General features: G+C 41.5%; 1 protein-coding gene across 2 annotated transcripts; it reads right to left on the bottom strand.

Annotated features, from left to right (window-relative positions):
* Positions 1 to 9528: 9528 nt before the first annotated feature.
* b3glcta (beta 3-glucosyltransferase a) lies at positions 9529 to 60361 on the bottom strand. Of its 2 annotated transcripts, XM_061828234.1 has the most exons (16): positions 59685 to 60361; positions 59485 to 59585; positions 53681 to 53724; positions 42806 to 42848; positions 28030 to 28139; positions 25782 to 25858; positions 23417 to 23528; positions 22438 to 22574; positions 22276 to 22339; positions 21404 to 21535; positions 20317 to 20386; positions 19957 to 20070; positions 12996 to 13095; positions 12599 to 12718; positions 11390 to 11534; positions 9529 to 9918 (listed from the first exon to the last, which is right to left on the bottom strand). In XM_061828234.1, the coding sequence occupies exons 3-16, from the start codon at positions 53717 to 53719 to the stop codon at positions 9748 to 9750; spliced, it is 1434 nt and encodes a 477-aa protein (XP_061684218.1). In that variant the 5' UTR covers positions 53720 to 53724; positions 59485 to 59585; positions 59685 to 60361; the 3' UTR covers positions 9529 to 9747. The 2 variants fall into 2 exon arrangements, with proteins under 2 accessions (XP_061684218.1, XP_061684217.1); XM_061828233.1 differs by lacking the exon at positions 59485 to 59585.
* Positions 60362 to 70088: the final 9727 nt, after the last annotated feature.

The following is a 70088-nucleotide window of genomic DNA, read 5'->3' as shown; positions in this document are numbered from 1 at the left end:
AAGATTTGTGCTGTAAAATTACTAATTTTTCCCCAAAATTCAAATTATACTTGAATTCAACTGCTTTCTTAAAGGATTGGTACTTCTTTAAAATTATTCATTTCGAAAGTCTTGGTTTTTTTTTTTTTACATCACTGACACTATTTTTTTTTAATTCTTGAGAGAATACTTTTCCCCTACATTAAAAAACTTAAAATATACTATTTAAATGTACTTTATTATCTAAAAATAAAGAGAGCACAGCTGTAAAGTGTTGGCCTCACAATTGTGAGGACCAGGGTTCAAATCCCAGCCCTCTCTGTGTGGAGTTTGCATGTTCTCCCCGTGCCTTGCGAGGGTTTTCTCCGGGCACTCCGGTTTCCTCCCACATCCCAAAAACCTGCAACATTAATTGGACACTCTAAATTGCACCTAGGTGTTATTGTGAGCTGTTTGTCTCGATGTGCCCTGCGATTGGCTGGCAACCAGTTGAGGGTGTACCCCGCCTCCTGCCCGTTGACAGTTGGGATAGAATCCAGCACTCCCCGTGACCCTCGTGAGGATAAGCGGCTCAGAAAACGGATGGATGGAGGAGAACATAAATAATCCCCTGCTGCTTTTGCTCTGACCTTGACCCTTTCGAATTTGAATGCAGCGTTAATCCTCCGCGTGCGCTTCCAGTACAGCGCGGCAAAGCATCCTCATAATTAACGAGGACGCGTTAAGAGACAAAAAGCGGCGCCCCGCCGAACGGCGAAGCTGTTGTGCTCCTCCCATTCAGCATGTGCTCTCGCTCTCATGTCCGCCGCCGCCCCGCTCATCTGCCCCAGGAGGGAAATCAAAAAACGCCTGTTTATCTGATGACATCAGCCGTGCGACTCCGAGCAAATGAAGCACACACAGCGGCGAAGCGGAGGCCGGGGAGGGGGGGGGGGGGGAAGAATAGATGAGTAGAGGAGATATTGGAGGGGAAACCTTGAAGCATCATGCAAGACGTGATGAACGGAAGTAGAGATGGCACATCCACAAATCACTGAGGATGGAAACTTTCCATTTAAAAGGCTCATCCTGGTTCTGAAGCCTTTTCAAACTCTCCTTTAAGGCCCGTCTCAAACCCCAATTTGAAACCGTGACGTTGCTCGAAATCCTCACTTGTGACCCTAACGCAGAACTTGAAACCACAAAACGTTGACATTGTCCTGGATGCCTAATTTGAATCTCTAGGCCAGAAAAGATTGCTCTTCTAAAGGGGCGGAATGGGAAGTCACTATCGTTGGGTTTGTGGAAGACAGGACATTTTTTTTCAAATTAAGGATAGCGCTTGGGCACATGACGTCACCATTTTCACGGCGCCATATTGCCGGTCAAACAGAGCTCCTCGACATTGATGCATTACGGCTATAAAACGTGAAGGATGGTGCCCAAACAAAATATATACACGCCTGTGTAGTGATCACTTCATTTCAGGTAGGAATTATTCCTTATCTCATATTACAAAGTATTTATAATGCAAAAATGACTTATTTGAGAACAATGCGTATTTGAAAAAAACATCTGTCACAGAGAGGTTTAGATGTGTGTGTGTGTGGCCGCAATACGCTTCCGTGTGCGGAGGAGCCGACTCCCTGTCCTCTTTTTTTTTCTAAACATATTTAATGAATGCAGTTTGTGTAAATCCAGAGGTCATTTATTTAAATATTGGTATTTGTACTGAATACCAGCTGAAAAGATTGATGGATTTCAGCAAAGGTTAACGCGTAGCCGAGTACGCTTCCGCGTTCATGAGCAGAGTCTCCCCATTGAGAGCAGATCCAGCAACGAAGTATTTGTATGCGTCCAGAATTTTCTACGCTTTCAAACTCTTCCGTGTAAATCTTGACGACTTTCTCACCAGATACATGTGCATATCCAGTTGTCCAAGACAAGCAGAAGCGAATTAACAGTCCGGTTTCTTATCGGTGAAAATATCGACTTCGGCGTTTAATATGGGTCCTCTATGCCAAGTGTCTCAAATTTTTCCACGTACGTTCGTTTATTATCACCTTCTAAATGTTTAACGGAATCGGACAAAACTCTGGGCGTCGTGCTGTAAGACATATTTTCGTTTCGTCTCAACAGCCTTAGCATTGAACAATTTTGTTTTGTTTGACCGGCAAAATGGCCGGTCACGTGATTTCGGCGACGTAGGTGCACGAGCTCTATACAACAGCTTGATTATGGCCGTCGTCTTGGTGTAGCAAATTATAGCTGCCCATTTGAGCGTCAAAAGAGCCCGTCCGTCTCATTAAGCTGAGCAACAGAAAAGTGAATTAATTAACCTCAGTCATGATGCTAAATGTTTAAATTTCCACCTCATCTATTTTTGAATCCAATCACCTGTTCACATGCAAATTACGCCGACGTTCAGTCATTTACATCACGTAACATCTCATTTTCCACGGACGCGTTCAAACTTGGCTGGTAGAAAAGGACGGCTGATATCGTCTTTCAAGTCGTTTATCTTGTTCCTTCCATGGCTCGGCCTCGGCCAGAGGACACCGAGGGCTTTATTTAACTCTGATTTTTGCCTCACGGAAATACGTGGTGGTGAAAATCGGTGAGAGAGAAGCCCAATCAGCGTAAATCCATCTTTTAATAAAGACCCGATTGCTCAGACAGGCGGCAGAACTCCCATAAAAAAACGACATCAACACGCGTCGTAGCTCAAGCGAGAGCCGCGTGCCCGTCCTCGAAATGGTTTCTAATTCTGCTTGTTATGGCATTGATTGACTGCCGCAAAGCCTCCGCATCTGTTACTGTGTGCAGCCTGCGTGCCTGAGCCGCAAGTGTCTTATTATGTGAAGGTCAATCAATCCGTTCCGGCGTTAGCCGCTGCAGATCTTCGGTGATGAATTGCTGTGATATCCGCAAAGCCATTAAGTGAAAGAATAAGTATTGACCTTTTGTGTCTCTGTGTGTGTGTGTTTAAGGCAGATTAGCCCACCGCCGGAAATCTCGTGCACGCGTGGACACGAGCTGAACTCCAAGCGAGTTTTATTTGCTCCTTGACCATGCTCTTAACTCAAAACACTCATCTCAAATCATCTTTCCTCAATGAAATGAATGGAGCTGTCATTAATTCGTTCCATGCCACAAAAAACTGAAACAGAACATTTTGTCAAATGAGGAAATTAGTACTTCATGGTATTTACCTTGGCGATATGGTGGATCAGCTGGTAAAGCGTTGGCCTCACAGTTCTGAGGTCCCGGGTTTGATCCTGGCCCCGCCTGTGTGGAGTTTGCATCTTCTCCCCATGCCTACGTGGGTTTTCTCCGGGCACTCCGGTTTCCTCCCACATTCCAAAAACATGCAACAATAATTGGACACTCGAAATTGCCCCTTGGTGTGATTGTGAGTGTGTCTGTTTGTGTCAATGTGCCCTGCGATTGGCTGGCAACCAGTTCAGGGTGTGCCCCGCCTCCTGCCCGATGGCAGCTGGGATGGGCTCCAGCACTCCCCGCGACTCTCGTGAGGATAAGCGGCAAAGGAAATGGATGGATGGATGATGGTATTTTCCTTTATAAAAACATACAGTAACTACATAATTAACTGGGATTAAAAACAATCCAATTTTGTCCTTCATGTCGAACATTGTGCTGCTCATTCTGGTGTACACACCTTGGCCACCTGGGGGCAGTATATTAAGTCGTATTTCACACTAATTTTCCTGCCTGCATACAGCAGCCAATCATATTGCAGGCGAGTGTGTCCTGCATGGAGAGGATTTATATCGTTGTTGTATGCAGGGGATATCAAAAACTGTATTTTGCTATTACAGTCACAATTTGAACCACTACCACTTCCTGGAAACCCGAACCTGGCTTGACACTAACTTCAAACCCTTATGTGATTTGTCCCTAAAACTTAATTACATATTAGAATCGAGCTAGAAACCTTAGCAAAATAATGTTATTTAAATGTATTTAGAAACTTATTGTACTCTTAAAGTGTTGGTCTTACATAAAATGCACAGTTTTAAAAATATTGTATGGGTCTTTTAGAATTACATTTTAAAATATTTGCCATTTATGGCTCTCTCAGCCTAAAAGGTTCCCGACACGTGCATTAAACCTGAAATTGAAACCGTAATAAGGATTCTTAACCCTGCTTTAAAACTGTAATTGCGATTGGAAAGCCTAACCTGGCTTCAAAGCCTAACGCGGAGCCCTATTTTCAATTCCTAACCAGAGTTTGAAACAAAACCTGGTTTCAAGCCCTAACCCCTCTTTGAACCACTGACCCTGTCCTGGCACCCTCTGTGTTAAATATAAAATACTTCTTCGGAGGAGAAAGGGAAGCACAGCACGTCTGCCACTCTTTTCAGATGAATTAATGATTGCAGCCCAGTGCTCCATCATTGTGCTCTGGTGTAGCAATTTGAATGCAACATTTCATTTGAGTGAATAGATTTACTTGAACCTTTTGGAATTTTTGATCCAAACTTGAATTTTCCCCAGCAGCACCTTGGGCAAAGTATGCTTCTCGTTGTTGTTTTTTTTAAAAAATCTGTATTATAATCCCTAAAAACCCTAAAGGCAGCACAAAGAAGTGTAAAGTAATAACCGCACTCCAGCTCCTCACGACTCATGTTTTATTTTAGCAGTAATCAAAAAGAAGTAATTTGCGCCTTGTTAAAATCTACCGCTTAAGCACTCCCTGGCCTGCTGCAATTTGCTTTACACATTTGCGCTCGGCCTCTTTTATTCCGGCTGAGTGGGCACTAATGAACCCGGAAAGTAATGCCTTCCTTTTATTATTATGCCTAGAGGGTACAGCATCTTTTGCTTTTTGTTTTTTTTTCCCCCCTCTTTCCTTTCTTTCCATTCCACGGCACACGACAAACAGATGCTCGGGAGCTGGAGTTGTCTGATAGTGCCTGCGAGAGTTAGCGCTTTAATTCCCAGCTGTGTCATCCCTTCAAGAACAACAACAACAGCAGCAGCAACAACAACAAGAAACCCTTTGGAGGCAAATAAAAAGAGGACATCGCTCTTAAAATATTAAAAATATACACTTAACAAGGGTGTAAAAACAAAGGACGCGGCATCTGTCCTGAAACACTAATTCCCTTGACTATAATCGACACAGCCCAAGGGAGCATCTGTAAAGGTGACATTTATTACAATGGACAAGGGAAAAAAAAAAACCTCCCATCTTGTGACATCAAAAAGCAGTTCTAAGATGTGAAGAAAAACTTTCTCCCAAATTGGTACATTGTCTTGAATGGACTTGAGCTTCCTCTTTTTTTTTTTTTTTTTTTTAACCCATGCTTTCCTACGGAGCCCCTAAAGGGTCATTGCAATGAGTAACTTACTCATTAGATTGAGAAACTTACTCATTACAATGAGAAACAAGGTCCCCCCCCCCCCCCCCAATGTCCCATTAGGGGCTCCGTACTCTCCTCCCTTTCAGGAACTTCATCTTTTCGTGGACAGACGTCTGCAGATATTTTTTTTTCCCGCCTTTGCCCGATTTAGCACATGTAGTTGAAAACAGATGTTTAATTACTAAATATAAAAAGACACCTCCACCCACCTCACTGTCAGAAATGAAGTCAGAGTAAAACTTCGATGTTTTAGATCAAATAGAATGGCCAAATGTATTTCCATTATCTAAATGCCACAATATTTAGATATTTTTTAATATAATATTTTTTATAAAGGAGGAATGAACATTGAAAAATATTTTTTTGTAATTTATATAATTTTTTTATAATTAATAATAATAAGACAAGAGAAATGCGGACTTACACAAGTCTCGTTCATCCTTGGGTGCAATTTCCAAATGCCTGAAGGTGCCAACTTCATCTGTTCAAACAATTAAACAGAAGTATAAACACCATGGGAATCTTCAGCCATCATCATGGTAAAAAATGAACGTGCGTTTAGACACAAAGAAAAAAAATCCAAAATCAATTACCCATAGGTTGGAGCACTAGTGCGTCGAGATACCATTATATTAAAACGGGTGTCAAGTACTTAATATAGAATTACTGTTTATGGCTGTTTTTTTCCCTTCTGTTGGAACAAGAACGATGTCTGAAGTGTTATACATCAGTGTCACATCCGACGGCTGGCCACATTTCAAGAAACATGCTCTGATTCAGCTCTCACGTTATTTGTTGAGCACGCCTGCACAAAACGAGGAAAACCGTCAAAGCGACAGTGCCGTTTCTCAGGGGCAAAGCTCAGGCTTTGAGCTGAGCTAATGAGCTCAGGTTGAATTCGCCCACCTTAAAGAGAACAAAAGAGCACAGAGAAAGAGACTGCAGAAATGCTGTAGCCACCCAAGCATTTAATTCATATCCATGATATATAGATTAAGGTTAATGTACTAGTCCACTATTAAGTAGGGATGGACCAGTACAGGTACCAGGTAGCCGTGGAAGCTCCCAATATTTTGATCTCTTTGCCACAAGTGAGGACCACACTGGAGCAATCTGACATACTGGTGAATCATCACATGTAAATAATAACAAATGTAATAAATATAAATGTGACGTGTGTAAATGAATGTAATAAAAACAAAAAGAAAGAACGGTCTTTGTTGACTATTATTTGCCATTGTCTTCATGGAAATTATATGAATGCCGATTCTAACATGAGAAGACGTTCGCCATGCACTAGCAGCCTCATAGACTGTGCTAGCAGAAAAACGCCCACAAGTAAATTTACTTCTCTAGTAACGTACCAATGTCCAACTAATGTGTAGAAATGTCATGCAGTATTTCGGGGGGAAAAAAAAAGTTAATTTAAGACAATTTTGTTGTGCCGATGCACTGAAAGTCTTACTAGTAGAGATGATTGTGGACTTCAGGAGGCAACCTTCACCGCAGCTGCCCCTGACGCTGTACAACTGTCTTGTAGCAACTGTCGAGGCCTTCCGGTTCTTGGGAATTACAGTCTCAAAGGACCTGAGGTGGGAGACGAAGTTCAAATCCATCCTCAAAAAAGCCCAGCAAAGGATGTACTGTACTTCTTGCGGCTTCTGAGGAAGCGAGCTGCTGAGTGAGTTCTACACAGCGGTCATCCAATCAGTACTGCGTACCTCCATCACAGTCTGGTTTGGGGCCGCCACAAAGAAAGAAACTCTGACTGCAACGGACAATCAAAACAGCAGAACAGATTATCGGGACCACTCGACTAACTATTGAAGACTTAAACTCGAACTAGGTCCAGAGCAGGCAGGATTCTTTTGGATTCTCCACATCCTGGGCACCACCAGCTCTTCTACCGCCTTCAGTCGGGAAAGTGCTACAGATCAATGAAAGTCAAAAGTAGCATTCGAACAGTTTTTTTTCCCCCTCTGGCAATTAAGTTATTAAATTATCGATCAGCGAACCTGCAATTATTTTACCTTGTGCCACGTTAGGACAGTCACTCACATCCTGTGATTCCAATCAGTATTAGTAGATATATATTTGGATATTTATTTTTTTATATTTCGTAGACTGCACAAATCGTCACTTTAAACTGCTCCGTTTTCACAAGTGACATTGTTAACACACTTCTCTATATAGATTTTATATCTTCCACGTCTTATAAGGAATAGTTCCTATAAAACAGCAATGTGTCTTGTTCTTTGTTCTTGTTGCTATGTTGTTCCTTGTTCTTCGTTCTCTATGTCGTACCAGAAAAATTGCTCGTTTGTTTTTACACACTTGGCCATTAAAGCTGATTCTGAGTAAGGACAAAGGGTGTGCAACTATGTACAAGACTATCTTTGCATACGTATGGGAATATATCACATGTAATGGTTACAGTTTTGAGGCTGAATATAACCTGAAAACTCACACTCACCAAATTACTGTTTTTAAAATTTTACCCTTCTAAATGCTCCCCGGAAGGAAAAGGAAAGCCGGACGCACCTTTCGTTGAGAGAAACTGTGGTACAGCATGCGCAATTCCAGTGTGCCTGAGAAGTATGTTAGAATAGTACAGGACATGTATGAGGAGAGCAGAACAGCAGTGAGTTGTGCCGTAGGTGTGTCAGAAAAAATTAACGCGGAGGTGGGACTGCATCAGGGATCCGCTCTGAGCCCCTTCCTGTTTGGGGTAGTAATGGATGGGCTGACAGATGAGGTTAGACTGGAGTCCCCTTGGTTCATGTCTGCAGATGATATCGTGAGCTGCAGTGTAAGTAGGGAACAGGCGGAGGAACAGTTAGAAAGATGGAGGCATGCACTGGAAAAGAGAAGAATGAAGATTAGCCGAAGTAAAACGGAATATATGTGCGTGAATGAGAGGGGCGGAGGAGGAAGAGTGAAGCTCCACGGAGAAGAGAAGCGAGGGGGGATGACTTCAAATACTTGGGGTCAACAATCCAGAGCAATAGAGAGTGTGGTAAGGAAGTGAAGAAACAGGTCCAGGCAGGGTGGAACAGTTGGCAGAAGGTGTCTGGTGTTCTATGTGACAGAAGAGTGTCTGATGGGATGAAGGTCAAAGTTTATAAAACAAGTGGTGAAGCCGGGAATGAAGTAAGGATTAGAGACGGTGGCACTGAAGAAACAACAGGAAGCAGAACTGGAGGTGGCAGAAATGAAGATGCTGAGGTTCTCGCTTGTGGTGAACAGGTTGGATAGGATTAGAAATGAGCTCATTAAAGGGACAGCCAAAGTCGGATGTTTTGGAGACAAGGTTCGAGAGAGCAGACTTCAGTGGTTTGGACATGTCCAGAGGTGAGAGAGAGTGAGTATATTGGTAGAAGGGTGCAGAGGATGGAGCTGCCGGGCAAAAGATCGAGAGGAAGACCAAAGAAAAGGTTGATGGATGTTGTGAGCGAGCACATGAGGACAGTGGGGGTTAGAGAGGAAGATGCATTAGATGGAAAAAGATGACACTCTGTGTCGACCCCTAATTGGGACAAGCCGAAAGGAAAAGAAGAAGAATCATGTGCAAACAAAGTAGATGATCAAATGAAGATTTTTTTTTTTCCAGTTGAGCACACATTCCTCTGTTCAGTCCTACACAACCCGATGAAAGGAATAAAAAGGTTCAACATACCTTTTCCATTGAACTGGTTCAGTACCAATTCTTTTTCTTTTCTGGTGAAGCCCAATATTCAAGTATTCTGTCTTATTGTGAGTTCTTCCTCAGACTCAGCAACTCAAAGTTTGCAGTTGTGTTCACCCGAGTGAAAACTGAAGTGACTCTCCTCAAACTAGCTGAGCGGCACACACCTAGACATCCTCGACACGTTCTCTGCTTGCTACTGAATTCGGACCACATCGAGTCTATCGGGAAGGCTGAGCGGTGAAGCTCTGCTCGCATATTGAATTATCCCAGCTGGGTGCAATTAAATGCTTTCATCTGCTCATTATTTGGTCCAGTTTAGCATCAAAAGTGCACATTATTAACATCAGTAATTCCATCATTGCCTCGCCCTCCTTATTTGTTGTAACTGACTAAAACGGGCTAACTTTGCCAAATGACCGCACATGCATCAAATAACGTATTAAAAATATTGCACACAAATCTAAGTGGGATTTAAAAAAAGCGCATTGTTAAAAATGTACACATTTATTTCAAAATAGATTCTAGAACACAGCAGAGGGCTATTCGGTGAACATTACAGAGAGAACGTCATCCGTAAGGTTTCTTTACATACACAGTACTGTATAAATATTTATAACATGCAATTTAGTCCCGCACACGCTGTATCGTAGCTTTACTGTGACAACATCTGAAACGCGCTCAGTACATACACATTCATCCGTACGAGTTTTTAATTCACAGCTCCGTCTTGGTGCTCTTATCGCTGTCGAGTCCAGTTGGGGTTTCGCGGTCGACGTCCTTCAGCCATTTGTGGAAAACCACCACGGGGTCCACGTTCCAGTGTTTGTGGAAAGAAATGGGCACCTGGTGAGCGAGCAAGTCCGCCGCGTAGTCCTCCGGCCGAGCCTGAAAGGTGCCAATTATCGCCAAAACGATAGTAGCGGAACAGAAAAAAGGGCACAAATGACGGGTTGTGGAAGCACTTTTAAGGTTCGTTAATTACAACACTGCTGGAAGGATGCTAAAAATTACTTTTTCCATTAAGTTCAACGGGTGATAGAGGAATGGAAAAATTGAAAAGGGGATAAAAAGAAGAAAAAAAAAGAATAGAAAGCCGTGTTGCCATGAATGCAATTACTGCTTTCATTTTGTGTTGTTCTTTATGGGTTTTATTCCTAAATGCAAAACATTTTAAGCGCAGCACAAAAGATTTCATGACAATGAGGATTTCATGATGAAAATTAATATTTTTTTTCCCCACTAAGAAAGAAAAAATCCTACCAGTAATTAAAAAATAGAGGTAAATAAGGATTTTGGAATTTTCGGATTAAAAGTGAACATGCAAAGTGCATGTCCAATACAGACTCAATACGCAATACTGGAAGAATTTTTGTCATGTAAAGTGAATTAGCAAAGCAATAAATTATATTTATTTGCTGATTACACGGAGCGAGAGAGAGAGAGCGAGAGAGAGAGAGAGAATGGTGGACCAGCTGGAAAAGGGTTGGCCTCACAGTTCTGAGGTCCCGGGTTCAATCCCGGCCCCGCCTGTGTGGAGTTTGCATGTTCTCCCCGTGCCTGGGTGGGTTTCCTCCGGGCACTCCAGTTTCCTCCCACATCTCAAAAACACATCAACATTAATTGGACACTCTAAATTGTCCCTCGGTGTGATTGTGAGTGTGACTGTTGTCTGTCTCCGTGTGCCCTGCGATTGGCTAGCAACCGGTTCAGGGTGTACCCTGCCTCCTGCCCGTTGACAGCTGGGAGAGGCCCCAGCACTCGCTGCAATCCTCATGAGGATAAGCGCCAAAGAAAATGGATGGATGGATATGCCTATATATTGATTCCTATAAATTAATTAATGTAGATAAATAAAAACACCCATCCATCCATTTTCTGAGCCTCTTATCCTCACAAGGGTCGTGGGCGTGCCGGAGCCTATCCCAGCTTTCTTTGGGCAGGATGCAGGCTAAACCCTGAACTGGTTGGCAGCCAATCGCAGGACACTTAGAGACAAAAAAAGCCTTTGCACTCACAATGACACTTAAGGGAAATTTTGAGTGTTTTTGGGATGTGGTAGGAAACCGCAGTGCCTGGAGAAAAGCCTTGCAGGCAGAAGGAGAACATGCAAACTCCACACAGGTGGGGCTGGGGTTTGAATCCTAGTCCTCAGAAGTGTGAGGCAGATGCTCTAAGCAGTCCACCGTTCCCAAAATTCAATTAAATTAAATTGAGAATCAATAGTTAAAAACATAAAACATAATTTGAGTATATTTAGTCTGTACAGTAGTAAAAACTGATTTATGAGTAATCTAAATTGAATTTTTCTGGACTCCAGTGATGAGTGAGCATGCGGGACCGAGTGAAGGATGATCACCTGATGGAAAAGCGGACTGTGTGTGGCGGGAATGCCGAGCGCGTTGAGACACATTCCAAGCACCATGTCGTCCGGCGCGTCATCGCTGTAACATTTGCAGCCGCTTTGCAGGAGGCGCGCCACCGCCTCCCTGCTGAACACCATGCTGCGCATACAATTTTTTTTTTTTTTAATAATACAACCAGCTAAACTGACTAATAAAGCAATCTGAAAATTTTGTTGCGTAATAACGCAGTACCTCCATGTCAAAAATGAACTGATACCAAGCATGTTTAAGATCAGCACCACTGCAAGCTTCAAAAACATTTTAAATAAAACAGGCCAAGGGCACATTCCAATAAAAAGTACACTACCATATCTGTATGTGGTAAGTCTATAGACCTTTATTTAATATGGATGCTTTCTCATCTGTTTTTCTGTTTTGTCACTGCTTTTTCTGATGTTTTAGGTCACATGTGTCAAACTCAAGGCCCGAGGGCCATATCCGGCCCGCCACACAATTTTATGTGGCCCGCAAAGGAAAAATCTAGTGCGTCAACTTCCAGGATTCTTGTGAAAATCTGTACCAAAATTTCTAATTGTCATATGTGATAAATGATAACGTTGAGATATTTCAAACATTTTTGTGTTACCAAACATGAACAAAAGTTGAAAAACTTATTACCCTTGACTTCTGATTCCAAAACTAGTTCAACAATTGCTGTAAATATGATGAAGCGATTAAACAATTTTATGGTTTCAATCATAATGGCCCTCTGAGGGAAACCATAACCACAATTTGGCCCATGACAAAAAATAGTTTTACACCAGTTTTAGGTCTTACCCATGGTATTGTTTTGACACAATTATTAAATAATGCATCGTATGTCATAATCAGAATTTTTCACTAAACAGATCATTTCCAATATTTCCTATGGGGCCAACTTGTTCTGCCCTAAGTCCTATGCAAAATTCCTCAACGAAGGCATGTAGCCGCTTATCACGCTAAATGTTTGCCCATAGTAGCAGAAACGTGGACTACTGTAATGATTACTATGCACTCGCTCACATTTTAATCTGCACTGGAAACCAAAAAAGCTTTGCCCGCAAACGCAAAATTCCCACCGCGTGAGCGCCGGTTTTGAAGCCAACGGAAGCGGTTTATCTCAAAATGACAGATAACGGGATTTCCGTGATCCATCCGGCAGGCGTGCCGGGGGGGAAGCTCACCCGCCGCCTCCCGTGATGTAGCTGTAGCCGCCCTGGCTGAGGCCGTAGCCGTAGCGCTCGCCCAGATACACGGCTTCCGATGCGTTGTAGCAGCTCAGCAAGGATCGCAGTCGGGGGAGACTGGGAAACACACGCACAAAAACACATTTGAATTCGTCGTGACACACACATTAGCACAAACACATCATAGCACGCACCCACACACAAGTCCAGTTCGTCAGACTGTATTGCACATTATTAGCAGTCCACATGAAGAAGCAACCTGATGAACATAAACTGGCGCCAGATGGACTTTCGAGCTTTTTTTTTTTTTTCATGTTCTGCAGGAAATTTAACATCTGCCCACCTACACGAATACGATTACGATGATGAGTATCCCGGGGCATAATTGCACAACCTGATCAGCGTGTCGTCGTCCACGACGAGGAGCCACTCGGTGTCGGGGACGTTGGCGCTCATGAATCTGTTGAGGATGGCGAACGTTTTCCCGCAGTGTCCTGCAAACACAGGTGGCCGTCTTATTTATGTGTGAAGATTTCCGTTTTGAATGACTGGAGTGGGATCGTTAATCTAGTTTACACAAATGAATGAGCCCGCTAAAGGAATAAATACATATTTAGGTGCACATTAAATCCATCATGCCATTAATGCACTCACTCGTCAATTCGTTAGGTACAGCTGAGAGCAAAATAAGTTACAAAGTGACAGTTCAGGAACTGGTAAGCTTCAAACGAGAACCAGTTTCAGACCACGTATGAATCTGACTAAATCTAAGTAAGGACTAAGTGAGGACAAGATTAGGAAAAAGCAAAGACTAAGTGAGATCCAGTTTAAAGGTCAAGTGTCAGACATACAATCATGGCCAAACTGCCTCGCCGTCCGATCTACTTCCGCGGCGGAGATGAGCCATCGCGGCCCGGCGCCACAACAAGCCACCGCAGCAGACAAGGCCGAGCCGGCCACGGTGGCTCATTTTCGCCGCCAAGGTGGCTTATCACGGCTCGGAGCAGCTGAGTGCGCCATAAACAATTGTTTATCCCTGCCGCTATCGGCAGTGTTGTTCATCGCGGACGACGACGGCGGCTATGAAAAACCGTGTCGGCTATGGCGCACTCAGCCGGGTGGGATAGCACCGTAAAGCGGCCCGGCTTTACGGTGTTAAGATGAGGCACCCCAGCTGAAGCCGTGACCGGCGGACACGGCGCCGAAGCCGGCGAAGGCAGAAGCCGTCCGACGCACACAAACACATTTAGCATTCTCGTCATACGTACGCGGATCTTTTGTTACATTTTGAGAGACGGATTACGTGGTCTGCCGCAGAGTATTATTTTTTTTTGTAGCTGTAGACACACTTACCTGTCATTTGGAACCCACGAAGGTCCCGTCCTTTGAAGTCGTGCAATAAAATTTTCTCTCTTTCAAGCTTATGAAGGATAAATCCATCCTCCCGAGTGTTCAAGCAATGTCCAGCAATCCAACGAGCTGGCATTTTGGCTAACAAGAAGGAACAACGAGCTACCTTCCCGGACGTAAAACTAATAGAAACAAAAGAGTCCACTTGAGGGCGGTCCTGCCATGTACGTCACTTCCTGCTTCTTCTCGAAAACAAATCCCTCGAGAGGATTTTCATGGCGGGAGTTACAAGAAGATGTATATGTCAAAATCATGTTTTGTGGTGAAAAATCGCATGTTGGCTGTTGTTTTTTCATTAATAACATACTAAAAATCATGCATTTTATGTTAGTGGACCTTTAAGGGAACACATAAGGATCAAGTGCGAATCAGTATTGATACTGAAAGGGTAACGGGAGGACTAGGGTCAAGTCAGAACAGGTATGGGTCAAACTCAGAATGGGGTTAGGGTAAGGGAAACCAGTTTAGAAAAGAAAATGAACCAAATTAGAACGATTTCAAAACCAGGTAAGGATGAAGGGAAGATCAGTTTAGGACCAAGTGAGGACACATTGAATAATACAAAGGGACCAAATGACAAGCAGTTTTCAACCAGTAAAGGACAGAGTGAGAACCAGTTTAGAGGAATGAGAGGACAACATGAGAAATAGGATTAAGAAATGGCCCAGTTAGAATCCATTTTTGGAATCCCGCCCAACTGGACTCTGTTGGACCTCTGAGTTTTGACTTTGTGTGAATGTTGGCCACGATTGGCTGGTTTGATCAAACCTGAACAGGTAGAGTTTTGACAGCAGCAGGTCGCACAGCAGAAAAAAACGTTTATAAGAATGCACGCCGGCCAGCAACGGAGCTGCTCCGCTAAACGAACGGCAGAATTGTGAAATGCGTGTACGGCAACGCTGTCTTCATCGGAGCTCAGACAGAAAACCCCCAGAGGCAAACACCACACAGAATACAAGAGAAAAGAAGCCTTTGTGGATTATTTATGAGGCACCCAAGGTGGTTCTTGTCTGTTACCTGGTATCCGACACAGCGAAAATAAGTTTATGACCAAGCAAGGATCAGTTTACAGTAGAACCAAGTAAAGACCCAGCCTCAAAATGAGAAGCAGATTTAGGGCCAACCGAGGACAAAGATTAGGAGTTTTGCTTCAATTTTTTTTTATCTAAAGACTAAGTAAAAACCTGGTTCACACCAGGTAACAACCAGCTAAAGACCAAGTAAGGCCAGAGTGAGAAGCAGTTTATGTCCAGACGAGGATGAGTTAAAGAGGTATTGAGAGTTGGTTCATGAACAGGTAAGAACCAATTGACAATCTGTTTACGAGTAGGTAAACCAAAAAGAAAGGACCCGTTTAGCCCTGAATAGTACCATGTAAGAACCAAGAGAGAACTAATTTAGTACAATTTAGGGTCCACGTGAGAACAACAACAAAAAAAAAAAGTTAAAGACCAGCTAAGGACAAATTGAGATCCAGTTTAGGGCAAGCTAAAACCAGACTAGAGCCACCTAGTATTAAAGACAGAGTGACAACCCACGTAGTACCGAGTATTTAAGACCAAGTAAGGACAAAATGAGAACCATCTTAGTAACGAGTAAAACCAAGTTCAGGAATGTGAAATGAGACATTTACAAGTTTAGTCAGAGCCAAGTGACAAAAGGTTTCAGACCAAAATAAGCACTAAAGTGAGAACTATTTCCAGAAAATTAATGAACAATATGAGAACTAGCTTAGATTCAAGTGAGAGCCCATTAAGGACTACGTCAGAAAACTGTTTGGAACCAGATGTAACCAGTTTACAACGTTTAAGTGAGATCCGTTAACGCCGTCGTCGCCATCATCAGGTCAGAGACGGAAAATCCCCGGAGGCAAACATCACACAGAATACAAGAGAAGACGACACCTAACTGGATTATTTATACGGCAGCCAAGGTGTTATTTTCTGTTACCCGGCATCTGAATATAGAATAAGCGCGGACACCTTGAACTGCTGACAGGAATGAAATCAAAATGTCTCTTTTTTTTTAGTGGGATCCACACCAAGCTGCCGAGCTGATTTTCTAGTTAGATCGTCTCTCTTTGTGTGCCGCTCGGCGCCCGTGGAAAGAAGCCGTCGCTTCCATGTTCACGCGCCTCGAAGTCGCTGTCATTAAAATGCCAGCACCAACAAAAAAAGCTACCTGGGCTGCTTTCTTTCACGAGAAAATGAGCAGCAGCAACATTCTCCACAGGAGACAACGCACGGAGTTTGCCATTGATTACGTTCTTTCATCCAATTTGCACTTGCTTCTCAAAACCCATCACGGAAGATCCAAGTTTAATGATAATGAGTCCCGCATTCTTAATTTTAATAGTGAAGCTCATCCATTTTCCAAGCCGCTTATTCTCACAAGGGTCGCGAAAGTGGAAAAAAAAAAAAAACACCTCTGCCTTGGAGAAATATTAATATGCAAGTGAGTTATGTGTTGCAAAAACTGGAGGAAAAAATAATGTATCCATCTTTAAAATATTTATAAAAATTCGCAAAAACTCCACCGAATGCCTCCTAACTGCACAGGTGGTCCGGATGCTAATCCCCGCAATAAACGGGGATACAATAAATTCTTCCAACCATTTTTTTTCCTTGTTTTGCTTCCAAAAGTGCTAAATTATGCATCAAAGTGCTTCCGCCCGTCCGTCAGTTCATTGGGTTGGCATCTCTTGACCTCCGCTTGACACGGACGCAACTTCACGTGCCAACGCATTGATGATATGCGGGCGCGGAATGCGCTCGGGTGGGGAAACAAAAGCGGAAATGAATCAAAAGAGACAGGCGAGTGGCGCCGCCTTGATGCCTGGTGACTGCTGGGCGTCATCAGCATAACGCTGCAGGTTGTTGGGGGAAAAAGCAACCGACAGGAGGAAGTGATGCACGGCCGTCTGCTTTAAAGTCACTTTTTTTTGTAAGTTGTTGTTTTTTTCCTTGCTCCCAGGCTCCTCTAAAGTCTGACATCCATTACTCATAAACATTAATTCACATTTGTGATGACTTTTCTTTAACCACAATTGAACTAGCCGTTTGAAGCATTGAGATGCTTCACAAATTAAAAGCGCCAGTTTAGACTAGTTTAGCCTGCGCAGGAAACTGTAGTACTGTATTGTTTAAATATTCACATACTGTAGCAAAGCTCTACGAGTAAATGATGTCCCCAAGTGTTTGTAATTGCATATAGATGGCCGACCAAGCACAAAACTACAAATATGTGGAGTTTTCAGCAAGTAACGGAGAGGCTCCATCCCTTCACACACACAAAAAAATAATAATCATAAAATTTGCAAAGTCTGAGCCACAAATATCCAGAAGTTCACTGGAATTGTTACTCCACTTCTGACTGTTAGCCTTGCTGGTCTTTCTTTATTACCATCTGCTTACATATGAACTATTTATTGATAAACATACTGTTTTTCTTCCGACATACAACGCTGCTATTGTGTCCGCTGAGGAACAATACACAGGAACCCCTTCTATAACCAATATTTTTTATGAGGTTTTACAGTATATAGTTAAGTCCAGAAACTTTGAAAAGCTTTAAAGCTTTAAAAAAGCCCCCGTATTGCTGCCACACCAAAAAAACGTGATAAGGTGATATGTTTCACATTATAATGTGGATGTTTCATGTTATGACATAAGTTTCACGTTATGTGTGTAATTACACGTTATAACGTGAATCATTTCATGTTAATACATGAAATGAACCACGTTATAACATGTAATTTATCACATTATAACATGAAACATCACGGTAAAACCTAATAAGTTCTACGTTAAAACCTGAAGAGTTGGAGTCAACTTGTTGCGACCCTGTGGTCACTCACATCCCTCCAATACAGGAAGACGCAGCTAGAAGTGGATTCTCATTGAGTGTTGCACAAAACATGGATTTGGTGAGGTTTTTACGGAGTCGTAGTCTGCCAGAAGATTGCCTCTTACGCATGGAGCAAGAACACGTGGTAATTTAGTAAAACATGTAGTTGAACCGGAAGTAATTGCCTTTGGGGGGGTGAGGGGAAGAGGGGTGAAATTTATTTATTTATTTATTATTTTCTACGTTATAATATGAAACGAATCATGTTATAACGCAGAGCATAACATGTTATAACATGAAAGTTTCACACTCTTACATGAAATGAATTACGTTATAACGTGAAACTTTTCATGTTATGACACGAATCTTTTCACATTATAACATAAAATGATTCATATTATAACGTGTAATTAACCACATTATACCATGAAATATCATGTTATAACATCAAACATTTACATTATAATGTCAAACGTTATATAACGTGATAGTGACTTTTTTTTTTGGGTGTGGCAGTAATACGCTTCCGTAGTACCTGCAGCAAGTTCTATATTGACAAGGTGAAATTTGGTAGGTGTGTCTACCGTGTTGAAGGTCAGAAATCAAGTGGATGTCATCATCAGCTTTGTCAAATTCATTTTTCTCTCATGCAAAATGTTCTGTCTATGAATGTCATATGTCTCTCATACTCATGTTTACAAATAATCCCACAATACTGTAAATAATGATTATCCTGCTAGCTTATGAAAAAATTACAAATTTCTTTTGATCCATGCAACAGAAAAGTCAATGATTTATTTAGGCGGGCACTTGGTGATCAGCTTACAAGTTGAAATGTACATTAATGCAACCGTCGCGTCTCCATTACAAATCACATTTTCTACGGCACACATTCAAACTAGGGCGTTAAAGTAGAAGGCTAACATTACCAATCAAGCCATTTCCCATTTTTCAGAATAACTTTGTGCCGGTCAACGACATGGAGTGGTGACAAGATCTACAAAGTGCTGCGTGTTCATTATCACGTGTCGACCGGTCTCAATTTGCTGAGAATGAACTTTAGAATAGTCAACAAAACTTTAAAAGAAAGCGGGCACACAGTTCAGCGGGTCTCCTCCCGGCAGTTTACGGCCTGTCGAGGTCTGACGAGCAGAGGGGCAAACAGATCCCTTGTTATGCCTGCACAAAGTCACGGATGGAAAGTGCCGGATTGCGCCGCTCTCTTTCCTCCCTTGAAAGTGACTACAGCCCATACATCATCCCATTCAGGTGCAACACCAAAGGTCTTGGGCGGCCTTTTAGCCGCCGATAGCGATTTGCTGTCTGGAATAATTTGCCCCCGAGTGGCCCGTAGCCTCAGGCGAGAGAGAGAGAGAAAGAGAAAGAATGAGAGAACGTGCCGGGAACACTGTGAAACGGCGCCTACATCCTGTCACAGCAAGTGACTCAGCAAAAATGGGATCTTTTGGACAAGTTCGCTCAGGAAGCAAAACAAAAAGTGGTGCCAGAAGCCTCCGGAGGAAGAGCTCTCACCTCGTCCACTACAAATATTTTCAAGATGCTCCTTTTATCCATCAATTTTCTTTGCCGCTTATCCTCACGAGAGTCATGGGGAGTGCTGGAGCCTATCCCAGCTGTCAACGGGCAGGAGGCGGGGTACACCCTGAACTGGTCGCCAGCCAATTGTAGGGCACATCGAGACAAACAGCCGCACTCACAATCACACTTCGGGGCAATTTAGAGTGTCCAATTAATGTTGAACGTTTTTGGGATGCGGGAGGAAACTGGAGTGCCCGGAGAAAACCCACGCAGGCACGGGGAGAACATGCAAACTCTACACAAGCGGGGCTGGGAACGAACCCAGCTCCTCAGAACTGTGAGGCCAATGCTTTACAAGCTGAACCACCGTGCCGCCTGCTGCTTTGAATTAGTAAAAAAAAAAAAAAAAAAAAAAAAAAAAAAACACTCCAGGCAATAATAAATATTGAATAATTGAAGTGAATAATGAAATATTTATCCAGGTGCAAATGTTACATTCTCAACATCGGCAGGGGTCGTTTTCCATTGAATCTCTGCAACCCTGAGCAAAGTGCACTGACCTCTCTCCGTGTTGGGTACTCCCAAATCAACGGTCGGTATCGAAGCGTCGGCGTGGTCGCTGTAGTACTCCAGATAGACTGCGTGTCTCTCCCACGTCTTCTTGATGACCGGGACTGCGGTGCGTTTGGCGATAATGTTAATACAGCATAAAGCCACGAATCATAAATGACAGGGGAAAAAAAGTACAGCATTCACTGCAGAATGGATGCAAAAACGATTTGACATTCACGGGAGAGCCGTCTGCAGATAGAAATAAAACCTTTTAGCACAGTGTCAATCAAACCTCCACATTATTAGCTTTTTAAATGCAGAAAAAAAGAAAATCCATTATTTGAAGGGACGTGGCAATAGACGCTTACCTCGCTCGCTGTGAAAGTTCTTGCACGTTTTCACGGCAACAAAGACGTTGTCCTTTTTTACTGGCTCCCCCTTTACGGGAAAAGAAGAAGGGACTCATCAGGCAGAAAGAGGAGAAGTATGGCAGTGGCTTTTGTTTGAAAAAAACAGAAAATGCCGTTGTGATTTTAGGCTGGCCTGTGTTGTGCTAAAAGAGAATATAAAATTAAGCTCTTAATGGCGCACTTTCATGAACAAATGAACAAGTAATTGATGTGACATTTTACAAAGAACAAAGCAATTAATGCTGCATATTCTAAACAAAAACAAGCTTTTGTTACTTACAGAAAAAACCTTGATAAACTTGTCTGAAAATGATGTTACACTTGAATAGATTTATTGCTACATTTTCCTTAAAAGAAACCAAAATTAGTCCCAACAAGAAAAAAAAAAATCATTTTTTTAAAGCCAAAGCTAACAGTGGATGTTGCACAATCCAATAACAAAAAATTATTGATGTTCCACTTTCCTAAAAAGAAAGAAAACTTTTTGAATTTTCTGGGAAAAAAACAGCTCCTGTTTCACTGCCTTAAAAATACTTTTTTTTTTAAATGTTGTACTACCCTTCAAAGAAAAAAACATTGATGTAATATTTTCTTGGAAAGATTTTTTAAACATTTATTTGGCAGATTGCTAAAAAAGAAAACACCTGATGCACTTTCCTGAAAAGAAAAAAAAGACAAATGGTCAAGGAGAGCACTGTGTTTACTATTTTAAAATGCCTTTGATTTCTCAGGCTGCGCAAAAGTGGAATGACGTTTGCTGCGAATGATCGCAGGACGAATTGGCTCGCATTCTTGAAGGTGAAAGCTTACTTTTGCTTTAATGCTTCACAAAAAAAAAAGCCTAAATTCGACGCTGCCATCCTTACACAGTAATGGACTTGAGTCAACTCACGCAGTAAGAGTGAAGATTGAAGACGCATGTTGACATTTATTCGTATTACATTCTGCAGCCTCAAGGTGCAATACTGATGATGGTGTCCGGCTTTTGCCTGACTCGAACATTTCATGGAAAATGTTGGTGCATCTCGGAGGGGGGGACACTCACACAGGGGGGAGGCTCGGGTCTCAGCGTGGTGGCGCACAGCTCAGCCTTAGGGGAGTCCTCGCGGTCCGTGCACAGCTGCGGCACGGCGGTCAGATGAGGACCGTTGCCCCCGTCCCAAATGTACAAGGCCACCTGCCGTCATACGTGCGCCAAACAGTTACTGGAATGACTGGGAGAGAATTGCACGAGAAAAATAACACGCCGTTTTGACTTCAGAGTGTCCTGAATTTTGTTTTCGAGTTAGCAAGCTTTTGAGCAGTTTATTTTGAGTAAATTTGAAGTCATTGTAGGTCATGGCAAACTAGCTCTAGAGCGTTGGCCTCACAGTTCTGAGGAGCAGGGTTCCAATCCTGGCCCTGTCTGTGTGGAATTTGCATGTTCTACGCGTGCCTGTGTGGGTTGTTATTCCTCCCACATCCCAAAATCATTCATCCATTGGAGACTCTAAATTACCCCTAGGTGTGATTGTGAGTTTGCGATTGGCTGGCAACCAGTTCAGAGTGTAACCTGCCTCCTGCCCAATGACAGCTGGGATTGGCTCCAGGACTGCGCTGAATGAAGGGGTGGGGTGGGGGAGTTTCAAATTCAATATGCCAAAACCATTTAGTTTTTTTTAATTCAATTTTACTACACAGTTTTTTTTTTTTGTTTGTTTTTTTTTTTTTTTAAATCTAGGACCATACTGTGGTATCGACATTAAAATGCGCTTTGGCCGTTTTGGTAGGGACCTGGACTGGATTAAATCCATTTCCATTCATTTCAATGGGCGAAGTTAATTTAAGAAACAAGCGAGTTGAACAGACGGCGTGGTCACGGAACAAATTCAACCCTTAAGGCACCGCCGTCAACAGAAGTGGAAGAACAGGACAGACCTCGTGTTTCAGGTCGATGGTGAAGTCCGATTTAAGCGGCTCCTCTTGGACTTTGTTTCCAAGCCTTAAAAAAAAACAACAACAAATGACAATATTGCAGTGGACATTGTCAATCTTGAAAGGTCCTCTTTGAAAACAACACTTGGATGTGCGCTCACTGACCGGACCACCAGGGGGATGCTTAAGGCCCATGCGGCAGAGAAGTCGGGGTATTTAAAGATGGAGGGGTTTTCGGCAAAGGCGTAGTGATGGATGATGGTGGACTCGTCGTCGTGGAGCGGCTTCCCGAGGAACCATTCCTGATGAAAAGCAATTCTGCATAAATCCCTTCCAGACGGTTCGGGTCAAATGTGAGCCCATTTGACAGCCGTGAAAAGAAATGTCCTAAATCTCCTCTTTTCACCCTGAAATGTGTTGAGATTTCCCTCATAGACCCCCACCCCCAAAAAAGAAGAAAAAAAGAATGTTTTAAAATGATATTATAACATTTGGGTAAATTCTAGGTCAAATTTGACCCATATTTAATAAAATTCAAGTAAAATAGCAATGGGGAATTTATGAAAAAAAAAAATTGTCAGCATTTCCACCACACTTGGACAAGTTGCCACAGAAACATACATCTGTCGATCCTTTTCATATTATGTAAACCCAACTACACGACTATACATTTGTCACATCAAAAGGGGAGTTCAGAGAATTCACAAAGAGTTTCTCATCCTATTAAATACAATACAAATGATTGATTTTCCATCTGCTTCAAAATTGAAGGTTTTTCCACGAGGAGACAAGCAACACCTCTTAACTAGTGTAATTACATTCTTCTTTACAGGCCAAAAATGACTTGAAAATTGAGTGTAGACACTGAGCGTGACTTGAAACTTTGCTTGAGATCAATATTCGACCCACATTGCCGAGAAAAATGTGAACAAGATAAAAGGTATCACCAGCCGAGAGACTTTTTAATTAGCACGGCGGTGGCGGCGATGTGAGTGACACGTCTGTCGGCTGTCACGGGGAGCCGAGCAGATGGCGGAGCTCTTAATTGAGCAGACGCTTTGTACCTGACGATATTTTTGGGGAGGGGGGCGAGGCAGAAGTAGCGCGAAGAAGCAGAAGGGAAAAGATCGAAGCGACGGCTTACTTTAGTCTCGTCAAAGTTTGCGAGCGCTTCAACGAGCCTCGCCGTCTTCACGCCGGTCTCCTCTTCCAGGAACACAATCCACGAGGAATTCTTTCCGAAAGAGCCAGACAAACTGAGCACACGGGGAAATGTGTAGTGAAAAGCAAGTTCTCTTCTTTTTGGCATTTCAATTTTCCTTTGGGCAGTTACAACACAATTATTCAAATACATTTTAAAACCTCCCTCCACCATTTTTTTAAAAATGTGAACATCTAACAAAGAGTTGTAATGATTCAGAAGAAACCAGAGTTTTTTTGGTATTTAAATATCTAATAATTATCTTCTGCTGTATTCTTTCTTTGTATGTGTTGCTGTGAAAGGAGCAGTTGTTTGAAAGTTTATGATGAGTGTAATCCGGTACAATCCACTTTATTTTGACAGCACAATTTAAACAAACGAGGTTCCCAAAGTGCTGTACAATGCAATAAAAACAGCAAAAATGCAAAAAAAGGGATAAAAACGACCTTAAAATTAAGTAGGTCATAAAATCCACATAAAATAAAATGCACTGCCCAACAATACATATACATCACATCAGACATGGTAATTTGTGTGAAAAGGCACGGTAGAAAGATTTGAAATGAGCAAATGATGACGCTTGTCTGGTGTGGAGTTGCAAAACATTCCACAGTTTTGTTTTGGAGCTGCAACAGCAAATTTCCATCGACATTGAAGACTGGCTCCGGGTTCTATGCTAATTTTTAATTTCTTTTTATTATGTTTGTTGTTATTTTTATTGTTTTTGTTGCTACCATTATTGGTTTTGCTTGTTTGTCTCTCTCTTTTTTTGATAGTATGATAACTTCTGTTAGCCAGTCTTTCATTTCATTTCATTTCATTTCATTATATGTTAGAATTAAGCCATCAGTTTTTCGTTGCATGAAAATATAGTTTGGTTGATCATTTTAAATGTAAATATACTGCACAAAGTTGCATTAATTTGGTTAATATGGCAGTTTAAAGGTCAAGAGTCATGAAATGCATGATTTTTAATATGTTATTAGTGAAAAAACGGCAGCTGGAATAGACCCATCCATTTTTTCACCACAAAACATGATTTTGACGTATATGTCTTTTTGTAACTCATGCCATGAAAATCCTTTTGAGGAATTTGTTTTCGACAAGAAGCAGGAAGTGACGTTGGAGGCAGTAGCGCGCTCAAGTGGACTGATTTCTTTCTATTAGTTTTACTCGCGGGAAGATAGCTCGTTGTTCCTTCGTGTTAGCCAAAATGCCGTTGTATCGCTGGATATTGTTCGAACACTCGGGAGGATGGATTCACTCTTCATACTTTTCTAAAAGATCCGGTTTGTCATGAAAAATGGATTGCACAGGTGCAAAGGACGAGAGCTTCGTGGGTTCCAAATGAGAGATAGGTGTGTATACAGCTACTAGAAAAAACAATAGTTGGGGGGGGGCGTAATCCAAAAGTCAGAGGTGCTAAATGTGTCAATGTGCGCATCGGAAGGCTTCCATGCAGCAGCCACAGAAGGTCAAGCCGGCCGCCGGCCTTGTCAGCCGGGGTGGCTTGTCACAGCGCCAGGCCACGGTGGCTCATCTCCGTTGCGGAAGTGGATCAGACGGGGAGGCGGATTAGCCGCAGCGTCGTCGTCGCTCGCAGGCGGCGTTGTTCTTATCACCACTGTGCGGAGGTGTATTGACCGGGGAGGCGGTTTGGCCGTGATCCCCATATCATCTAAATATGTCTTGAAACAATAGGGTTAGATTGCCCCGGACACTTCACTGAGTTGTGAGATGTTTTCTTCGAAAAGAGCTTCCGTGTCTGAAGGGGCGTGTCCCACAGTAAGGGCCATAGCGCGTTTTCAATGGCGAATGTTCGGGGTGATGTCACAGGCAGGAGATGCAACCAATATGGCGACCACGTGGATGTCGAAAGACACTTCCGCAACTTTGCGCATGGGTGACCCGCTCTCTGCTCATATTTATTTTTTCATATAGACATTGAAGTGAATAATGTTATATGTATTGTATATGCATTTCAATATCTATTTTAGAATGTTTATAGGAATGACACTTGACCTTTAAGAATGCTTTCTGTCTTAATTTGAGAAAAGTTTGAGCGTGAGTCTATTTTGTTGCCTCTGTGATGTTATACAACTGTCGTGCTTCTTGACAGTGACAGACTGAGAAAAGGTGCTAAGTATAGTTTTAATTAGCAAGTTTAAGTGTACATATACTATCGCACATGGTAGGTGTAAAAATGTTTTTTTTGCTTCTCTCTGCATTGCAGTTTTCGACCTATCGCAGGTGATTGTGGAATGTATTCCCGCCCGGTCCCAGTCTCAACAGGATTCGCTGTACTCACTAAGGCAGGAGCGGAAGGATGCTCCAGTCTCCCTCGTTGTCAGACAAACTGTGAAGGAGCAAAACTACTGGAGGTTTCTGAAAGAGGAAAAAAACAAAAGAAACTGTTATTTAAAAAAAAAAAACCTGCGAACAGTTTGATTGGCACTTGAAGAAAAAGACCCTGAAGCACATTTTGTATGGGAACATAAAACAGCAACCTCCAAGCTTAAAATGACTCGGCAGCAGTTGTAAATAACATTGAAGTCAAAAATGTACAATTCTTCTTGCTTTTCAAAATAACGGTAATAATTTATTACATCGATTGTCAAGGGGGCATTGAACACTCGCTCTGGTGCACAGTGGACCTTGGGGGATATTTTCAAGAACCACCTGCGCTCGGTGAGAATCGATGATATAAAGACCATATGGAAAAAAAAAAGTGTGGGTGTTCAAACATAATTGAGCTGTGTCATGCAGTGAGCTCAGAATGCTCCCTGAAAACCAGATATGACAATAATGGCACACAACTTCAAATTCAGTTGCCGTGATCAATTTCAATTTACTTGATTTCAACTTCGAATTGCTTGTATAGAGTAAAAACCCATTAAAAAACAATAGCTGTGATATAGCAGGGTGTACACTGTCCCTAAAAGAAGTTGTCTTCTCATAGTTGCAAATGTACCAGAACACAAACATCAGTTCACAGCGGAGTCGTACGGCTCATTAGGACCAACACATGCCAGCTGCTATTACTTCTCATTATGCGAATGTCGGCGCTACCCGCAAAAACGTCGGGCAGCGGGATGATGATGCAGATGATCCCAACTTCAAAGCATGACAAATGTCTGCGTTTCCTGAATACATCAAAGCCCAGTATGATGCGGATTTGGAAAAAAAAAAAAAAAAAAAGAAAAAAAAAAACACAAACATTTCTGGAACTGGAGGGAACTCCATATGAACTGATGTGAAAAAAAAATGTCAAGAAGCATACATATGATAAACAGTTAAGGGTGGACCCCGCCTCCTGTATGAAGATAGCTTGGCTTGTTTGTAGCACTCCCATAACCCTTGTGAGCATAAGCGGCTCCGAATGTGGATGGATGGACATATGTACGAGTCTATGGCGAGCTATTTGAGTATTAGTTCCATATTCTTATACTGTACAGCTGACATAAAACCTGCCGCATAAATTTAAGATTTAGAAAACAATTACACCAAAAATTGTAAATCAAGAAATCAGAAATATATTACCAGTACTTAAATTTAAGAAGACTATCTGGAAATAGAAGAAAAACATGAGTGAGCAATATTTCTTTAAAAACAAGTACTGTATTTTCCGCACTATGAGGCGGACCTCCAATGAATGGCATATTTTAAAACTTTTCCATATACTGTATAAGGTGAACCGCATTATAGGGCGCAAAGGATTATAAAGCGCATAGAATAGACGCTACAGTAGAGGCTGGGGTTACATTATGCATACATTAATTGGAGCTGCACTAAAGGCTCAATATTGATCCATATATAAGGCGCACCAGATTATAAGGTGCGCTGTCAGCTTTTGAGAAAATTAAAGGCTTTTAGGTCCGCCTTTTTGCGCAGAAAATACAGTAAATCAAAATGTCTAATATTCACGGTCAGGCATCTACGGAATTTCATGTGGAGGCTGTATTCCGTTAGTTGCGTAAAAAAAAAAAGTATTTACTGTTCTGTGCTCAGGCCAAACCAATACAAGCACTGTTTTCCCACCATTTTCTTGCCAATTAACTGCAATGTTGAAGTGAGATAAATTGGAGAGCCCAGGACACACTGGAGAAACTACATCTCTCTGCTGGTCTGGGAACGCTTCAGGATCTCTCCGGCGGTAGTGGATGAAGTATCTGAGGAGGTAAGTCTGTGCGTTGCTGCTAAAGCTACTGACCTTGCGACATGACCTCTGATAAGTGGTCGAAAATTGATCCATTGATGGATGGCACTATCAATGTCATCCTTTGACAGTTTCTATGTTCAAAAGGAATGGGAAGGTGTGTAAAAGACACATCTAGTCCTAACCCTTGTAGTCTACATTCTTTATTATAATTTTGACTTGTATTACGTTCGTACAATCAGAGATTATTTATTCAATGTACTGTTGAACAATGTACTTGTGCTGAGTTTCCGAGTAGCTATCTTAAAAGTACTGGTGTGTATATCTACACCTACAGAATTATAAAATAAACTCATAATCAGAAATAGAATCTGAACCACTGACCAGTGTCGCATCTTACCTCTGACCGAGCGTGCGCCTGTTGGAGCAAATCCTCCCGTCGTTTCTCCGCCTGCTTGGCGTGGAAGGAGTTGCTCTGACTCCGGATTACAAACACAACCTCTTGAAGATCTGCGGGAACACAAAAGATTTGAGAGGTGAGGAATAAGAATGGCAGAGATCGATGACCTTCCGTGCCTTTGTCGCGGGGAAAAAAAACACATCTGGGGTGATTTCCTATAATCTTTGCTGAGTGCCCGGCGATAATAACCAAGGCATTAAGAGCTTAATTAGCAGGTAGAAGCTGGAATGACACAGCCCAGACAATGCAAGGAGTTAAAAATGATCTTAACTTTCTATGAAGTATCATAATAACAACAAAAAAACCTGAAATAAGACGAAGCAACACAACTGCTTGCAAACAATTAAGAGTCCTTGTAGCTCATCTCCCCAAAACAATCACTCAAAACTACGTCTGGAATCCCAATGATGTATGTCTCATCGAAACAATGATTCAAAGCTACCCTCATGTCATCAGATCTATCACTCTTAAAAGCTACAGTATGTGAGCATAACAATCACATCTTCATCTTGTCCAAACAATTATTCAAAGCAATGTGTGGCATAAAAATCATATGCTTGTGTCGTCAAAACAAACTCAAAAGTGATATGTGGCCCAGGATTCTGGTTCTTAAGATTACATGTGAGGGGTTTTGAGGGGAAATCACTCAACTGGTACGTAACAATCTAGCGCCCCGCCCAATCACACGTTTGTGTTGTCAAAACAAAAGCAATATGCATCATAAAAATCAGTTTGTGTATTCAAAATTTTAAAAAAATCGTCAAAAGCTACCTGTAGCATAACAATCACACACTTAGGTCATCAAAACAATCATTCTCAAAAGCTACCTGTGGCATAACAATGACATGCTTGTGTCAGCCAAATCACTCTCAAAAGCTATGTGGATCAGAAAATCTGGTTGTGTAATCCAAATAAAAAGTCTCAAAAACGATGAGGCATAACAATCACCCAATTGCGTCGTCAAAATAATAATTTTCCAAGTAATATGTGCCCCAACAATCTCACACTTGTGGTTCAGTGTGGTATATTAAAGTTATGCGAGGCATAACAATCACATGCTTATGGTTATGTGTGGCTTACGATGGTGACATAAGCATATTTTGAATATGTGAGAGTTTGAATTGGTTTTCAAGTGAAAGGAATGAAATACATTTATATTCAAGTTAGACACCTGAAGACTCAACTTAATGTACAGTCTTGAAGTATTTGTACTTCGCCACTACTGCTTTAGACTTGATGCCTCGCTACTGGAGCCGACATTCCCTGTGGTGAATCAGCCCAGGAAAAAAGATGTCAGTCACAGCCAGGTGATTTGAAGGACAGCTTTCCACTGTTTAGGAGTTGCCAATCATTTAACTACAAAATCCAAAGACAACATGACACATTTTTGTCCCCTTCGGTGCGGTTTGGGTCGTACAAGGGCGTGCGAGAGCCGGGAGGGCTTTATGTTAGGCTTTGTTTGTGCTGTCAATGTCATTCGTCACAGAGCGCTGTCACTATTGCAGACCTTTAAATGGATGTCACATGACGAATGGCGGGGAGAGCTCGCCGGCTTAATGACGAGCCTGCGATATAAAAGCTGCGGCGCACTTGTCTGTGAGCAGAATGTCATCACCACCAAGAAGAGATCCAGATTATATCACAGTGAACACATTTCCTTCATATTCAGCGGCGTTGAAATTAATGTCTTTCTGCTTCCTGTCAGGAAGTGAAAATTGTAAAAGCCAGTAACTTAGATCTTGTCTTTTAAATGGAATTGAAAACTGTGACCAGTTGTAACAAACACAAACGTAACAGACTTACCTAGACTTGACCCACTTGGTCAATTTTGAGCTCTGTTACAAGGGGATAAAAATAATCATTTACTGTACAATAAGCTTCAGGCTCTTTTCACAACATCTGACCACCATCGGTATATGTGGATATCTAGCAGTGAAATTTGTGTCCTTTTATTACTTTCATATAGTGAAAGGGCTGACTCAGTACTTCTACTTGAAAACAGAATGTTGAAAACATTTGCAACCTCCGAGGAAAAAGCAATAAGACGTCTTGGTTTGTCCCCAACTTGACAGGCAGCTCAGAAGAAGGCTCGGAACAAAATTGCACTGACTGATTTAACACAGTTGCCATCATTCGCAGAGAAGAGGGTCATAAATTCTTATTTCCAGGAAGAAGTGCTTTGAAAGAAGCATTTGGCTTTTGAATGAGAAGAACTCTGAAAGAACTACTGCAGAAAATATAAAAAATCTATTGAAACCAGACGATCAAATGTATGTAAACATCTTAATCTGATCGTATTGGATTCTTTCTGGATTGTAGTAAGGGGATGAAATAAACTTGAATCTCGAGGCACCACAGTGTACTTAATTACTATAGAGTAATAGGAAAGTAGAGCCACTGACAAACTTTTTCAGATATTTATTGAATGATTAGCCAAAGTAAAACAGAATATATTTGTGTGAATGAGAGGGGCGGAGGAGGAGGAAGAGTGAAGCTCCAGGGAGAAGAGATTGTGAAGGTGGACGACTTCAAATACTTGGAGTCAACAATACAGAGCAATGGAGAGTGTGGTAAAGAAGTGAAGAAACTGGTCCAAGCGGGGTGGAACAGTTGGCGGAAGGTGTCTGGTGTTCTATGTGACAGAAGAGTCTTTGCTAGGATGAAGGGCAAAGGTTATAAAACAGTGGTGAGGCCGGCCATGATGTACGGATTAGAGATGGTTGCACTGAAGAAACAACAGGAAGCAGAACTGGAGGTAGCAGAAATGAAGATGTTGAGCTTCTCGCTCAGAGTGAGAAGGTTGGATAGGATCAGAAATGAGCTCATTAGAGGGACAGCCAAAGTTGGACATTTTGGAGAGAAGGTTAGAGCGGGCAGACTTCGATGGTTTGGACATGTTCCGAGGCGAGAGTGTGAATATATTGGTAGAAGGGTGCTGAGGATGGAGCTGCCAGGCAAAAGAGCGAGAGGAAGACCAAAGAAAAGGTTGATGGGTGTTGTGAGAGAGGACATGAAAACAGTGGGTGTTAGAGAGGAGGATCCACGTGATAGGGTAAGATGGAAAAAGATGACACGCTGTGGTGACCCCTAACGGGACAAGCCGAAAGCAAAAGAAGTCGATCGATCAAACACAAAAACAACAGGCAGTCACAAAAGATCTGCTGTCAGCTACAGCTCACGCCCAGACACTTCCATATACACTCGTTGACGTCAAACACCACCCTACCATGCCCCGCCTCTTAAAAGCACATACCGACCACACAGACACTACAACAAGTGGACATTTTATGGATGTTTTATCCTTGCATTTTTTTGTGTTAGGTCAAATACCTTTTTGATGTTTAAAAGTTGTAAACGTTAGTGGGCTTTAACATGTTAAAAATGGAGAGGTGAACCAAGACATACCAAAGGAATATTTTATGTGGCTCACAGTGGAAAAAGCTTGCACATACCAGATGTTGACAATAACGCGTTTCACAATAATGCAAATCAAAGTTCAGAAAACGGGGGCAGAGATCTTGTCGCTCACAACAAAGATCTGATTGATCCCCGAGATTTACAAAATCTCCCGATGGAGAGACAGGTTCACAGGTCTGATCTTAGAGGGCAAATCCCCGCCATGCGCCACCTCCAAATGTCTTGCCGAGCTTGCTAAACGGCACGACTTTCCGTGCATTTCCGGAAAGCCCAGATTGACAGCCGCATCAGATAAACCATTTCCCAATCTCTCGTTGTGCAGATAAAATTGTGATCTGTGTCAAGGAGTGAAAATAGAACAGGGGAAAAAAGAAACTAATTAAGACTGAACGCAGCGACCTCGGCTCGATACTAATGGCTTTCGATTCATCATCGAACTGGCCAAAGAAGAAGAAGGAAAAAAAAGAACAATCCAGTAAGTGTCCTTCCTTCCCTTCCATTCGTATTGTCTCCTTCTCCTTTCAGGTGGAAATCAGCATCTGCCAGCATCTGCCAGCATCTAGCCACTCATGAGCGAGCAAGACAGGTGACGAACGGGCGATCGATACATCGACCTGAATGCACCCGACTTTGCCTGCCAAACATGACCAAACGAGTTAGCTGCGAAGGAAATGGGCTCGCCGCCTGGAAAAGTGAACCTGCAAAGGGTTACGGGCGGCTGCGTGGGAGGGAGCTTGATGCCAAGTGGGCATCTGTTCGGTCTGAGCTGTGTACTAACTTGTCAAGACGAGGCTTGTGATGAGAGCCTGCAATTCCACAGTGATGGGAAATTTTCAACTTCATTAATGTGATAATAAGGAAAAGCATTTGGAAAAACAACAAATACCTTCAATCCATTTGTTACCCCCCCACACCCGCTATCAACTCCATAATGACTTTGCGCTATGATCGAGGGAAATAAAATGACAGTTTTGCATGCTGCGGTTTGAAGGTGTTGCAGACTTTGTGTTTTACGTTGTCAAATTTTAAAAGGTAGCATGGTGGTGCAGCTGTCGAGCATTGGCTTCACAGTTCTGAGGAACGGTGTTCAAATCCCAGCCCCGCGTGTGGTTGTGAGTGTGACTGTTGTCTGTCTCCATGTGCCCTGCAATTGGCTGGCAACCAGTTCAGGGTGCCTGATGACAGCTGGGATTGGCTCCAGGACTCCCGTAACCCTCATGATGATAAGCGGCTCAGAAAATGGATGCATGGATAAAACTCTAAGAGCCTGAAATGTTTTTAATCAAATTTACATTTTTGGTCCTGACTTGCTCTCGACTTGCAAAAGTCTTGATCTTGTGTTAATCTGGAGCAGGGGTGCTCAATGCGTCGATCGCGAGGCAGTCTTGGTCGATCGAGGGACGGTGTGCCAAAAAACAAACAAAAAAAGTCAACCAATGTTCTCTCTAGACCGTGCGCGTGCGCAGTTGTGCACCATGATGCAGTCTCTTCACAGATATTCTGCGTTGCGTGCAAAAAAAGCAAAAAAAAAAAAAAAAAAAAACAATGGAAATGGAAAGTATAAAATACAGCTATTCAGTTTGTGGCATTTTGCAATGTGATTCAATGAGTGAGGGATGACTCGTTGTTACATCAAACGGTACAATTCACATATGTACTCTAAAAAAGAAGAAGCCACTGGTTTCTTTCGGGTAGCACACGGAACTTTCTCAAAAAAGACCGCTGCTCCGCCACACTCTCTTTTTCCTAATATGAGCATTCATCTGTGACGTTACGCTGTGGCGACCCTTAACAAGACAAGCCAAAAGAAACCTTACACCCGCACCCCCCCACCTGACCCTTAAAGACGTACACTCATAATTACAAATGTTACAGTACAGTTACGCAGCCCAACAATATGTTTTATAATGACAGCGTCCACCACCACTGCTTTCGTTAGCAACACAGTCTGGAAATGTAGAGCAAAGACGAGCTAGACATGGTGCTTATGTTTACTTTCGATATTGATGGAGAAAGTTAAAAGAGAAATGCTGTTGTTTTAAGATGCCATGACTGTCTGAGTATATGAATAATCGAAAAAGTGTTTAAACTGGAAGAGATTTTCTCTTTAACAAGTGGGAAAGGTCTAGTCTAAAGCCTGCAGGATGAGATGGTGTGAAATCTCAAAATTCCACCTTGGCACAGCCTGATGCAGGATGAAAGCACAGACAATACAGTGCACAAAAATCTAATTATGTTATTATTATTATTATAATTATAATTACTATTATTTTAAACTGAAGAGGCAACATAACATTAACCTTAAAACGGTTTGGGAGCACCATCATCATCCTCCCCCCGCCCCCGTCATTGGTAGCTCGCGAGAGGCTGGCTGCTTGAAAAGTAGATTTTGGGGTAAAAAAGTCTGGGCACCCCTAGTCTAGGGTGTTCTGGTCTCAAACATGTTTTTCATACCAGATAGTGTTAGGGCTGAAAGCCTGGATTTAGGTTTCAATAAAGCTTTTGGGTTTGTAATTGGCGTGTCAAACAAGGGCAGTAGTCAGGGTTTCAAACCAGGGTTCGGGTATCAAGTTAGGATTTTAGTTATGGTTTCAAAGCAGGTTTGGGGTTTCAAGTCAGGGTTTCAAGCCAGGGTGGGGGTTTCCAATTGGAGTTAATTATCTCAAAGTAGCATATCAAGACAGGATCATGGTTCCAAATGAGGGTTTCCGGTTAGCTTGGAGCAGATGGCGCGTCCAAAGGAATGGGAATGGGATTAAAAAAAAAAAAAAAAAAAAAAGGGACCCCTTAACTCTTTGAGTACTTGGGAAGCTTATGAGGGGAAGTAACTTTGTGCTTCTCCTGTGGCCAGCACAGCCTCCAGGCCAGCAGTGATTAAAAGGATGAAGGCCGCTAAAGTGAAATATGCTGCACGTTTGTAGATGTGCGCGTGTGTGTACATATGCTGCGAGTGAATGCAGATGGCCTGCAGCCTGGTTAGCACAAATCAATGGTGACACTTCCCGAGAGCGGGAAAGTGGATGTTGTGGAGGACAGAGGAGGAGAGTGCCACGACCTCCGGGCGCCGCTGTCAATTCCGTGGAGAGGTGCGCAGTGAAGGTGTGCGCAAAGGGGACAACTCGTGAGGAACGGATCGCCAGGATAAATACTGAATGCAGCTGAGGTACATGGACGCATGGAGGACACAACAATGACTAAGGCTAAACCCAAAATATTTTGCAGAAGTGAATACATCCACCACATATTTGTCAATATGTATTATAGCTTTCATTGTGACAGAAGACATAAGGGCAGTTCATGTTAGAGAGGAAGATGCAGGAGATGGGCTTACATGGAAAAAGATGGCGTGCTATGGCGACCCCTAACGGGAGAAGATGAGAGGAAAAGAATAGCTTTTATTGGGACAACACTGAAGAATATCAGTGTACAGCTTGTTATGCCAATCAATCAATCAAAGAAAAGCAGCAGTTTAACAAGACAGGGTCCGCTCAGTGCAGGACCTCGCCTTGGGCAGCCAACGTTAAGCCCACACGCCAAGTCTTGTCTTTATTAGTGCTCAAACCTGATACCACTCACTACAAGCCAACAAACAAGTTTGCTGAAGACAAGCGTACTAAGGACATGGGTTTTTGGAGGAATCACGTCCTGTGGACAAAAATGAACGCATTTCGTTCCGAATATGTCAAGTGCGCATGGTGCGGCAAACAGACGCAGCGTCCAAGTACAAGTTTATCTTGTCTCCAGTCAAGCTTGGTGGTGGGAGTGTCATAGTCTGTGCTGCATGAGTGCAGCGAGCAATTGAGAGGTGGGGGCGTGCGGGGAGTGGAGGGATCCACGCCGAAGAGGGTTCAGGCAGTGCTGAAAAAGTAGTGGCCATGCTCAATTTTAACATTTTCACCTGAATATATACCAGTACTCAGTTTTGATGACAGTGGTTCTGAAATGAATGGGGGTGTACCAATTTATTTTGACTATGTACTTGAGATTGTGGTTAAGTGTGATTTCTTCAGTGTTGGTTGAAGAAAACATTTGTTAAAAAAGTTTAAAATGTGAGGGCTGTACTCAATTTCATGAGATACTGCAGTCCGTCCCTCTGTCAAGGTGTTTTTTTGTGAAAGTAGGGTCATGGTTTCGAGTTGAGCTTTAAGACAAGGTTTGGGTTTCAAAGAAGGGTTGGTGTTTCAATTTGGGGTTCAAAACCAGGGTTAAGGTTGTAAATTACATTTTTAGAACAGAGGATGGACACGTAAACAGGGTTTCAAAGTGTAACGTCAAGGTTGGGGGTTTCAAACCTTGGTAAGCATTTCAAATTAGGGTTAAAATCTAAGGTTAGCGTTTCAAGTCTGAATGAAAATTTTAAAGCGGAGTTTCAAGACGGTTAAGATTTCAATTTAGATGTGTCAGCGTGCTTGCCACGTGTTTAAGAGCTAGCTAGCATTAGCTCTGCATTTACGCTGTGAAACGGTGTTCCCGTGATGTTTGTAGTGAAATGTTAAATTTGCTATTGATAACTGAAAGAATATACACATTACTTGTTTGTGTCTTTTTAAGACGATATTTTTTATTAATGCCAGTAGCTGGCGGAAAGCAGAGGGTGAGAGTTGTACCTCCACCTTGCACATAAAGTAGAACTACTGACACATGGAAATCAACAACATTTATACATTCTGAAGTGTGCAAAAGATGAATAAAATTTTTACTGTCAATTAAATATACTAAACATTCGGTAATGTGGACTGACTAACAACAAAATCTTTAATTCGCTAACGATGACAAAAGAAACAGAATACTACAAAATTACTTGAGGACGGTTATAAAGCATTTATTTGTACGTCATTTCTTTCCACTATCTTTAGAAACTCACACATCTGCACCCGGAGAAGAACTGAGGCTGCAGCTCCCCCGATTGAGCCGTCACACTCTGCCGGCTCAGGAATTAACGGTCGATCCTCACGCTCGCATCGGGAAGCCCAAAATTCAATAGTGCCGCAAAGAGTTTTGATTTTGCTACTTGAAAAGAGGCTTCAGAGGAAGAAGTGGTCTCGCGAGGCACACACTTGGACATTCATATGAATACACACTTTTAATAGACTTGCAGGACATCAATTTAGTGGATTTCTCTCCTAAAAATGTCGGCAGGGAAAAAAAATGTGAAGTGCGTGCACTGGGAATTTGGATCGCAATATTCTGGTTCCGAATGACATCCATTAATATGGTAAAACGGTTAACCCCTAAAACATCAGGGTTCATCATTCATGTGCCCATTCTAGCCTACGTTTGTATTATGATGTTTTATATGTGAGATAACAGTAAAATTTCACTGGGAGTGGCAAACATCTTGAGGCAAAGCCGCTTCACCTCCAAGAGAATTCAGTTGGTCAGTCTTTGCTTCATTTACCCACCGTTATGTAATGCGATAATGTCCCATTTAGTGACAGTGAAAGAAGCACAGGCCCAAAGGAATACTTTTAAGATTTTTAAAAACATATTTTATTCTGTTGGAATACATTTGAATGGGTTTAAAGCGATGAGAATCATTTTTCGTCCGGACACTCAAGATGTTTTTTCGACTATTGCGGGACGCGCTGAAAAAATAATCTCGGGTAGACCTTTTGCCACTTCGCTATTCACAAATTCACCCATGTGTATTTTTTTTTCAGTTGGACCTTAACCCGTTATCTGCTTTATGTTTTCGTGTGCTCTCTGTACCGATAAAAGACGCCACCCAAATAGAAAACCTCAACAAGCTGAGCTCAAAGAGATAGAAGCTCCCATTTTATTTTTTTAACTGGTTCTTTAGAAACAACTTGGCATGACTCACCATAAAAAAACAGCCCCTGAAACCAGTGTCACTAAGCAACACGACCCTTGGGAAGCATGTTTACCAGGAGAATGCTAAGAAAAAGAGTCAAAACCCCATTCTTGAAAAGACAGCAATTGTCCAAATCTGGTTTTAAGATAGTATTTTACAAGGCAATATCAAAAAGTGTAAAAAAAATACAGACCTTAAAGTTCAGCCCCTAAGCCAATTTCGCTTGGCAACATAAATTTGGTCGCCAATGTAGGCTGTGAGTAGACTCACAAAAAGGTTCTCAAGAAGTTATAACTTAAAATGAACTGGATGTCAGCCATATTGGATTGAAGGGGCAATTTCAGGGCCAATTTGAACGAGGCTGATGATTCATCATGAAAAAAGAAATGGAATTTCCCTTGGCAACATCAAATTTGGTAGACATGGCAATGGACCTTTCCGACCTGTCAATCACTCGTACAATAATAGCCAATCAGATAGCCGCATTGTCTTAATCCGTGGTTTAACACACCCCTCTTTCCGTATTGTCCCACAAGCAATGCTGGTTGTCAGCAGCGTGCGCTCGGAAAAGTTAATGTTACAAAGAAAATGGTCCTCAGATGCGCTTCGGGAACGTGCAATTCTGATGAAAAATATCCTGCTAGCTTACAAGGGGCCCGGTTGATTAATTTTCCAAAGCCTAAAAGACAGTTGACGAAGTGTCTACGATGGATTAAGGCGCATTGAAGACCGCACATACAATTAAATTTGGACAATATCAACAAACACAAGGCTGTATGTTCAAAGGTAAGTGAGGGAGAAGTATCTTCTCTGAGTTTGATTTGATTATTATCAGTGCTTTATACATTGCAGGAGAACAACTTTCACTTTGTTAGCGTATCACCTGCTGAGTGAAGTGTGTCATGTTTTATGCCGAAGAGTCGGGTCAGTGAAACTAAATGCGCCATGTCATACAAGAGAAATGTCTATTTGCCTATTTGTATCACATCGGACTTTTAAGACAAAGCACTGGGTTCCATTACGAGCCAAGTCAAATAAATACACCCACTCACTGATAAAGACGACAATGATGTTACTTCCAAGTAAAAAGTACTCATCCTGCTTTACATGTGCAGTACAATTCCACTATTTTATCCTGTTGGATTTCAATATGAAGTTTCGGAGGCATCAAACCTTTTTTGCATCGATCGCCAACATTTCGCTGTAACATTGCGTCCCGCTCCATCCAAAATCTTAATTCCGTGTACATATCATTGTGTTAAATAGTTGAGACCTTTCTATAGAACTTTCTTGGACAAATCTGACGCATTTGGCAAAAAACATACCCCAATATTATCTGGAATATGCGATAGAGAATCGACTTCAAACATGTTATGTTCAATCACCATTTTGAACGCTTGTGGGACATGGCTAAGGGGTCGGAGCTTAAGGTAGCCATCGGAAAGGTCCACAAGGAGTAGACCCACAAAAAGTCACAAGACGGCGTATGAAATGAAACAGGGAGTCAGACATTTTGGTTTAATCGATTTTGTTTGGATTCAGTTTTGTCGTTATAGTCCCGACCATAAGACATTCATACACGCCTCCTAATGGCTAAAAAAAAAAAATCCATATATGTCCAAGTACATTGCCGTGAAAAAGTATTTGCTGCCTTCACAAATTCACACTTCCTTTTGTGGTTTCCGCTGTCATGTTTAAGATCATGAAACATGTAAATAGACAAAGATGATGATGAAAGTAAGGAAACCATAATACAATTAAAAAAAAAAAAAAAAAAAAAAGAGTGCAAAGACTTTTTCACAGCACCGTATTGTGTTCCAGGCCTGACGGGTGTGTCCCCCTCCTCCCCAAAACAAAAAAGCTCCTTACAACTTTTTCATTTGCAATAAATAATAAATAGAGTCAGCTATTATGCCTTCTATATATTGGGCCGACACAAACAATTCTTCATATTCTCCACGGGCCAGTCAAGACTGACTGGTGTGAAAAAGGCAATCACTATTTGCTTGGCGCGAGACAGCATCACTTTTCTTTTCTCCACCGCCGCCCTTTAAGACGGATGTTTGTATTTGTGGCAAATGACAACATTATGAAGTTGGGGGCTATTGCTTGTCTGTGTGTGGGGGGGGAACAGACAGTCAAAGAAAGAAAGGGAGAGAAGAACACATTTTAAAATGCAAAGTGAAAAGCTTCCAATGAAGCGAGACATTTTATTTTTACAAAATAATGTATATAGTCGCTTGATGGAAAAAGAAATATATATTTATTATTTAATCATTTGAGATTAAACAGAAAATTCAAGGACTTGCATGAGGAATCAATGAATGAATCCCTCTCAAATTGCAAAGGTTCAAGTAACCAATGGAGCAAGACATCTTTATATTTTTTCACTCATCTGTTGGTGTCTGTAGTTGCCTCATGTGAAATAATTTGAAAGGTGTTGTTTACAATCACCCATGTGTTAATTTTTCCAACCAATATACATTGACAAAAAAACTTGTTGTGGCAAAGATTTGTGTCGCCTTAAATGTGATTAATTAATTGCAGTAATGTTTGGAAGTTTGAAATACAAAAACCCAAATTAAAATCAATACCACAGCATGAAAGCAACGCTGTGATTCATTATAAGTGAATGTGCATTTTTATCCAAGTGTGGCAGAATTAAACAGTGCTTTTTATTCAAATGAAATGTAAGACAAGCATAAGCAATACAATTATATAATACATCTTGTCTGTGTGTGAATTAAATCTGATCATTTGTCACTATTGCGGTGTAACAAGTTTGTTCAAATCAGGCTTGTGCACATTTTATAGTTTACAGCACGGGTGCAAGACTGGTAGCCTGTGGGCCAGATCCGGCCCACCACATCATTTTATGTGGCCCACTAAAGTGAATCAAAATTGCCAACTGTACTCGGGTATAATACCATTGAGATACCAATGCCCTTTTGAAAAGAAACGTAATAGTTGAAAAACTTATTTTTAGAGGCTTTTAATTTCAAAACTGGGTATACATCAACGTAAATACTGTACACAGTTACAGTATAGAGCTCGTGCACCTACGTCATAAAGTCACGTGACTTTTGTTTACGTCGCCATATTGCTGGTCTAACAAAGCGTTGTTCAAATGCTAAGTAGGCTGGAGACGACACTGAAATATGTCTTGTAGCATGACGCTCAGAGTCTTGTCCGGCACTGTCAAACATTTTAGAAGGTGAAAATAAACAACGGTACGTAGAAAAATTTGATAAATTCGGCACCGAGGACCCGTATTTAATGCTGGAGTTGATGTTTTCGCAGATAAGAAATTGGACTGTTAATTCCCTTCCACTTGTCTTGGACAACTAGATATACACGTGGATCTGGGGAGTAAGTCATTGAGATTTACACGGAAAGGTTTGAAAGCATATAAAAATCTGGATATATACGAATACTTTGTTGCTGGATCTCTTCTCATCAGGAATAAATCCCACATAGTGATGGTTTTGACAGCTCGTGAACATGGAAGTGTGCTTGGCGACACGTTAACCTTTGCCGGAAACCATCGATCTTTTCAGCTAGTATTCAATACAAATACTAATATTTTAATAAATGACCCCTGGTTTTACACAAACTCGCATTCAAAAAAAGAGGGCAGAGTCGTCTCCATGGAAAGTACATGGAAGCGATTGTGGCCACACACTTAACCTCCATAAACCTCTGCGACAGACAGTTTTTTAAAAATACATTGTTGTCAAATAAACCAATTTGACATTATAAATACTTTTTGGTAATTTGAGATAGAGCAGAATAATTCCTACCTGAAATGAAGCGATCGCTACACAGGCGTGTGTGAATTTTGTTTGGGGACCATCCATCATGTTTAATTGCTGAAATCCATTGATATTTTCTGGTCTTTTCAACTGGTATTCCATAGAATGATGTCTTTGAATATCTGTCTCGTCTGATGTGACAACCAACAGCACAACAGGTCTCGGGTCTTGGAAATATTCTCCTCCGGTTCAATGTCTCCCACAATGTCGAGCACCTCTGTTTGACCGGCAACATGGCGCCGTGAAAATGGTGACGTCACGAGCACGAGCGCAACATGAGGTACTCTTTCATTTAAATGGGTTCGGAGTCATAGTGGCCCTCTGAGCAGAGTCATAATTACAATGTTGCCCATGGCAAAAATTAGTTGACCCTCCTGCTTTATAGAGTCAATGTTACAGTTAGTTTAAGTTACAAACAAGTGTAACCGAGTTGAACTGATTTATTATGTTATTATTGCTTTGTTTTTTTTAGACAATCCCTATCCAGCAGATTGCCATTTTTGTCATGAAAGAACAAGTTACAAAATTGTTCATGTTTTTTTTTTTTTAATTTATCCAAGTAAGCCCATTAAGAACAGATTCTCTTGTCCATTGCCATTCAAGGCTGGATTCATATTTTCATTCCGTGCACTGAGGAAAGTTGGATCAAGACACAAGTGAGTTGCCTTACAAGCGTGGTCGCAGAATTAACAAAGCTGGTAAATCGGGGTACCACTCTATACACTTTTTAATACTTGCGAAGCTAGACGTTTGTAAAATGGCCACAGTTCAGCTATGTTTCTCATGAGGATTGAATCCCCAAGATGGTGTTGTGTTCGCATTAAGTTAGCAAATTTTCTCATGGATTAAGTCAAATGCATTGGTTTTCTATACTGTAGAGCATCTTTAGATTTAGAAAAACAAAGAAACCTTTGTACAACTGAAACAGTAAAATTTCTATTTATGAAGCCTTGATAAATATGGATTTTTAGTTACAGCAGCAGGTGCATTGTAAATTAATTGATTTATTTGTTGCTGTGCTTTGGGATCAAAAAAAAAAAAAATGCTCTGAAATTTGACTCGAAATTACTGAGCAGGCCAGACCCTGTACACTCAAAATCAGATATTATCGTGTGGATGGTAAAGATAGCACCACAAATCGATGACCACAAAAACACAGATCTTGTTGCTATGCAAAATACATTTTTGATTGATTACTCACTAACTGATGGGATGATTGGAAGAATAACTGATCCTAAAAATATTCCACAGGTGGAGCTCTGATACAAACTCATTTTGTTTACTATTCTAACTTTGGTTTCTCTTTTTTTCACAAATAAAATGATGTTGGCTTTCTTCAACTTTTCTGCCATTGTTGCATGACTTAAGAAACAACAACAGCTCGATGTGGGATTTGCCAACTGTTACTCGGTCCCACCTCTGCATGGGGGACTCAAGACTGAATGTTTATTTAATAAGCAGTGAGCAGCTGAATGTGTGTGTGTTTTTTTAAGTACAATGCATTTATATTTATAGATACACATTTGTACTTATTTAAGCTGTTATTGCAACACCAGCTGTCATGTCGATGCAGTGTCGAACAAAGGCTTTCCACGTACTTTTTTCGTTTGGATCTTTATTTGTTGTTTTTTGTGTGCGTGTGTTTGCTTCTTTTTTTTTTTCTGATTAGACTCACCCAGTTGCCTGGCGGGGATCCCGTGCGCATCTCCTTCCCGACTCTGAAACGCACAGCAAGAAAGAGGTGCTTTAATTATTAAGGCCGACAAGAGCTAAGGGGGCGGGCGGGGGAAAGACGCAAAACAACAACAACAAAAAAAGATACTTCACATAAACTTACAAGCAGCCCCCTTTTCAACAAAACATCACAAACGCACAATGGGTAAATACTGAAGAGTTGTATGGGTAATTAGGACAAGCCCCCTCTGTGGGTCACGTGGAGGAATAATGGCGACTTTGCAACGTTAACTGTGCTGGAGGGGTTTGGGCAGGTCGCAGCAGACCACAGGCGAGGGGAGGGGCAAAGCGCAACTTTGAAGTGTCTTCTTTTTGCCATTTTTTAACAAGGAACGACGTCACATGAGATCCGGAACGTGCTGGAGGATTAATAGATAATGGGAGGAAAGAGCGTTTTTTAAAAAGAGATGCCCGTTTTGATTTATGATGAGCGCTGCTGCGTAGCTGTCAAGCGTTTATAACAAGTCGTAAAATATTGCTATGGACAGCAAATTAAGGATATGGTGTGAGTAACAAATTACAAAAAGAAAAAAAAATAGGTTTTTAAAAATAAAAATACCACTGTGTTGAATGAAAATAATATATAGTGTAAAGAAATAAACTGCTTTTAAAGTGTATATACTGTATGGTGGGACAACCTCGAAGTCACAACAACTGAGGTGTTGCGTGTGTGCTTCTAAGGGGTGTGGCCTAATGAGTGACCTTGGCATCATGGGCGGTTTGTCTGCGTGTGAGTGTTTGGGCAAAAGATGTGGCATACAGCAGCTCCTTGTGAGTGGTCTTGTGTTTATGAGTTGGATTGTTTGAACTATTCAATAAATGGCTGAACGTGGATCGACGACCATTGCAATCACTTTTTTAAATGTCACTTCACTCGAGCGGCAGCATGTCTGAAGTGTGGCGTTCAAAAATTGGCCGTCTCATCTAAAAAAAAAAATAAAACACTAGTATAGTGGATTTTTCAGTTGTTATTGTAAACATTGTTTTATTTTGGTCATGCAGGACCCGTTGTCCATTCAGGCTTGATCATTTAGTAGTAAGGAAATCTATGTAAATCTATGTTCAGAACCGTTTTTCTTAGTCCGAAGTACAAAGCACGTCAAGGAATAAAAATAAATATTTTGTGCACAGAAAGGTTTTTGATGAGTCTTGTAATATTAAATGTATAACAAAACCAAGTATTTTGTGAAGGATTTCTATTTCTGGATACATTTTTGAATGGGTATTGCAGAGCATCCATCCATCCATCCATCCACTTTCTTCGCTGCTTATCCTCACTCGGGTCGCAGGAAGTGCTGGAGCCTATCCCGGCTCTCAACGGGCAGGAGACGGGGTAAACCCTGAACTGGTTGCCAGCCAATCGCAGGGCACATTAAGAAACACCTGCACTCACAATCACACCTTGGGGCAATTTAGGGTGTTCAATTAATGTTGCAAATGTTCAAGATGTGGGAGGAAACGGGAGTACTTGGAGAAAACCCATGCAGACACGGGGAGAACAGGCAAACTCCACACAGACGGGTCCGGGATTGAACCCGGGACCTCAAAACTGTGAAGCCAACGCTTTACAGCTGTTCCACCGTGCCACCTGATGCAGAGCAAATGTATTTAAATAGTGCATTTCATACACAAGGTCATGAATTCAATGTGCTTTATGAGTAATACTTAACATTTGTTTTTGATCCTCATTGAAACAAATGTTCAACACAGTACTGAAATCTTGACATTACATTAAGATGTCATGCTTTTTAAATGTGTTCTTAATTATCAGATATTTTTTTATCATTAGGTTAGCATGAATGTCTGCTTATTTATGGTTGACTATCATACCTTTCCAAAATTGCTTCACTTCCCGGGAAAATTTGAGCAGAAACTTTGTGTAAATTTTCTACGCCTTGTCAACTCTACAATTCGCCCACCGGCTCCTCGAAATGAGCTCTTTTTTGATGATGAGCAGGGGCTATAAATACTTGTGTCAACTGTTATTTTTTCATCTTTTTCTTTTGCTCCGAGACAAGCGTTTCAGGCGAGAGAACGGTAGAGATGGTATCACCCAGATCTGATTTGGCGATAGAAAACGTCAGATTAATTGTTCTTCCCTTCTGGTCACATTGATCGCTACAGCAAAACTCTGAAACTTTAGCGACCAGTACATGTTCTTTTTAAATACACATCATGATCCAAAATGAATAGTGATGCAGTTATCGTTTCATAGTGAGGCACCCTTGCGCAAAAAATAAAAAGGCGTTCATGCTTTGAATTAGAAAGGAAAAAAAAGCGATGGTAAAAAAAAAAATATATATATATATATATATATATATATATAATATATATATATATATAAAACCAGTCTTCAAAAAAAACATAATATGTAGGAATATGTTATGAAAACATTTTTTGAAGGTGTTCTATGATTTTTTTGGGGTTTTTTTGTATTTATGATTCATGAGATTGTTGCTGCCAATCATTGACCAATATGACATTACCAAAGATTTTTCTTCTTTTCCTTAGTCTGGTTTGCTAGCTAATAGTATTGATGAGCATCATGTAATTTTTTTTTTCTCAATAATATAACTACTGAATGCAGTTAGGTGGCACAGTGGGTCAGCTGGAAAGCGTTGGCCTCACAGTTCTGAGGACTCGAGTTCAATCCCAGCCCTCCCTGAGTGGAGTTTGCACGTTCTCCCCATGCCTGTGTGAGTTTTCTCTAGGCACTTCGGTTTCCTCCCACATCGCACAAACATCCAACGTTAATTGGACACTCTAAATTGCCCCATAGGTGTGATTGTGAGTGCGGTTATTTGTCTCCATGTGCCCTGCGATTGGCTGGCAACCAGTTCAGCTGGGATAGGCTCCAGCACGTCCCGCGACCCTTGTGAGGATAAGCGGCTAAGAAAATATATGGCTGGACGGATGGATGGATGACTGCAGTTACTGTATGTAACATGGGCTGATGACTATGTACAGGGTCTGTCAAAATGATCCGACACATTTGTAGGTTAAATAAAAGGCAAATAAAGTAAAGAAAAAAATGTGTTTTTAATTTTGAAAAGTACATATAATGCCATTCTGCTTTGTTTCTTTATAATGCCATTGTTTTTCATTTCTTTTTCAGTTGCTGCCATGAATTGGACTGGTGAGCATCGCGCTTTCATTGCGGAAACAAACAAAAAAAACAAATCAGTAACTGCAACACCACGAGCGTTCCGTTTGCACTCCAATCTTGGTAGACGTGATCCCGAATCAGCTCGAAACGCGATCTTGCTATGGGTTACAAACTTCAGAGTTGCTGGATCTGCATTGAAATGAAAATCAACCGGCCGGGCTCGCACAATAATGGATCCCATTTGACTGATTTAATTTTTAAAACAGAATTTGTTTCCTTACTTTATTTGCCTTTGATTTAACCTACAAATGTGTCAGATTATTTTGCCTGACACGATACATGCTACATGTACGATGTTGAAGTTTTACTGATTTTTTTTCTCTGTTGTTACAGATCACAGTAAATGAATGAATCCACACAGAATACTACAGCATAAACCTGTTACCAGAGCACCAAAGATGCCCTGCAAGTCCATTGCTGAACCTTTGCTTTGGAAGCTCTTCATACATAAGCTCATGCACCACAATCTATCCCCGAGGACAAACACACACACACACACACACACCAACACACAGCGGCTGATACGTCAAGTCGCATTAGCGTTTTGTGTGGTGATGGCAAGACTCACTCAAGGTTGCAGTTTTGTGATATGCGAGAAGAAAAATGTGAGATGTCACAAAGGTGAGCGAGTGGACTTTGCCGAATAATATTGAACGGTTTCTACTCAGTGCAATAATGGAACAAAATGACGCATACTTTCAAATCCTGACTAGTTTTATGGTTGCACCAAAAAAAAAAAAACCTGCAATATGCACTTCTTCACCGATGATGGCAACTTGTATTATTAGTTACACTTCATCACTCTAACGGCTTTATTGCAATATGTGTAATTACGTGCATCGCGTCAAGGTAAATTAAGGATGTAATTACGTAGAGGGAGGCCGGAACTGTAGCTGTAACCTTAGCAACAAGCATTCTACTGCCCACACTGGGTCGTAGTGAAAACTTTTAAACTCTTCGGCCTTCAACATGCATATTAAGTATTCATAATGGTAGATTTTAATGCTTTATTATAGAATTAGTTAATAATGCAGAGTGTGGACTTCGAAAGGACTTAAGAAGTTGACACGCATTCCCGCTTCATTGTTTCATGCAGAAGATTAACAGCGGCACACTTACTTCAGTAAAATGAGCATGCTTTGAAAGGGGAAAAGGTAACACCGAGTGGTGGACAAATACAAATACATAATCACATGTAAATGTATTTTGCATTACAACTGATTACAAAATCATGTCTTACTTTTATTAAATTTGCTAATAAATTGCATTTCTATTCATCAATAAATTGTGGAAGCCCTATTTTCATGCTAGGACCTTTAAACAAACTGGCCTTTAAAAAGTTCAAAAACCAAATTGATGCCGTGCATGCTTCTTACGGTCTGAAAAGATTAAATGGTTTCGAATGGCTTAAAATACAAACATTTCATATTTTTACACAAGATTTGGGGAAGGAAAAGGTCCATTTTTGTCATTAGCGAGAAATGAGGGAGAAAGTTGAAATGACCCGTAAAGGGTTAATAATTTTGTCTGTCACGATTAAATTAAAGCTTCATTAATAAAACAAAAGACTCGATTATACTTTAAATTTGCATGGCGGTATAATTACACAAGTTGAATATTTGACCCTTGTGGATCCTTTGTCCCATCTTTCATTAAATGAGCAAAAATATGTAGAGCTAAATAAGGCTGCTACTTCCATAAATATGAATATTAACTAACCTAAGGACCCCCAAGAGGACCTCCAAACACTCCCCGGATCAACCTCCAGTCAGACTGCCCACCCATGCTTTCCCTTGTCATTTTATGAGCGCTTGGCTCAGCTGCCAGAAAACGCACCAGACTGGAGAAAATTGTTGTCAGTGGTACAAATCTCGTTGCCTAGAGCAACCGGGGGGGGGGGGGGGGTGTTAAGGGGTGGAGTTGCAAAACTGTCACCATGTACCCCTGCTGTGTGAGTGGTTTAAAGTTGAAGCACTCCTACGGGTGATCAGCACGACCGACAGTCACAAATACTTCGAAGTTAGATGTGCTCAAGCATTCTTTTGCTGCTGAAATTTGCCACGATATGCTCACTTTTCCTTTCTTTCGGTGTTTAGGGGGAGAATGTACTTTTTATCTCCTTGGCAAATCTTTGGAATGAGTAACGGTACGTCGAATTAAAGTCTTGGAATCTGCCCAAAATGGCTTCTTTAAACAAAAATGGCCAACCACGTGTTGAATTTCAGACTGGGGTCCTTGAGATTTTTTTTTTTTTTTTTTTTTAATCCTGCCATGACATACAAGGCCACCGAATTTAATGGCAATCGGTAAAACTGCTGGCAGGGCATTTTTTTTTTTTTTAACTTTCTACTGAGTCAGGTGTAGGTCACTTTCGGGTCTTGTGTAATACACTTTCACCAGGATACTTGCAATTGCAAAAATGGATGAGTTTTAAGGCAGACTGAAGCCCCACAAAGGCAAGGTATACGGAAGCGTCTTGCTGCCACATCAAAAAACAAAAGTCGCTATCATGTTATAACATATGTTTCACAATATAATGTGGACGTTTCATGTTATAACACGATATGTTTCACATTATGTGGTTAATTACATGGAATAATGAGATTCATTTCATGCTATAACCTGAAACGTGTCCCGTTATAACGTAATTCATTTCATGTCATTGTCATGATCCTGCCGCTTCAGCACGAGCTGTGCGGGTGCCGCGCGGGTGCGCTGATTGAGGCGCACACCTGCGCCTCATGCAGCCTGATTATGCTGTGGATTTATATGACCGCGATGACCACTGGCCGGCACCAGTTCGTATGATCTTCATGTCCCGTTCGTGTTCTCCCGTATCCCTGATTGAACCTGTGTGTACCGACCTTCGTCCGTTCTCCGACCAACCTTGTAAGCCTGACTCCTTCGTTACTTCTGCCTGCTTTGATTGTTCTCCTGTGTACCGACTCCTGCCTGTCTGCTCACCTGCTCTCTTCGCCCGACGTCCCAACTACCGCTGCTGCACCGGTTTGCCTGCTCGGTCCCCTACCTCTGCATATAATAAACGGGTCTCTTCTTGAACTACCTTGCGTCTTCCGAGTTCCTGCATTCGGGTCCTACTCTCGTTCCAATGGGACGTGACAGTCATAACGTAGACCCGTTTCACGTTATAACGTAGAAAATAAATACATTTCACCCCTCTTCACCCTGTCCCCCAAAAGCAATTACTTCTGGTTTTACAACACGTTCTACTACATTACTACATGTTCTTGCTCCCTTCGTAAGAGGCGATCTTCAGGTACACCACGACTCCATAAAAAGCTCACCAAATCCATGTTTTGTGCAACACTCAATAAGAGTCCACTTCTAGCTGTGTCTTCGTGTATGCCACCTTGGAAGAATGTGAGTGCCCAAAGGGTCGCAACAAGTTGACGGCAACTTTTCAGGTTATAACGTAGAACTTATTAGCCTTTACACTAATATGTTTCATGTTATAATATGATAAATTACATGTTATAATGTGGTTTATTTGACGTTGTTACATGAAACGTTTCACATTATGTGAAATGAATTATAACATGAAATGATTCATGTTATAACGTGTAATCAACCACATAACGTGAAACAAATCACGTAATAACACAAAACATCCACATTATAACGTGAAATATATCATGTTATTACGTGATAGCGACATTTTAATTTTTTTTTGGTCGTGGCAGCAATACACTTCCGTAAAAGGTATTTGTTGGAAGAACTAAAAAAAAAAAAAAAAACAACAAAAAAAAAACCCACCAGCAAGACCAAGATTGTGCTGTAAAACAACTGCAGTTGTTATTAATGTTGAAGTTTACAAGCTGAATTGCTTTTTTTCTGAAGCTCTTGAAGCATCTCTGGGACCAAACAAGTTTCACGCGATAAACATGACAGGAGCTACTGAGTATTTACCAGCAATCTGATTTTTTTTTTATGTTGATGAGTCCAGATGGTTGGAGTCGGAACCTTGTCGTCATCTCATTTTAACTCGTTTCTTTCCAACCTTCATCGAAACACCAGAGGCCAAACAGTGATTAAAACAGACACGCGCTGTTGCTTTGAGGAGATTAAAAGTAAAATAAATTTGCAAAATTTACAAAGCTAATAAACCGAGCAGAAATTAGGGTCTGAGCGCAGGGCGTGCCAAGGCCATCTTGGAATCTGGATCATTATAAGTCTTCTGATGAATTCGGCAACTTTTTGGGGTCTCAAAATTCTTGAAGATAAAGCACCTTTTTTTTTTTAAAGTGTGTATGATGGCGAAGAATATTTTTTTGAACATGAACTACAAAAGCATTTAGAAACATTCAGAAAAATGATTTGGCTGATCAATTTAAAAGATAATATACAATATAATCACAAAATAATCCCATTATCCTTTCATATTTCTCTTTGACTTGAATGTTAAAACGTGTTTCTTCTACTTTATTATTTTCTTTGCCAAGAAGTGACTTATTGCAACCAAAATAAAAAACAGAGACGCCTTTCTCAGATGTCAAAACAGCTCAGCTTTGACAGTTTCATTTGAAATATACTGAATGAAGTACAGAGATTAGCCTTCAAGAAATGTGTGTCCGCAGTCACGCTAACAGAAAAATTTAGCAAACACTCTCTCTTGATTGTCCTTCTGGTTGTCGTACGAGGTGGATTAAAGAGCAAGGAGTCTAAAGAGATCCATTCTCACTTTTCAATGGAAGTAGGGGATTAGATGATTTCGCAACACTGCACTCCACAGTTGTTGTACAGGACATACATTTAGTCGATTGTGATTATTTTGAAAGCTGCTATTATGGGCTGATAAAAATCGTCAGACTGACCAATCGGTCAGGTCGTAGTACTTTCACAAGGGAATGGAACCATATGAACTCCAATCAGAAGCAGTTATCCTAGACTGATGGGCGACGCTAAACGGCCAAGTTGTCCTGCTTGGAAGTAAATAAGTGCCACCAGGATTTGAATTTGAAATGTAAAGTGATCACATTTTCAATAGTTGTATTTCAGTGCAAATTTTCAATGTTAACAATTCAACTGGCTACAATTCACTATCTGAAATTCACTGTATGTGCAGTTACGCTTTCTTAGTCAAGTGACGTCAGGATTTGGACGAGTTGGTTTTACAGTTCGATAAGGAATTGGGTTAGATGAGTTGGTACGAAGGAATTACCTCAAATGGGTCCCGATCGGAAGCACGTATCCCAGACAAAAGGACGATATTAAAATGCCAATGTTTTGTTGCCTATACCATCGAAAGTGTGCAACAAATATGTTATGATTGTTTGTAATTTTGGAAAGCATAAAAAAAAAATAATAATTACCATTAACACGACTTCGACATGGAATACGGTGAACGTCACATGAAAAAGTCTCAAAGACCCCTGAAAATGTACAGAAAGTTGTGTATTTTTGTTTAAAACGTCTATTTAGGGGTGGCACGGTGGATCAACTGGTAAAGTGTAGGCCTCACAGTTCTGAGTTCCCAGGTCCGATCCCGGACCAGCCTGTGTGGAGTTTGCATGTTCTCCCCGTGTCTGCATTGGTTTCCTCCGGGTACTCCGGTTTCCTCCCACATCCCAAAAACATGCGACATTAATTGGACACTTTAAATTGCTCCAAGGTGTGATTGTGAGTGCAACTGTTTGTCTCCATGTGCCCTGCGATTGGCTGGCAACCAGTTCGGGCTGTCCCCCGCCTCCTGCCCGTTGACAGCTGGGATAGGCTCCTGCACTCCCCGCGACTCATGAGGATAAGCGGCGAAGAAGATGGATGGACGGACATCTATTTAGCATGAATTCCAACATTCATGCAAAAGAGCTTGTCCAAATGAGCCCTGATCAGGGAGCAGGTATCCTAAACAGACAGGCCTATGATGGCTATTTTACCTTCAACATCGAAATGTTTGTGTCAAAGTTTTCATAATGGCAACATTTCACCATGAAAAATGATTGTGTGAGGGCAGACCACAACTAATGTGGAGTGCTCGCATGACCCAAAAACGTGCATTCCTAACTAATTTGTTACTGTTGTCCTCTACTTGAGGAAATCGGGCTGGGATGCTCACAACTTGCTGAGTGCAGTTGAGGTCAAATGTGGAGGTGAAACCACAATAAGAAGTCGTCGTCCAACAAAAATAGTATAACGCTTGATTCATGTTTGGCCCGTATATCTGGAATTAACGTGCAGAGCGTTTGTTATGAAATAAAATTCAGCAGTGTGGATCCGTGTTATTGCCTGAATACACACACACACACACACAAACATACATATACATACACATACACAAAAGGCTTTATAGGAAATACCATTCCACGGTAACTAAGCAACAACCAACTTGCTGCCACATGTCAAGGTCCAAACTTTATTCAGGTCATTTCCCCTCAACCCCAGAGTTTTATAGACTGTCATGTCTAACAATAGATGTACCGAAAAGGTCGCAATAAAATGCTGCCAGCTTCTTGACTTTTTAACATAAGAATGTCCGTGCAACTCCTTTGTTACAATACAAACAATTTCATAGACGCATTCTTAGTGTCAACAAGGTAAGTAAACAGAACAACTACAATAAACTTAAAGCTCATCAGTTTACTTTATTTTCTCTAATCACACATAAACCAAATTTCATTTGTTTCCGCCACCCATGACTATTTTTTTTTTTTTATATACTATGGATTATGTTTACGATTTAATTGAATGCTTCATTAGACAGTTTAGTCACACATGCAATTATATTTGACCAGCAGAAAAACACCCAAAAGTTGGCTCAGAAGCACACCTTGGGATTTAGAGGGAAATTCGGCCACGGCAGCAAGTATCCCTTAGCATCATGAAATTTAGTAGACATGTTTAGCATGAGAAGACCCGCAAAAAAAAATCTCAAGAAGCCTTGCCCAGCCATTTGGCGTTGAAGCGGCCCTTTTTAGGTCATTCAAACTCAGCGAAGTTTGATGACTCATCAGAAAACTGTAACAAGACGACTCCACAAATTCAGATTGATCAAAACCTTCCATTTCTCAGTTCGTACACACCAAAAGTTAAAGTGGAAGCCGAGTACCTTGGCAAACTGGGTCAGTAAGCGACAATGGATGGACTTGACTGGTCAAAAAATAGCAGGACAGTCGCTCCCTTCAAATATGCATGGGTACACTTAAATGTTTTGGCTTGTTTCTCACACCATCATTTCACACACTTTTGAGAGCTTCTCATGTGGTTGAAAAGTTCATGCATTGCCAAAATCCCCCCAAAAATAAATTTTTGACGAATGCAAGTGGAGATCAGAGAGGGCCGAGGCAGTAATTTCCCATTCCTGCCATGTTAAGCATCCCTGCAAGGAGGCTTTCGATGTCAACACGCTCGCAGAATGCTGAAGAAGCAAAGCGTTCATTATTTATTGAGTGGCAAAGTACCAACATGGGAGGGAAAAAAAAAAAAAAACATCCACAAAAAAAGATGGAAAACTCAAACCAAGGAATGCAATGCAATACGCAGTTGTTTGATGTCGGAGCTCATCGTTCGGCAATTACGGTCGCGAGTGGGTGGGGGACGTTTGTTTTCTCTGAAGATGAAATTAAAGTCTAAACACAAGCAGGGGAAACAGAAGAAACACAAGCATTGTGGTCTAATTTGTCCGCAGACGCTTACCTGTGAGGCTTCTTCGGAGCCGCCAGAAGCTAGGATCATGAGACCTGCAGGGAGAGACAACAGTTTCAAACCATTTTACACAAGAAGTCATTTGGAATGGTTTATAATTCAGCCTCAGAGAGTCCTTTCACTTAGCAACATGGACTTTGGTAGATGTCTATCATGAGTAACCCCACAAAAAAGGCTCAAGAAGTCATGCTCCAAAACACTAAGGAACAGAGATCGGTTGGTTTGAAGCAGCCAATTTCAAGACAACTAGGCCAAGTTTGATAACACACCACAAAAGAAATAAGAAACTTCACAAATTCAACCCCTGAAACCAACTTGACTGGGCAACATGACATTTGGTAGGCCTTTCAATCACGACAAAACCCATAACAAAAAAAAAAGGTTTCAAGAAGCCATTCTTGAAAAGACCCTGGAAGTCTGCAATTTTGCTTGAAAGAGGCCATTTTCCATGTCTCTTCAAGGAAGAACTTGTCCGAAAGATTTTGTCCAATTGCTACAAATTACCGTAATTTCCAGCCAATAAGCCGTGACTTTTTTCCACACGCTTTCAACCCTGAGGCTTATGCAGTGATGTGGTTAATTTGTGCATTTTTTTTTTCCCAACGGTCGCAAAGGGGGCCTCGAGGAGAAAAGGTAAGAGTGAGACCGGTGGAATATATGTGCCGAGGAAGTAACTTTTACCGGTCCGACCCTGTTAGCGCTGCGCTAGCATGTTACTGCCATGTCGCAGTGATTTGTACCAGTATGTTCTTTTTTTAACTGGCCCTGTTAGCGCAGCGACGGTAGCGTTAAACTCTCTGTGTACCGTCTTTCTTTGTAAATATCTTGTGTTTCAATGTCGGTTTTAACGTGGAACCTCACGGCTTTTACACGGCTGCGGCCAAATGGTATTTCCTTTACAAGTGTACTGAGTGAGGCTTATAATCAGGTGCGCTCTGTAGGCCGGGAATTACGGTAAACGGTAGCAGGTGGGTTCTGACTCTCATTTAACATGATTTTGGGAATTTGATTGGCTACATACCACACGACAACAAACTGTGCTAGCAATTACTTTGTAAATTGTATAGGTTACAATAAATTCAGGATTCTATTTAAATGATTGAGAGGTCTCATTTTTGGTGTGAAGACTTTTTATCCAATGTATAAAGGGCAAATGGAGGACACTAAGTTCTAAAAAGGTGGCATCTTCACAAGTCTTCCCCCAAACTGGACTTTGGGGAATGGACATGATATTTTCTTCATGTTTAGCTCTAAAAGAGGAAAGTAAATCCTTCAAACTGAGAGCATATTGTCCGCTTTGGCATCCATCATAATTCACGATTGAACTCCCGTTATCAGTTTCTTTCAAACCATACCGTTATTGATCCCGAGACTAAGTTCCCCCACGTGTAGGAATAAGGAGGAACCAATACGCCAAAATAAATAAATAAATACCAGAAGCACCGGAGTCACACAGCCGGTTATTAAATCCGACCCTCTGCCAAGACTGGTTCGTCGGAATGGTGACCTCCATTAAACATCCACGCTGAGAAAGTAAAAAATAAAGTGCTGCGGTAGCCATTAGAGGACAACCTAGGAGTGTTGATGAAGACGTATAACCAGCAGTCCTCCGGGAGCGAGCTTGCACACGTTCATTATGCAGCCATTCGGTTGGTAATAAAAACGTCAAATAAGAATATACATATGTCTCGGTCAGGCGCCGGCTTGCTCAGATGTGATTCCTCGTGATGAGAGGGACTCTCATGTATTTTTCAGAGACTCCACTTGACTTCAAAAGACACTTTTGGTGAGGGCTTGAGCCCGAGGTGAAGCCACAAGTTTGGACAGAGAGAAACGCCAAACCTGCTCCTTTGCAGCCACAAAAGCCACAACTTTCCTTCCTGCCATTAATTTCAAACCTTCTCTCCAGGAATCTACAATTCAAATTCTCCTCATAAAAGCACAGGTGTGACCCAATTAAGACCTAATGAGATTGGAAATTATTTAATGTCACGCTTCATCTCGAAAGCGACTTTCAGCGGGCAAGCGGAATATTGAGACGCCGCCGTTTGAAGAAATGCGGTAGCGCAGGTGCATCGTGTTAGCAGGAAGGCTAATTAGCGGTCGTCAGCTTTAAACGAGGCGATGATTTAGCGCGGCCCTCCCACGGTGGTGCGAGCGCTTGGTTCGGAGCCACGGGGCTCACACTGTAGCTAGTATAATATCATGCTGAGCAAGTTCAACACTAAAAAGACATCTAAATTTTGGGAGTTGAGGGAGGATAGCATTTTTTGTCATTTACCTATTTGAGTCGCTTGAATGTCCTGTGTTCATATAGAGCTCGTGCACCTACGTCATCAAATCACGTCACTGGGCGGAAGAGTCGGTCAAACAAACCATTCTTCAATGCTAAGTCGATTGGAGACGACGCGAAAATACGTCTTATAGCACGATGCCCAGAATTTTGCCCGATACCGTTGAACATTTAGAAGGTGATAATAAACAAAGGTACGTGGAAAAATGAGAGACACTTGGCATAGAGGACCCATATTTAATGACGAAGTCGAAGTTTTCGGCGATAAGAAATTGGACTGTTAACCCCGCTTCCGCTTGTCTTGGACAACTGGATCTCCACATGCATCTGGTGAGTAAGTCGTCCAGATTTACATGAAAGAGTTTGAAAGCGTAGAAATGTCTGGATGCAAACAAATACTTTGTTGCTAGATCTGTTGTTAATCAAGAATAAATCCCTCATAGTGATGGAGCCACTCAGTTTTTTTCAATATAAATTCTAATATTTAAATAAATTACCCCTGGTTTTACACAAACTCGCATTCATTAACTATAATTGGGGGGGAAAAAAAAAAGACAGCGAGTTGCCTCCTCCGTACACGAAGCGTGTTGCGGCCAAACGTTAAACTTTGGTTAACTTCTCCGTGACAGCCTTTTTTTTTTTTTTTATAAATATGCAGTGATATCCAATGAGTCCAATGGGTGTGTAAAAAAAAAATAAAAATAAAAAAATAAACCGCCGGGATCGGCTTCAGCCCCCGTACACGGAAGCATGTTGTGGCCACACGTAAACCTCTGTGTGACCGGCGGTTTATTTTCTTTTTTAAATACGCATTGGACTCATTTGATAACAATGCATATTAAAAAAAAAAAAAAAAAGTCTGTCGGGGAGAGGTTTACCATAGATTAATGTGGAACCAGAATACACTTCGTGTACATTGGAGATGACTCAGTCGTTTTTTTTTCTTTTTAAATGCATTGTTCTCATATGAGCCAACTTGGCATTATAAATTCTTCTTGGGAATTTGAGATTGAGAAGAATAATTCTGACCTGAAGTGAAGTGATCGCTACGCGTGTGTGTGTGTATTTGGTTGGGCACCTTCCATCACGTTTAAATGCCGAAATCCATCGATCTTTTCTTGTCTTTTCTGATGGTATTCCATAGAATGACCTCTTTGAATATGTGTCTCGTCTGTTGTAACAACAAACAGCACAACAAGTCTCGAACATTGTGAACATTCTGGTCCAGTTCAATGTCCCCCACACTGTCGAGCAGCTCTTTTTCACCGGCAAAATGGTGCTGTGAAATGGTGACGTCACGTGCACGAGCTCTATTGTGTGTGTTGTCTTCAACAGTGAAAACGAAATGAATCCACAGTGGCTGTTGCTTTTTCAAACTTTTCATTTCTCAGATCCTATGTCATGCACAGATTTATCTGCTCAGTGGGGACCTGGTCTTCTACTTCTTGTGTTTAAATATGCAGTAGAGCTCAGTGCTGCCTGGCATTTTGTGGCACAGCATGGAACTACAATGACGGTGAGCAAATTTAATTCTGTTGGATCTCTTTATGTGCGATTTGGGACTTTAAAAATGAAACTCAATTGGACTCAAATTAAATTCAGACTTGCGCGCCCACTTTAAACACATAACAGTGGCTTAAAATCTGTGATATAGCTGGAGGCACGGAAGTTGAGATGCGATATGCAGTACTGCGGTTCACTGTCTTCATTTTAAAGAAGGCCCTTATATCTTCACTTGCACCACTTTCACAATTCTCCATCTTTTTAAACTACACAGAGAAACAGACCAAGGATAGGAATTGTTGGCTGCGTAAAGATTTCAGCTGTACAAATGGAAGTAGCATTTCAATGGATAGAAAAAAATAAACATACTTTTGCTGTAAAAAAAAAAAAAAAATTGTCACAGTTGGAACATGGCCCGGATGTTTTCTGCCGCTTCTGCTTTTCATGCTTGTTGTCAGCGTCTGCGCTCTCGAGTGCACATCAGGGAGGACACGGACAGAAGGAGGGGGGTGGGGGGTGAAATGCAGCAAATCTGGCCCAACTGGACACATTCCTGACCTCTTCCTGCTCGCCGCCATTAATATTCCACACAGGCAAAGATGCCCACAACCCACTGGAACACGTTTGTGCCAAACAAACAAGCTTTTTGCGCAGGCACGAAGCGCCATCGTGGCCCGCAGTCACGTGCCTGTATAATGGAACTGGAGTGGGTTCATTAAGGTGAAAGGCAATTTCTGGTTATTAAATCAAATCTGAGAGAGATGTGTGCCAGCCCACTCAATATGGCCTAAAGCAGTGTTTCCCCAACCTTCATTACACCATTACGCATATTTTACATTTGTAAAATCTCATGGCACAAACAAAAAAAATTCACCAAAAGTATAGACAGTGAACCGCCACGTGATTTTTTTTTTTTAGGGGGAGGGGTGGCACTTCAAGGTGTTTGATGCCACGACCAATTGAAAACTGATGTCAAAATAAACAAACAATGTGTATTTGGGAAGGGAAGTCTGGGCATCCCTGATTGATGGATAGATGGACGGACGGACGGACGGACGGATAATGTGTATTTGGAACAGCAACATAGCTTTGTCCTTAAATACAGTAGCCCGTTTAGCTTCATGCTGCCAGATGCAATTATTATTTGTTTACTTATGATTGTAATGTAAAATATGTTCCTCGGCTCAATGAATGCATCAGGGTTGAGGAAAGATCGCTTTGGTGGGCTGCCTTTGCACTCCTCAGTGCACAACCACAGCTGCAGCCACGCGAGAGCGCACACACACTGGACGCACTTTACCACACCTCTCACACACGGACACACACACACTCACGTGGACACACACACTCTGACTTGCCAAGTGGGACTAAAGAGAGATATAACAAGGCAAAAATGGGTACAAACGGCATTTGTGCAACAACCTTTACTCTTGCATCATTGTTCTGCACTGATGAATGCAGCTGTGATCTGATGGAACAAAAGTATTGCACTCACACCCTGTACTTAGTGTAGGTAGAAGTACAGATAATACTCTGGGGAAAGGAAAAGTACTGATTTAACTCCTGCACTCGAGCAAAAGCCAAAAAGTGCAGGTTCTTGAAATGTACTTCAATATAAATATCCGTCCATCTATTTTCTGAGGGATTGAACCCCCGGTCTTCAGAACTGTGAGGTCAACGGCTTACAGCTGCGCCACCGTGCCAACTCACATAATAAATACAAATAGTAAAAGTGGGGAAAAAAAAACTGCGCTATATAGTGACTTGAATTTTATGCAAAAAAAAAAATGTGATCTCGTTTTGTTAACTTATCAAAAAAATAACTAATGACTACTTTAAAATATATACATTTAGTTTGATTTTTTTTCCCCAGACTGTAGGAAGAAGTACAAAATAGTGTACACTTCTGAGGCAGTAAACAGTCTTCAGAAAATTAAATACTCAAGTACAACAAACTGACGAATCTACAGTAACGAAGTCGTTATACTCAGTTACTTGCCGCAATTGGTTGTCGTCTGTTTTCGTTTTTTGTATTTTAAACAGCCAACTCCTCTGAAAGTTGTCAGCGCTGACTTGTGGAAGTAAAGCGAAGACTCTTTTCTTTTTGGAGAAAAAAACAACAACAACAACACAGAAGAACGCGATAAAAAAAAAAAAAAGTGGAGGCGAAGTGGAAAGCAAGTGGAGGCGGCCACTCACCAAGTGAGAGCAGGAGCAAGCCCGCGACATGCCGCCGGTGGTCCCGAAACATTCTCGGTTTTGTCGAGGCCGGGCCCCGGCCCCACGCAGGCGGGCGGCTCGCCGTGTCTGTGGTGGGGTGGGGAGGGGGCGGGCGCTATCTCCGCGCGGCCGCAAGGCACATACGCCGCGGCGTCGGAGCTCCGAGCGCTGACTGGGCGACGGCACGGAGGAGCGAGAGTGAGGGAAGGGACGGGAAGGGAAGGGAGGGGAGGGGAGGGCGAGCGTTTTGTCTCCGCTTGTTCTCTTCTCTCGTGGCTGGAGGCGGCATCGCCACTCAGCCAACGCGGCTCACGTGCGCCCTCTGGCCCGCCAGGAGAGTCACTGCGCCCGGCAGACACAATTGGGCCTGGTTGAGTCGATGCTAGTCAAATTAAATCTTTCTCTCTTGAATGACTGTTTCAACGTGTTTGCCCAAAATGTCGTCTTTTCTTCGTGTCTGTGGATATTCCCGGTCATCCAAATCACGCTAATGTACAAAGTCTGAATCGAGACAACTGGACTCTTCTCACATATTCTTGTTTGTTGTGTTGTTTCTTGTTTGTTAAAAAAAAAGTATAAAAATGATTGGTTAATTATGGAGTTAAGCTAATGAAGTACAAATTGAAAACATCCGCAAGGAGCATGGAGCAGCTCTCATGTCACTCATTAGGCCGCGCCCTCTTAAAGGCACAGCAAAATAAATACTCTGCCTGTGTTTTGTCTACTTAAAAAAAAATCTTTTATTGTTATATTTTTGCATTTTAAAACAAAGTGCTGGTTTTATTTATTCAAAACTTAAACAATAGCAATGGCAGCCTTTTTTTTTTTAAAGAGAGTGGAGCAAGTTAATGGTATCTCACCTCATTTCAATAGTGACAATGAACCTTTCCGACCTGTCAATCACTCGTACAATAATAGCCGCATTGTCTTAACCCCTGGCTTGACCCGCCCCTCTTGCCGTATTGTCCCACAAGCAATGCTGGTTGTCAGTAGTGTGCGCTTGGAAAAGTAAATGTTATGGAGAAAATGGTCCTCAGATGCGCTTGGGGAAAGTGCAATTCTGATGAAAGATATCTTGCTAGGTTACAAGGGGCCCGGTTGATTCATTTTCCAAGGCCTAAAACACAGTTGACGAAGTTTCTACGATGGATTAAGACCGCACGTACAACTTGTATAACATCAGACTTTTAAGCCAGAGCACTGGGTTCCATTACGAGCCAAGTCAAATGAATACACCCACTCACTTCTAAAGACTACAGTGATACTACTCGTGATTTTTCCAAATAAAAAGTACTCACCCCGCTTTACATGCGCAGTACGATTCCACTATTTTATCCTTTTGGATTTCAATATGAAGTTTGTGAGGCATCAAACTTTTTTTGCATCGATCGCCAACGTTTCGCTGTAATTTTGACTTTGCGTCCTGCTCCGTCCAAAATCTTAATTGCGGGAAAGAGTTGATACTTCTCTGTAGAACTCTCTTGAACAAGTCTGACACATTTGGCACAAAACATATTGCAATATTATCTGGAATACACAATAGAGAATTGACTTCAAACATGTTCTGTTCAATCGCCATTTTGGAAGCTTGTGGGACATGACTAAAGGGGCGGAGCTTAATATCACCATCAGAAAGGTCCATTGACTTGATATACAGATAAACTGCATTCCAAGCTCAGTCGTGGAACAAATGCGTTTGCTATGTGGTATCATATTACGCTGTCTCACACTGAGAGCCATTTCTAATATTTTGGTCCCCCTGGAGCTCCAGTCACAACTCCCATCAATTTGAGACAACGGCATCTGCTCATTAGAATGTTCAAAATTGAAAGAAAAGCAGCCGCCGCACACCAAAATCAATCGAGGGACGGTTGCTATTAGTTACCACCGGGGAAAGTAAATATAGACTATGAACCTCACCCAGCAGTAATAATATATACACACTACATTCGCGCTTCACTTGCACCGTACACAGTGGACTGTGCAAAATGCAATTTTGCATGCATTCCTCATGATGCAATGCAAAACACTGTTAATTCCACATTTTGTGCTACTGTTTATTCCACCTTAAATGCATCTCTTCCTTCAGTCTCTCGAAACGCAGGAGCGGAGGAATTACATGTTGTCCTTTTTTTGCTTGTTTTTCCCATTGTGCCCATCGGTCAGGCGCTCACAGGCAACGGCAGGGATGCTTCCAGGGAGAGAAAATGTAAAAGTGCCACATGTCAGCCTGGCCAAAGGAGCCTGTAGAACGGCGTCCCAGAATATTTTTATTTTTGCCTCGTTAAATTTACAAAATCACAAATTAATCAATAATGAGGCACAGTTGAATGTTGAAATCACTCTGTTGCTGAAAATTATCATTGCTAATGTTTAAAACTATTCTATGTAATAAGTAATATCACTGCAGTGGTCACTTTACAGTTCAAAAATGCTGAGTTTATCAAGCCACGCAATCCAAACTTTTTTTCTGCTAAAATGGAATCAGAATCAGTTTTACTGGCCAAGTATGTAAACACACGAGAAATTAAGCAAGCCTGCCATTTTGGTCTGAAAAAAAATATTTCACAGCCATGTTGGCCATTCCCACAAATTTGAAAATTCAGCCCCTGAAGCCAGTTTAATGCAGCAATAGGAAAATTGGAAGACATGTCCATCATAAATTTACCCCTCCCTAAAAATCTGTAAAAGGTATGCCCGAATAGAGATAGGATGTCAGCCATTTTTATTTGACGCAGATATACTGTATAAGGGCATTTCAGCAATTCCTGCGAATCTGAAAATTCCAGCCCGATGCCACTTGCACTCGTTCCAATTTAGCATCGTCCGTGTGTCGAGTTTGGTACCAGTATGTCTTTGTAGCGTGCACACATTCACAAAGTAATTAACAAAAACCTCAAAACTGAGGTGTAGATAAATCAGATGCATTCACTTGCAGACAACACTGTGTCATTTTTGTGATTTTCTGCTGGATTTGGGACATTATGACATCATTAAAAAACAGGATCACAAATTCTGTTGTTCAAATTTTTCATTATGTGTCTCATGTACCTAAATAACCTGAATGAACCAAGCCGAATCACATGGTCCGGCTACGCCGAAAGCAGTTTCCAGGAAACGCTGCATTCGCTGCAGCCTCTTTTTAAAGGTTACACCATCTTATTATTACCCAATAAAGTCAAATCATTTTGCGATGGCCCTTTTTCCCCTGAAACTGCTTCTGCCAGTAAAAAAGGCAAATACTAATAAACAGTTATTATGGAGAAAAAAAAACGTAGTTGTAAAAAAAAAATGTTGAAAACAGTAACATAAAAAAATAATTTTAAACATTTTATTATATTCATAAATACTTTTAGGAAACACGCTGAAATGCCCAATTTGCTGTGGTGTCTATCCATTTTCTTCGCCGCTTATCCTCACGAGGGTCGCGGGGAGTGCTGGAGCCTATCCCAGCTGTCAACGGGCAGGAGGCGGGGTACACCCTGAATTGGTTGCCAGCCAATCGCAGGGCACACGGAAACAAACAGCCACACTCACAATCACACCTAGGCGCAATTTAGAGTGTCCAATTATTGTTGCATGTTTTGGGGATGTGGGAGGAAATTGGTGTGCCCGAAGGAAACCCACGCAGGCACGGGGAGAACATGCAATCTCCACACAGGCGGGTCTGGGATTGAACCTGGGACCTCAGAACTGTGAGGCCAACTCACAACCACAGAGGCAATTTAGTGTATCCAATCAACACCTGTTTCTGGAATGTTGGAGGAAACCGGAGTGCCTGGAGAAAACCCACGCAGGCACGGGGAGAACATGCAAACTCGGGGGGCCCGGATTTGAAACATCAGTTCTCAGAACTGTGAGGCCAAGACTCTACAGCTGCTCCACCGTGCCACCTAATAAAAACTAAATTTAAAAATGGGCCCTAAAACATCATCATATTACATCACTAACATACACAAGAATCAATGTCTCTTGTTTTTTTTATCAGTACATTCTATCTATCTATCTATCTATCTATCTATCTATCTATCTATCTATCTATCATCTATCTATCTATCTATCTATCTACTATCTATCTATCTATCTATCTATATCTATCTATCTATCTATCTATCTATCTATCTATCTATCTATCTATCTATCTATCTATCTATCTATCCTCCCTTACTTGATTGGGTACGTGGTATTTGTTAGAAGTGGACGAAAAACAGAAAGAAAGAAGTTAGAAAACAAATTTTAGCAAACGACGACAGTATGCGCATAGAGATCACCGTCGTTCGAACATTGTACAGCAAGACTGCGAAACCAAGGGTGCCATAAAGTCATAATGATAATGACCCACAGCGCCCGCAGGTCCAAACGGAGGAAGAGCCGATGTCCAGCTCTGGAACACAATAAAAGTCGGCATTATTAAAAGAAAGTGCAACCTTAACGACTTTTATGGATTTGTCTGGAAAGCAGGTGCCGGTGGCCACCATTGACGCCCTCTTTTCTGAGGAATATAGAATATTTTGTTCCGTGACAATTTGACCACCAAGCCTTCCAAACCTGAGGGTTGACTCTTATTTTACCGAAAAAAAAAAAAAAAGGGTTTTCTAACAGTTTCGCTTCTGGATTGGGTTCACCAAAAACATTGGTTTATGATCAAAAAGTGGAGAAAATGAGCATTTTTGTGAATGGAAAAATCTCAAGCAAAACAAGGTGACACATTATCTTACCTTTTGTGGTATGTAAAACTATGACACGACATGAGAAAATGACAAAAATAAGATTGAGAAATGGGTTTTTGATGACAAAATGAAACTTATTTACAGCTAAAAATGCACTGTGAGTAATGCTGAGTCACTGCAGAGCTGCAATGTGGCTTTTTCTTTATGTACCATTCACCAATCACTCCATTGATTGTGACATGCTCTGTATATGCAGGGTAAAAATGCAACATTTTCTTCGCCGCTTGTCCTCACAAGGGTTGTGGGAGTGCCGGAGCCTATGCCAGCTATCAACGGGCAGGAGACGAGATACACCCTGAGCTGGTTGCCAGCCAATCGCAGGGGACATAGAAACAACCAACCATTCACACTCACAATCCCACCTACGGGCAATTTCGAGTCTCCAATTAATGTTGCATGTTTTTGTTATGTGGGAGGAATCCGGAGTGCCCGGAGAAAACCCACGCAGGCACGGGGAGAACATGCAAACTCCACACAGATGGGGACGGGATTGAATGCGGGTCCTCAGAACTGTGAGGGAAATACTGACAGCTGTGCCACCGGTGTGATGGTCTGAGTGCTCCTGGTGCTGCAAAGTCTTTTTATGAGTAATGTGCATGCGCGTATATTAATGCACATGCGTGTATATTTTGTAAAGTTCCGTCCATTCTGAAACATCCCCATCCATGCTTCAACTTGTGCCATTCGACAACTTGTTGCCGTGTGTTCATGTTCGCTATGGACGTCTCAGAAAGGCGAACACAGCGAATGCACATATGTGTGTATATCTTTTTTTTTTTTTAATCAACTTTTGTTTTAAGGTTAGGTTATAACATATCTTAGCTCCCTCTGTGTAGAAGAAGGGGAACTATGAGACCGGGAGAGTTCCCAGTAAGCGTCTGCTACGTACCCAGAGTTCCCCTGTTAGTAACGCATGCGCATTCATCACAAGGAGACTTTTCAGCACGGGGGAGTGCTCAGACCGTCACGCCGTGCCATGCAAAATATTATCTAGTGAATTATCTAATTTCTTTGTTTAAGACAGTTTAGATTTTTATTTCAGCAAGACAGACGCAAAATAGTTTAAAGTTTTTTTGAAAAACTAATTATACAATTTTCTCAAGTGAAAATAAAATCTGCTAATGGAACTAGCATGAATGGATTTGATACTTTTTTTTTTCTTGCTGAAACTTTGGGGGGGGAGTCAAAATTGTCTTGAAATGAGTAGTTATCTGGTTTCACTGGGAAAGAGGTTAAATTCAAGATTATGCATTTATGCACTATGTCATACATACACATACTCCTTTCAAATGTGAGGTACCTAAACGTCCTTTTCCTCCTTCATCACTGACATGACAAGCTAAGATTCACCTCACTAGCTAATCTTGATTTTCTACTCAAAATTTGTGCTGAACACACTTTAGTGCACGGCTAATAACTGTTGACAAGCACATCCACATTACAGTAAAAACATGCCTACCATGATAAGATATAGCATTTTTGTAGCAAAAAATATATTATTTAGAAGGAAAAAAAATATTTCAGTGACACTGAGCATCAACATTTTGCACCGTTTCCCACTGAATTCTTGCAACAGCACATTGGGAGGCTAAACGAGTTCATCCTATGCTGCGCTGACCTTCCTCTGGCGGAATCATCATCATAAAACCATATCAGAAGATTGGAGCGCTCATCATAGGGTCACATTTCCCACAAGGAGTGCTTTGGTGCCAATTTTTCTCTACAAATGGGCCTCTTTGGGCTTGGCGTGACACCATCAGCTGGAATGAAAGAAATCGGGAGAAGTCGCTTCATTGGATCATAGCCCGTTTGTAAGCGATTCATTTGCCCTCTCGCACCCCTTAAGTGCACTGTCATCGATTGCAAACCCGTAAAGGTCGGTTCACCTTGACAAAAATGCACCGCGTGACGGGCCCGGGGGTTGACCGATTCGGCCGGATTCCGTGTCTGAGTACAAGTCGTCTCTGTTTTGCAAGGGTGCCTAAATGTTGTCAACTGATGTTAATAGAGCTAAAGGCAAAACAGAGGAAATCTTGTTTTAATCCCATGTCTCATTTCTTCACTCCTAATGTCAATATATATCATACAAACGTAACTGTGAAATAACAAAGGGCATCAAATACTACATACATTACATTACATTATGCATAAGGTTGCTGCAGTTGTTACTTTTGAGACAAAAGAAAAAGGAATGCAATCAATTTATTTCAACTTTAGTCGTGCAATTTATGATTTAAAGAACATACTTGACACATCAAAATCCGGAACCCACCACATCTAACCCAATGCCAGAGCAGTGAGGGGGTAGGGGGAGTGTGTTCTGTATTTCAAAATAATAACCCTGTTGATTTGAATGCAATCCAAGATGAAGGAGGCTGGCTGTTTGTCTACCAACTGCATCATAATCAATCACATGCAAATCATTTATGAGTCATAATAAAAACTTCAGTACAGAAATAAAAAATGGGGCAATATTGTGTGGAATAAACACTTGGATGGTTGTTGATTCCTTGAGGAGATTGGACGGTAGCCACTTCCACGCGTCAAGCGCCGGGGTGCAGTTTACAGCAACTGCTACACAGCAACAGGCCTTGAAACTATACAAGGACATTATTCTCATTTATTTTCTTCAACGAAAAATAAAAAATATATATTCTTGTCAGATTTTTTATATTCTGGATAAAAATGACAATTCTTGAAAAACACATTTACAGTGAAGAAAATAAGTATTTGAGCCACCTGCTATATTGCAAGTTCCCCCACTGAGAAATCATGGAGGGGGTCTGATTTTTATCGGAGGTGCAAGGTGACACGCTGTGGCGACCCCTAACGGGACAAGCCGAAAGGAAAAGAAAAAGAAGATCTCCACTGTGAGAGAGATAATCTAAAAAGAAAAATACAGAAATCACAATGTAAGATTTTTTTACGATTTATTTGCGTGATACAATTGCAAATATCTATTTGAACACCCGAGAGAACCAATGTTAATATTTGGTACAGTAGCCTTTGTTGTTTCCTGTAGTTGGTCACCAGGTTTGCACACACTGCAGGGGGGATTTTGGCCCACTCCTCCACACAGATCTTCTCTAGATCAGACAGGTTTCTGGGCTGTCACTGAGAAACTGAGAAGTTTCAGCTCCCTCCAAAGATTTTCTGTTGGGTTTAGGTCTGGAGGCTGGCTAGGCCACGCCAGAACCTTGATATGCTTCTTACGGAGCCACTCGTTGATTTTCCTGGCTGTGTGCTCCGGTTCAGTCATGCTGAAAGATCCAGCCACGACCCATCTTCAATGCTCTGACAGAGAGAAAGAGGATGTTCCCCAAAATCTCGTAATACGTGGCCGTGGTCATCCTCTCCTTAATACAGTGCAGTCGTCCTGTCCCGTGTGCAAAAACATAACCAAAGCATGATGCTACCACCCCCATGCTTCACAGTAGGGATGGTGTTCTTGGGATGGAACTCATCATTCGTCTTCCTCCAAACACGGCTCGTGGAATTATGACCAAAAAGTTCCATTTGGGTCTCATCTGACCACAAAACCTTCTCCCATGACTCCTCCGTATCACCCAAATGGTTATTGGCAAACTTAAGACGGGCCTTGACATGAGCTGGTTTAAGCAGGGGAGCCTTCCGTGCCATGCATGATTTCAAACCATGACGTCTTAGTGTGTTACGAACAGTCACCTTGGAAACGGTGGTCCCAGCTCTTTTCAGGTCATTGACCAAGTCCTGTTGTGTAGTCCTGGGCTGATTCCTCACCTTTCTAAGGATCATTGGGACCCCACGAGGTGATATCTTGCAAGGGGCTCCGCTCCGATCGAGATTGACCGTCATGTTTAGCTTCTTCCATTTTCTAATGATTACTCCAACAGTGGACCTTTTTCCACCAAGCTGCTTGGCAAGTTCTCCTTCGCCCTTTCCAGCCAGTTTTGTCTCTGGTGTCTTTGGACAGCTCTTTGGTCTTGGCTATGTTACAAGTTTGAGTCTTCCTGATTGCATGGGGTGGACAGGTGTCTTTATGCACCTAACGACCTCACACAGGTGCATCGGATTCGGGATAATACATGGAGTGGAGGTGGACTTTTAAAGGCGGACTAACAGACCTGTTGAGGGTCAGAATTCAAGCTGATAAACAGCTGTTCAAATTCTTATTTGCAGCTGTATCACACAAATAAATCGTTAAAAAAAATCATACATTGTGATTTCTAGATTTTTCTTTTTAGAGGATCCCTCTTACAATGGACATGCACCTATGATGAAAATTTCAGACCCCTCCATGATTTCTAAGTGGGAGAACTTGCAATATAGCAGGGTGTTCAAATACATATTTTCTTCACTGTACCTTTACACATATTTGTACTTTATCCTCACGAAAACACATTTCCAAAGTAGTGCCCCCCCTCCCCAAGAAAAATCTGAAGCCTTATAATCAGAATGTTTTTTTTTCTAGAAGTGTTACTCCTCCACCCACCTCCCCTCGAGAACATTCTGACTCCGAAAATAAGCCTGAAGTACGACGTACGGCTTGTTGTGACTCACTGCACTACCTTGTTGAATGCAAGCTTAAGAGCGACATCATTTAGAAACCGCGTAGCTCGGCAAATTGGGCTCCCTGTAGCGGCGGCTGCCCACGCGGTGTGAAAATCCTCATTTTCTGCAACTTTTCTGGTCAGGTGTCCAAAAAGCACAGGAGCTCACCCCTGTGGGCAGGGTGCGCACAGCCACCTGGTCTGAGTCAGAGAAATACAAGCGAGCTGTTACTTGATGTTGCTGGCTTGGGACTTCCACCTCCGCTCCTGCTGCAGGGCCCGGATGGGAAATGCAAATTTGTCAGATTCTGGTTGACATTGAAGTTATCTTTATCATTATCTCCAGTGTGGCTGCCGCACTGAAGGCTTGCTTATGATGTTGATGTTCAGAAGTTCCGATCCTCTCGTGGTGGTGCCGATCAATAGATAAACGATTAATGATTTTGCAATGAACGTCAACATTTTTATTGAAATACCTTTTTTTTATTGGGGAAAAACACTTTTAAAAAATTATTTAAGGTAAAACTTTATTCTCGTTAGAAATATAATTTTTGTTAAAAACAACCATTTGCTTGCATTCTTTTTTAATACAATTTATGTTTTGCATTTTTTTCATAGGTGCCCTGGGATTGGCTGGCGACTGGTTGAGTGTGTACCCCGCCTCCTGCTCGAGAATTGCTGGGATAGGCTCCAGCACTCATGTGAACCTTGTGAGGATAAGCAGCTCAGATAATGGATGGATGAAAAAATAAGACTAAGGTTGAAAAAGGACACCTTTGTGTAAAACATTTAAAAAAGATATTTTTGCTGTAAAATTATTACTTTTATTATTCTTTATAAATTCAACTCATTTCTCTCAACTCATTACTACTTTTTATATTCTTTATTGAAAGTCTTTTTTTTTATTTCACAGACTGATTTTGACTGAATGACTTCATTCTAAAAATATGCCGATTTCTTAATTCCAATTTAGTTTCTCAAAAAGAAATAATCTTGTGAGAATACTTTCCCCGACATGAAAAAAACAACCTTTAAAAAAAAATTTAAAATATACAATATAAATATAAGTTATTCCTGAAGAGGACAAGCTGAAAAGAAAAAGAAGAAGAAGATTCCCTAAAAAT

Source organism: Syngnathoides biaculeatus, chromosome 8 (genome assembly GCF_019802595.1).
Source record: "Syngnathoides biaculeatus isolate LvHL_M chromosome 8, ASM1980259v1, whole genome shotgun sequence".
Classification (NCBI taxonomy): domain Eukaryota; kingdom Metazoa; phylum Chordata; class Actinopteri; order Syngnathiformes; family Syngnathidae; genus Syngnathoides; species Syngnathoides biaculeatus.
This window is presented reverse-complemented; position numbering and strand designations above follow the sequence as displayed.

Bases quoted from the DNA above. Each gene is read 5' to 3' on its own strand.
- b3glcta (XM_061828233.1), bottom strand. From the start codon at position 59,736: ATGTTTCGGGACCACCGGCGGCATGTCGCGGGCTTGCTCCTGCTCTCA. The intron at 53,725-59,684 runs GTGAGTGGCCGC...CTCTCCCTGCAG, and splicing joins CTTGCTCCTGCTCTCACTTG to GTCTCATGATCCTAGCTTCT. The intron at 12,719-12,995 runs GTTGTGCAATTA...TGTGTTTCCCAG, and splicing joins GACGACGACACGCTGATCAG to TCTCCCCCGACTGCGATCCT.